Source organism: Phyllostomus discolor, chromosome 3, assembly GCF_004126475.2.
Source record: "Phyllostomus discolor isolate MPI-MPIP mPhyDis1 chromosome 3, mPhyDis1.pri.v3, whole genome shotgun sequence".
Lineage (NCBI taxonomy): Eukaryota > Metazoa > Chordata > Mammalia > Chiroptera > Phyllostomidae > Phyllostomus > Phyllostomus discolor.
This window is the reverse complement of record NC_040905.2, coordinates 18,778,363-18,850,451: the sequence shown is the minus strand read 5'-3', so window position 1 is coordinate 18,850,451 and position 72,089 is coordinate 18,778,363.

Sequence of the window (72,089 nt, the reverse complement as noted above, 5' to 3'; positions counted from 1 at the left end):
ATGAGATTTCATCATTTGTAACTGATTTATCTTTATAGGAGATGTTACACCTCTGTGGTCCAGAGCCTTCCCATGTGTTTATTATAAAGGTACCTTCTCCATATTCTGCTCTGTCCTGGTCCTGAATAGTTGGCTGTAGGATTTGAATCTTTGCCCTGAAACACACTTTTCAGAAATATCCTCAAAATGTAGTTCCCAGTGAAATTCATGCTCTAAGCTCACATTCTATGACTTATACTATGATTAAATTAAAAAGTTAACATTTTGTTTTAATTAAAAAAGCAGGAATATATAAACACATATGCACAACTATGTACATATATACATTCATTCATACATATACACACAAGGATCCATACGCACATAAAGGTAGGATGTATCAAAAATTACATTACTATTCTCTCTCACTTTTACATTCTTGAGGGAATGTAAAAAGCATATATTAACATTAGTTATAGAGAATTTAGATTAGCCCTGACATGTGGGAGTCAAATTTTATTTGACACCAAACTATTTTCCCTAATGTGAGTATTTAAAAATGTTCATCAGTGAATATACTTTTATGATGTATAGCTTTTTTGGAGATAATTGTAACAATTTTTTTTTCAAATCAATAATTTATCATGCATGCATTCTTTATTAAATCTCACACCAAAGAATTCAAATGTGAGCATTAAGTTACTCATCAATACATTTGGTTTGAAAATCTGAACATATCCATAATTAATTAAAAAAATTAAGCTTGATTTCAATGCTTTTATTTTCCAGTGTGGTTTGTATAGAAATTACCTTATAGCACGATTTAGGTATTTTTATTTCTCTTTAATAGATATGTCATTTTATGATTGAAATAAATAGTTTTATTATCTCTGTAAACAGATGACATTAAAGTGTTCTGTTTTGTGGCCTTAAAAAGTATTCATCACATTAAATAATTATTAAAATTATTATCAAAGAAATTTTCTTGAAATAAACTACTTTAAATAATCTCATTATCCATAAATACATTTTAAAAGTTAAAATTGATAATGATAGCTCCATATATCCTAAATATTTAAGCAATAGAATCATTATATACCCTTCTTGCAATTATCTACCCTCTTCCCATTGCACAAGACCCCCACCCTAACACACTCCATGCCCACCTTGTAATCTCAGTTGGATTTTACTTTCCAGAAATCAGTGCTAACTGATGAGTAAAGTAGGACATTACGGTTAGGGGAAGGAAACATTTTTTAGCCCTCTTCTCCCACCTGTTATATAATCGATTCAATACAGCTCTGCTTCCCAAAGTAAGGTGAGTCATCTCTAAACTGAATGAATAACAAGCATTGGCATTTTTCTACACATTCTCATCTGCCAATTATGTTCATTCCCACAACAATCTTAGAATCCACACTTTTAAAATAAGAAAGCTTCGTGACTGTTTGGAGCAACTGATATCATCTTGACTATGATAATGCACATTATGTTTGTTTTCTGTTCGTGTGATCTTTCAAATATAGTATTAGTTATACTCAAAGGATATTTTCTCATGCTGGTATTCTTTGTTTTGACAACAGGTATGTTATTCAAGTAATTTATATAAATTTATTATGTGATTGAAAATCCTAAAGAATGAGAAATAAAACTTTACTTTACAAAGTAAATTATTTACCCAGATAAGGGAACCACTTTTAAAAAGCAATGTCAGCTTGTCCACCAGATTAAAGAAGCAAAATATTGACTACTGATACAAGTTTAGGATTGTTGATTCAATTTTCTCTTATTACATAAAATGATTGAAATATATTTAACTTGGGTTTTATAAGGACATGAAAATTTGTTGAAAATCAGTAAATGAAATAGCTTATTAAGCATATTTGCATAAGGTATAATATAACAAATTTTTCTAAAAGTGCATTTGCAGCCCTGGCTGGCGTAGTTCAGTGGATGGAGGGCGGGCTGGGAACCAAAGTGTCCCAGGTTCGATTCCCAGCCAGGGTACATGCCTGGGTTGCAGGCCATAACCCCCAGCAACCGCACATTGATGTTTCTCTCTCTCTTTCTCTCTCTCTCTCTCTCTCTCTCTCTCTCTCTCTCCCTCCCTTCCCTCTCTAAAAATAAATAAATAAAATCTTAAAAAAATAAAAAAATAAAAAATAAAATAAAAGTGCATTTGCCTCTTGTATGTGTATGTGTTCAGGTCCTACGCTGGGGACTTCTGATACTGACATTGTGTAGCATTTATACACACTTATTTCAAAGATCTTAAAACAAAATTTGGCATTTTATTGTGTTTGAAATAACTTCTTTAATATACTTACCAAAATATGTATTCCAATTATACTGAATCAGAAAATTGTCTTATATTTAGGAACCATTTTGACGTTAACTTAAAAATAATATAAGGCTAGCCAATATAAAATGTAGAAAATTATAGCTTCTTTATTTCAATATCTTTGGAATATTACCTTCCTATCTTCTATTATCAATTGTCCAAGAAGAGCTTCTTTCTGTTCCTTAGAAAGAAGAGCTATCTCAACTCTTTGGTAGTACCATATTTTGCTGTGTATAATGTGCACTGTTTTGCCCAATTTTTTGAGGGGAAAAATAAGGTTGAACATTATTCATGGATAGTACCTGAAATACTATGTTTTGTATGTGTCTGTTCTTATGTTTTGTAATTATTGGTTACATAAAATTTCTCGTACAATAATGTGTTAAAAATAAATGCTATAATTCCTTTATAATACAAAAACACATACCTAAATATAAAGAAATAAAAAAAATGAATTGCAATATACATAGGAGCACCTTATACTTGGCAAAATATGGAAAATAATCCAAATAAATATTAAAGACGATACTACATCCCTTCTATTGGTTATTTGGTTAAAAATACAAACTTTCAAAAAGTGTATGAATAAAAGATAATAGACAATAAAAACAAATAACCCAATTAAAAATAGTTTTATTCATAAATGTCAAAACTTAGAAGCAGCCAAGACTCCTTTCAGGAAAGCAAAGGGGAAATGTCATGCATTCAGACAATGAACTATTATTCAGAGCTAAAAATACTTGCTTTAAAGCCATGAAAAGCATGAAAGAGTCTTAAATGCATGTTAATAAGTGAAATAAGCCATTTTGAAATGGCTGCATAATGTATGATTCCAAAGGAAAGACATTTTAAAAGGGCAAAATTATGGAGACAGTAAGAAGTTCAGTAGTTGCCAGTTGCTGGATTGGGAAGGTGAAAGTGAGAACACAGGATTTTTAGGTTCATGAAATACTCTGTGATATTACATTGGTGGAAATACGTCACACATGTGTCCAAACCACAAAAATGTACAATACCAAGAATGAATCCTAAAGTAAACTATGGCCTTTGGGTAATGATAATGTAAGTTCACCCTTGGGGAGAAAAAGTCATTCTGGTGAGTGTTGTTAATAATGGGGGAAGTTATATGTGTGGGGGCACAAGGTATATGGTTAATCTCTGCAGTTCCCTCTCAATTTTGTTATAAACATAAAACTTCTCTAGAAAAATAAAAGTATGAAAAAAGATAATGCACAGATATATTTTAGGGAAATTAGAAACTAAATATTTTTTATGTCGCCTAATAGAAAGGCTTGCACTTAACAGCAGAATATAGCTTCATGATATAAGTGATCCTTGCATTCCAGAACCTCTGTGGCAATCCAAATCAACGTGAATGTAATGACAATGATACACACACACACATATATATACATATAAAACATTATATATGCATTATATAATTTCACAGAACAACAAAGAAAATCTATCCCAGTCATTAAAACAAAGTGAAATTGTAACAAATGTACTCTATTAGTGGAGAATTTTAAAAATAGGGGAAATCGGGTGGGAGGGCATCTTAAGTGAAATATGGGAACTCTTTAAACTATTAACTGGCTCACTTAAAACTGCTCCAAAAATAAAGTTTATTTAAAAAAATGGCATAAAGCCATTTGGTTCCATAATTTAATTCACTTATAAATACAATTAATCGTTAAAAAGGCTGAACAAATACCCTCAAATAAAAATTGAATCAGAGCTCTTTAAAAGTGGGAGTTTTGTTATGAGCAATTCCTAGAATTGGTGTGTTTACTTTCACAGGGAACAAACCCCATTGAAAATTAGCCCTTATAACTTCTAAGAACATACGCTGGCCTGAAATAGTGTCAAGAAAGAAACAAGTAGGACCATATGAAGTACAATTAATTAAAAATAAATAAATAGAGTATCCCCAAAGACTTAGAAGTAATTACGATAAAAATGTTAACAGAAGGAATTTGGGTACTGGTTAAAACAATGAGGATTCTGCATTATCTTAATTCACTCACTGAAAGCAGCTGTTGAAGGTGGGGGAATGGGGGTTCTGAGTAAAGGCTTTAATGCTGATGAGACCTGAAATACGCCATCCCTAAGAGAAGGAATGCAGCACTCTGAAGACACCTGAAGCACAGGGCTGTAGAGTCCTAGCAGACAGCCGCGTCACTGGCATACTAACAGAAAAGTCAGAGTTCACATCTCTCTTTTCAAGTGACTGTGACTTGAGAGACAAATTTGGATCGAAGGAAACCTTGGAGAAGTGAGCAAAACGTGTGTATGCTCTCTTACCTTGAGTCATTTGCCAAATCAAAAAAGTGTGCCTACGAAGGATACGACATGAAGAAATGCAGCAGTAACAAATTTCTTGGAGGCTAAAGAATTCTACAATGATCTCAGAAACTTTGAGATGCTAGTAAAAATGAAGTTGCTTTTAATCTTCACTCAGAAACACTGGCTCTGTGAAACCACTCAGAATTTCAGCCATTAATTCTACAGGGTCACATCCTGTGACCAAGACAAAACTGAAAGAGACTACCAACCTTCCAGACCTCCAAAATGAACCCTCTGTATAAGTAGACAGAATTGTTAGAAAACCAATTGCTAGCAAGGGGGGGAAGAATTTAACTCTCTTAATGAAATTGTATCCTTCAAAGCTTCTATATGTTTTAAAACACAAAACTTGCCCAAAGAAAATGTCACCATTAAAAGCAAAAAAGCAAAAGCAAACCCAGAGAAAATGGAAACACACTCTCAGATAATGCAGATAAAGATATTACAAAACAATCTTTAAAATAATTATTGTATGTATGTTAAAGTAGTAGAGACCTCCAAAAGTAACCAAACAAAAATTCAATGTATTTCTAGGTGTGCTGTCTTTTTTAAATTTTATTTTCTATGGGGTATTGTGTTCAGTTTATATCATTCCATTGTTTATTAATTTTGTGTTATCTAAGATCATTTAATTTTAAAGGATATACAATTACTATATCCATCTAGACAATCTAGATTCCATGAGTTTACTTGCTATATGTACTTATAATTCAAAATAGTTAATTTATCTATTCTTTCCAATTTCCGAAAGTTAGTTTCCAGGGTACCAGTATTTTCTGTGTGTGAATGTATCCTGGTTACTCAGGCATATTCATTTTATTTTTAAAAAGTACTTCATAAAGAGTGCCTCTGTATATTTGCTTGTATACTGTATTTGCATATGAAAAATTGTGGAATTAATTAAAGTGCCATGATAATTGCATCTTCCCCCAGATGAAAAAAAAAATAGTCTCAATGAAGATTTTATCTTTATAATTATAATGCTTGTGGATTTCTAAATAATTAGTATGTTTTGTGCTTGGTAATTTTTTTATCTGAATAACATGCATTGCTTAATGGGGGCTAAATTAAGTTTCTTTGTAATCTAACTAGAAATTACAAGGCAGAATTTTTTTCTCAGAAACTGCTTTCATGGAAGTTATTCAAGGTTTACAAAGAACAAGGAACAAGATGGCATGTGGTTTTCCATCTCCACACCCTTGTTTTGATCTGAGCAATTCAACTAAAAGTGCTGGGATCCATGTTTGCTGTGTACAATTATTTATGCTGTGGTTATATAATATACAGCTCATGGACGTCCTTATAAAAATAAATTAATTCATTTTTTTTAATCTGTTTCCAATAGTAAAATGGTAGACCTACTACATGACATGCTATTTGAAATTTATTTAGTACTGGAAACTAAAATAATTTGAGTCTATCTAACTGTTGTATGACTTCACAAAATGGAAACTATCCTACCTTCTCCTAAGTCCCAAAGAGCAATTTCTGGACTATTTTAATCAGTATTTCCCACGATACTGAGAAGTAGATTCCTTAATCCAAAGCAAGCAATAGTAGTTTGGAAGCTTGGAGAGTAAGACTCCCAAAAATCTTCATTTTTATTCCATCAACTAATTAATTCTTAAATAATTTGAATACACATAAAGCTAAAATTTATAAAATTAGTATTCACTGTACTCATTTTAATTCCATAGAGATAGGAGGGTGCCCAATCCTTGGCAAAATACTCTATGTGTCCTTTTTTCACAATTTCATCATGCTTCATTACTGCTGTTACCTAAGCATGGTTACTCAAAGGATGGAATGATTTTTAACTAGACAAATTGATTGTAAGAAAAGGTAAATTTTGAAGTATGTTTATACCATATTAGCTGTAATTTAAATTGGCTTAATGTTGGAAGTCAAGAAAATTAATGTAGGAAAAATCTTATAGAATTAAACAATAACTTTTTAAATTTTTCTGAGTGAAGATAAGTCAAAGAAAATCTTAGGTTTGGAGATAATCTTTTCTAGCAAGTTAGAGTAGAAGATAATGTAGAGAAAATATTTCCAGTGATTTGGTTAACATTTTAAAAAGGCAAGACAAAATATTTTAAAATGCTATATTTGTCATATTTCAGTGAAAAATAAGAAAATAAGAAGAATTTGATATAGCATGCATATTTTAATTACTTTTTAAGAATCTCTTAAAAAATCTGGACAGTATAAAGCTATGTCAAATTACATAATAAAGATCATTTGAATGGATGCTGTCGTCAATTTTATGTACTTCCATGAAACATCTGGATTATATTTTATGGTTATTTCACCAGTTACCCAGAATTCTATACTCACTATCTTGGCAAATGCTACTGGCATACTTATTAATGAAATGAAACTGCATTTTACACTCTCATTTCACATAATCTGAAACACAGGGAAAGAAAGTCACTTTTGGAAACTTTTTATTGTAAAGGTGAAAAAATTCAAACTTACACATCATTCTCTTATAATCATGCATATGCACAAATCATGTAATAAGTTGCCAAATATAGCATTGTTATGTGATTCCAGCAAACATGACATAGAGAAGAATCACTTATGTATTAACTACAGTTATAGATTTCTGTTAAATTTCATTGTGGATATCTTTACCACACTTCAAATGCGTCATTAATTACTCTGTTACCTTTGTCTAAACATTACTCTTTTAAGGATTTAATTGCCCTCAATTGTGTATCCCAAGGGGTCAGTTTTAAAATTCTCTAACATTTCTTCCAGCATTACATTTCTGTGGTACTATATAGACAATAAGAGAAAATTTATGCAACATAAAAATGTATCATTGCAATATAATAGTTGAAAATGAAAAATAAACCTCTAGCTTATATTATAAAACTAAAAGCAACAAATAAACAGAAAAGTGGACAGACAAAAACTCATAGACACAAACAATGGTATGATGGTTATGAGAAGGAAAGGGGTTGGGGAGGTAGTAAAAGGTAAAGGGAGTCAATATATGGTGACAGAAAAGATTTGACTTTGGGTGGTGGACACACAGTGCAATATACAGATGATGTATCAGAACTGTACTCTTGAAACCTATAAAATCTTATTATCCACTGTCACCCCGATAAATTTAATGTAAAAATTAAGCTTTAGTTAAAGAAAAATGATTACTTAGGAGACTTCTATTCTCCATATTGAAAGAGTTATCTTATGAAAATAATATGTGCTTTTTTAAGGGTTCATCTTACTATCCTCAGGTTCCATGAAGGTGAGAAAATACCATTCATGTTCATTTATTTTCTGTGTAGAACGGCTATAGTAGCTAGGACTTTGATTATTCCTATTAGATTGTTAGAAAGCACCCCCCTCCCCCCACATCAGGAGAGACAAGCTAGGAAACCTACACTTATACCCCACCTGGTGGTGATGAGGCACCTTCCCCCTCTTCTCTTGTTGGTGACTGAAGAGGTCAGTTGGATAGTCACCACAGCTCAAAGGTACCAGCAATCAGGCAGCCTTCTTTGCCCTGTTCATCCAGTTCCATCCAGTGCAGGAGCAGAGAGAAGCCTGAATGCTTGCTCACTCTCACCAGGAATAAGGAGCCCCTTCCACCTCAGTGTAAATGGACCAGGACTTCCACACCAACCCTCTACCCCCACCAGTAGCATTTCCCTCTTTATCAAGTAAGATCCAGTTTCTTATAATAGAATATAAAATGTCCAGGTTTCCATAAAAAATTCTCTTCTCACAACTAAAAACAGGAAAATCTAAAATTGAATGACAATTGAGATGTCACAGATGTTAAAAATATCTGACAAGAAATATCATAACAATGCTTCAGTGAACAAATAGGAACATGCTTGTGGCAAATGAAATGATAAAAAGAGTCAAAAAAGTAAAAAAAAGAGCCTCATCAAAGAAACTAAAGACATAAACAGGTAAAAATAAAAAGTTTACAAGTGAAAAATATAATAACCAGAATAAAAATGCCCATGGAGGAGTGCAATAGCAGAATTGAAAGGACTGAGTAAAGAATCAGTGAACATGAGGACAGAAAATAAAATCTATGTAATCTCAACATCAGAGAAAATATATATTTAAAAAAATATAACACAGAGGCTGTATTATAGTGCCACAGCCTCTGATTTATGTGGCATTATAACAAAAATCTAAAATTTGTGTAGCTCAAATCCTAGATGGATAGGAGAGCAAGGTGTTAAGAAAAAAACTTGAAAAAAATCATGCTTAAAATTTTTCCAAATTGGAAAAAGACAACAAGTTTGGGAAAAATTCAAGAAGCTCAGCAAATCCAAACAGGATATATCCTAAAAATCCATGACAAATCACATCATAGTCAAACTTATAAAAACAAAAAAAAAGGAAAAAATCGTGAGAGCAGCAAGAGAGAAATGACACTTTACTTATATGGAAAATAACTCGTAAAACAATGCATATGTCATTAGACACTTTGGAGGCCAGAAGAACATGATTTAATAGTTTTAAATACTAAAAGAAAACAACAACCCATATTTCTATATCCAGTGAACAATTTCTAAGGAATGAGGAGAAATGAAGACATTCCCAGATGAAGAGTAAATAAAGAATTTGAAAAGGAAACAAAAGTTTTACTGGAACACTAGCAAGGAAAAAAACAGTAAGAAATCATAAACAAATAGACAGGTGATAGATAGATGATAGATAGATAGATAATTAAATAAATAAATGTGTTTCCCCCTTAATTTTTCTCAACTTTATTAGATGATTAAAGCAGAAATGACAGCACTGCCTACTGTGTCTCCCAATGTCAATAAGAGAAATAAGACGTTAGATTATAAACTGGAAGGGCGAAGGGCCTCAAAGTGAGGTCAAGTTTTACAATTCACTTGAACTGGGGTTTTGAATAAACTTACTAATTTTGTTACTAAAACAAGAAAATTTCTAGATCATTGAAATTGCATGAAGCCTCAGTAAGTACAACAAATCATGCATGAAATGTTAGTGTCTGGGCAGGATTGCCAAAAACACAAAGTTGCTCCTTAGTTTTGTCAAATTTAACACAAATTTACAGAATACATTACTTCTCAATATTACATAGGTAGTATTATATGTAATGTATATATATGTCATATATTTACATATTATATCTGTTCATGCTTTATAGTACTATTGTAATTAGAAATATTTTCCTATAATTCAAATTTGCTTTTAAGAATATGTTTGTCTATAAATTGTGTATTTATCGCAAAATTTGAGCCAAAAATAAGGAGACTTTTTAAAAATTTTTTTCTCAAAATGATGGTTTAAAAATATTTATGTTTTTCTGTTTTACTTAAATATCTTGGGGTCTTTGTAAATATTATAATTCGAAATTACTTAAATTTAAGAAAGTGTAAGTGGATATGTGTATGTGTTTGTAGGACTGCATTATAATTTATTTTATGAATTCATGAGTAAATTCATAATTCAAACATACTTTAGTTTTCCATTTTAATAAAAATTATTGACCTTTTATCTTTATATTTCAAAGATATTAACTGTAGAGAAGAAATATATATTTCCTTTTCTTTTGCACGTAACAGTGATATTAAAAAATCAATATCCTGCCTGGCTGGCATAGCTCAGTGGATTGAGCACGGGCTGCGAACCAAAGTGTCACAGGTTCGATTCCCAGTCAGGGTACATGCCTAGGTTGCAGGCTATGACCCCCAGCAACTGCACATTGATGTTTCTCTCTCTCTCTCTTTCTCCTTCCCTTCCTTCTCTAAAAAAATAAATAAATAAAATATTTTTTAAAAAATCAATATCCTTTTGATTTATGTTCTTTCTAAAATTCAGTTAATGTGACTATGTATTTAAGGAAATACTTTAATAGAATTGCTATATTTATAATTCCAATCAATTGTACTATTAACTTTTAAAAATATATATGTCTCAATTCTTAGAAAACTGAAAAGTCTATAAAATAAAAAGTAGTGATTTTTTAAAAAAACTTAATCACAATTCTGTATTTTATAAACTGAAAATTTTGAGTTCAAATTATTTGTAAGGAAAATTAAATGATGCCAGTTTTTTAAAAAGGAATCACTTTAAGTGGATTTGTAAAGCCTCCATGACCTAAAAGACCTTCATGTTTCTCTAACTCCACGAGTGATCTCAACACCGACTTTGGAAAGCACCTTTGTTAAGTTTCATTGATCCATAAAGATTTAATTGCTCCGTATATTGCAAATCTACTGCTAACCGAAGTGTAGTCAGCAGCTTGCATTTTTCTGATTACCATATGTCTTTGGGAATATTGCATCAATGTTTTAAAACCACTGAAGAGAGTTTTTCATCGATAATGGTCCCTTTCCTTCTTCTTCTCATGGTCAGCGCCCCTTCACGTGCCACCCCGCACTGTAATTACTGACCGCAGAGAGCAGTGGACTGGAGCAATTTTCTGAGAGCAATTTTATTTGCTGGTGCCCAATGAATTCTGCTTAATATTTTTCTCACTAAACTAAAACAGCAAAAAGGATCTTTTAAGAAAACAACAAATGTCCACCATCATTAAATGATGGGATCTTCCTCCGTTCACGCTTGTGTGGCTGCTATGGATGGGGGTCCATTTAGAGCAGGGGTATCAAACTCATTTTCACCGGGGGCCACAATAGCCTTGCAGTTGCCTTCAGAGAGCCGAAAGTAATTTTAGGAGTGTATAAATGTAACTACTCTTTAACAGTTAAGAAAGGCTCAGAGCTTCCTCTGGGTAGAAACAAGGTGCCAGGCTGGACAAAAGAAGGCAGAGGGCTGGATTCCACCTGCAGGCCTTGTGTTTGTCACCTGTGATTTAGAGTGTGAGAGCAAGGTGGAAATGACGTGTGACAGCGGGAAGCTCCGCACAGCGCTGGTCTCCAAAGACAGAAACAAGGGAATAATCTGCCCAGAAGCACTCTCAAGTAGTGCATCTTTTGATACTCTTGGTCGCAAAGAAGTTGTGACTTGTAGTTAGAATGTATGTGTTCGATGGGCAGTTTCAAATACTTTGTTGGGTCAGAACTGCTGCAAGAAAACATCACAGATTATTGGAAAGTATGTTTAGGAGAGAGGAAGAACTATAAAAGTGCACCTGAAATACAAAGTTATTTCCATTGTGTGTTAATGCCTTCTAGAGAATATCCACTGCAGAAGAATCACTAAACAACAAATTAGGCAGAATGACCCAGGCAGCTGAGTCGGCTGATGTCAGCTAGTTAATGTCAGCTAATTCCTGTTGTTGAAAACCCCAAGAGCTACACAATAGGCTCATGAATGTTGTATCTGTGATGGTAAGAATAAATTAATGGAGAAGCCCACCGAGATGGCGCTTCAACTCACCAAGGTTGTATTAGCTGCCAAGGAAGTCAAATATGCAACCTGCCAGCAGTGGAGGCAAATACTAGAAGCTCAATCTCTCTTGGGATGGCCAAGGTGTGTTCGCCAGAGCACCACGACGTGTTCTTGCATGCAAACCCCATCGCCTGTTTTCCATAGGAGCTTAACTTTATAACACCACATCAAGAAATACGTAGACATTTGGTGAACTTTTTAGAAAGGTTTGTGAGAATAATATTAATAATATTTTAAAAAGATGTAGAAAAAGAACTTGTCTCAAAATTGTATAAACTGTATGATCCCAATAAATTAAATAAGTCATTTGTTAGTGTGGTGTGTGTGTGTATTTGTGACACAAATCCTTGGAAAATACAAACAAATTGGTTAGATTACATACCTATTATTGAGAAAGTGAGCCTAATATATTTTTTTTAAAAAAGAAACTGCAACTATTAAGACTATCAGGCTTTATGATTTGTTTGATTTTGAAGCATTACATTGTATTTTATTTTTTTATGAAGAATGAAAGAAATAATTTATACCTATTTTGGTTCAGGCACTACATTATCACAATATTATTGGTTATATTTCCAGTGCTCTAGATTATAGTGCTGTGACTTACATATTTTATAAGTGAAAGTCTGTGTTCTTATTTCCTTTCACTTTTTCTACTCTTCTCCCCACACTCCTGTTCCTGGCACCCATCATTTTTATTTTTCTCTGTATCTATGAGTTTGTTTCTGTTTTGGTTTGCTCCTTTATTGGTTTATTTTCTTTATATGATTCCAGAAATAAAAAAATAATATGGTACTTACCTTTCTCTCACTTATTTTACTTATCATAATACCCTCTAGGTCCATCCATGTTGTTGCAAATGGCATGATTTTATTTTTTTCTTACTGAGTAATATTCCATTGCATATATGTGCATATCATCTTTATCCATTCATCAACAGACACCCAGTTTGCTGCTAATCTTGGATATAATAAATAATGCCGCAATAATAATAAGGGTGCAGAACCCTTTTGGATTAGTGGTTTTGTTTTCTTCAAATAAATATCCAAATGTGGAGTTGTTGCATTATAGGGTGGTTCTAATTTTAATTTTTTTGAGAAAGTCCCATACTGTTTTCCAAAACAGCTGCACCAATTTTCATTCCCACCAATAGTGCATGAGGGTTCTCTTGTCTTCACTTGCATGCCCACACTTGTTATTTGCCGACATTTTGAGAATAACCATTCTCCTATGTGAGAAGTGGTATCTCTTAGTAATTTTGACTTGCATTTTCATGATGATGTTAAGCATTTTTTCATATGTCTGTTGGCCATCTGTAGATCCTCTTTGTAAATACCTGCACATTAATTTACATCTCTTGAAGTATTAATTTCTTCTTGGTCAACAAAGCTTTCATTTTGCTTTAATTTCCATTTGTGATATGCAAAATGCTCATTAATAAGGTTTACTGCAAGGACAAAGTTGAAAGCAAGATTATTCCTTTCCTCATAGAGAATGCAGTCAATTACATCTTTTCTAGAATATCATTTAAAATATTAATGTAAGTGTAGTGATTTGAATAAAATCATGCATTCTTATGGACATCATTTATTATATATAGTCCTTTGGGCCTTTGGGTTTTAATAACTGTCATGCAATCTACACCAAGATTTTTAATGCCTTCTCTTAAGAACATTATAATAAAATTCAGAATGTTGTAAGACAACAGAAAAAATATAACTTTCAAATAAGCGTTACTACCTGAAGTTATTAAGAAATAAAGATAACAAGCCCTGGCTGGCATAGCTCAGTGGATTGAGTGCGGGCTGGGAACCAAAGTGTCCCAGGTTCGATTCCCAGCCAGGGTACATTCCTGGGTTGCAGGTCATAACCCCCAGCAACCGCACATTGATGTTTCTCTCTCTCTCTCTCTCTCTCTTTCTCTCTTCCCTCCCTAAAAATAAAATAAATAAATAAAATCTTAAAAAAAGAACTGATTTAAAAAAGAAAATCTAACAAAAAAGTCACATTTAAAAAAAAAAAAGAAATAAAGATAACAAAAAATTTTCTAGCTCCTTTTCGTTAATGTTCTATTCCACAGCTAAGTGCTGTCTTTCTTCCTCTCTCTCTCCTTCTCTGACATATTCAAACACACACTGTTATTTTTTATTTCTGGATTTTGTATGATCTTCCATTACTATCAATAAGTGAAAGTTGATTATGCATAACTTAGTAGGATGTCATTCGCAATGTAAAATGTCCAGTGTCAGTAATCACCACCTTCTCTGCATAAATGAGCAGTATACTAATTTTACAGTCTGTGCCACAGATAGGGAAATGACAGGTGGTATCATGTTCTAGTCTGCACTTGAATAACCAATTTGCATAAGCACAGTAAGAAAACTCATTACACAACAACATAAGTGGACATATTGTTTCAAGGAGCCATATGCTTCTAAGACACATAGAAAATAATTATCACAGATCACCCCAGATCATGTCATGTGTGTTTCATTTAGCTTTAGCTAGGAGGCTTAATTATGCCATCATCTCTGTGTTCCTTTTATGTTCCTTCCATTTCAAGTCACTCTGTTCTCATTATCACTGATAGTTTTATTTCCCACCGATAACCATTTCACTTTATCCCTGGCCCTGGAGAAATGAATTAAGGTATTAATTATTATCCTTAAGCCATAACTTTATTGTTGCCTTTGTTATTTTATTGGAAATCCTTTTCTGTAGATATTTTGAGGTAGAATTTCCTATTTCTTTTCCTGATATTTTTCAAATAAGTTTCCTTTTTTTTGTTCTTTATCACTGTCATATGTAGATAGGTAAATAGATAGATAGATATAGGTATGGATAGATGTAAATATAGATGATGATATGGATGCTATAGATATAGATAGATAGATATATTTGAAACTACCTGTATTCTGGGTTTTAAAAATTCTAAAAGGTACATTATCACAAAATAAAAAGAATCTCGTCCAAGGGGGGAAAAACAGGAGAAATAGGAACATATGGCTATGACAAAAAGAAATCTATTGAAATTTTTGCCAGAACTTCCAACTACTGGTTTTCAATTCATTCTGAGTTTTGACATTATAATTGCTCCATAACTTTGGTCATCTAAAGCTGGGAAGCCTCAAACAATGTTATACATATTCTCTAAGTACCAGAAGACTTCTTACAGGTTACACATATAAAGATATTTTTAAGCAAATCTATATTCACTTCACAAATTTTATCTATACACAACCTGAGAGCATGCCTGCTGCCAGAAAAATAGAAAAATTGATTCTACATCCCTGTCATCTCCATATCAATGGCCTTTTCCCATCTTCACAAAGAAAGAGACTCTCTAGCTTGCCCCAATGTAGTCATTCTACACCTCACTCTGACGCCCAGGTAAAAACTGGCACATCAATTGAAAAAGTAAATGATGGGATAAAAAAATATTTTTTCATACATAGTACTGGAAGCCCTAGACACACCAATCAAACAAGAAGAAGAAGTAACAGGCATTCAAATTGGAAAGGAAGAAGTAAAGTAGCCATTATTTGTAGATGATATGATACTATATATAGAAAACTATAAAGATTCCTCCACGAAAACTAGTAGAACTGATGCATAAATTCAGTAATTAGCAGGGTTCAAAATAAATATTCAGAAATGTGTTGTATTTTATATACCAATAACTATCAGAAAGAGAAACTAAGAAAACAATATCACTTGCCATTTTATCCAAAAATTCGTAAGAATAAACTTAACCAATGGGTATCAGTTGACCAAGAGGTTTGATCGTTTTTTAGTAAAAACAAAACACACATTTTTCATTTTCACCAATAACTTTATGGAATAGTGTATTCACTATTTTGTTCCTCTACGTTCTGCCATTTTTCCAGGCAACTTCCTAGCTCCATCTTCCCCAATTTTTTTTTTATCTTTTTGAATAAAGAACTGTTCCAGGTGTCTTTTGCAGCCTTACAGGGAATTGATTTATTTTTTTTCCATTAAGATAATTTTATAAAGATAAAATAAATAGAAATCCAAAGGTGAAATATCTGGTGAATATGGTGGATGAATCAGAACTTGCCAGCCAACCTGTAACAGTTTTTTCCTGGTCATAAAAGACACATGCACTCTTGCATTATCCTGATGGAAGATTATGCATTTTCTGTTGGCTAACTCCAGTTTTCATGGAGTAGGTAAAACAGTATAGTGGAGATACATGATACATATGTATATATATGAAGTCTGTTCAGAAAAAGTCAAGCCATCATTAATATAATGAGAATGGTTTGCACAGCATTGAGGTAAACTGGCAGCCAAGGGGAATGGACTGGGATGCACATGTGTGAACAATGATGACTTCAATGTACTAGCCAGTGGGGGCAGTAGATGCCTTTGAGTGAGAATGAGTGTTGTGTGGCCATAGCATTAAAAATGACTGAGTGAGTAGAGAAACAAATGTGCATCAAATTTTGTATTAAGCTTGAACATCCCTCCACAGAAACTACTTTGATGATTTGGAAGGCTGCAGCCATGGGTAACTGGTGACTGGCAGCTTCATCATGATAATGCATCTGCTCATGCATCACATCTTGTGCAGAGTTTTTTAAGAAACATCAAATCACCCAAGTGACTCAGATCTCCTACAGCTCAGATCTGGCTCCCTGTGACTTCTGGCTTTTCCCAAAACTGAAATCACATTTGAAAGGGAAGAGGTTTAGAAACATCATTAGATTCAGGAGAATAGAACAGGGCCGCAGATGGCGATTGGGAGCACTGTGTGAGGTCCGAAAGTGCCTACTTTGAAGGGGACTGAGGCATCATTGTCCTATGTACAATGTATCTTGTATCTTCTTCAATAAACATCTCTGTTTTTCAAATTATATGTCTGAATAACTTCTGAAGAGACTTTATATATGGATTAGAATATAATTGAAAAAATAATTGAAATATAGTTACATATCTATAGTGAATATCTCTAGAATTATTATTGATTTTAGTCCTATATTTTTATATTTAACATACTTTTATAAAGTATTATTCTTCATAAAAATAATCTAATTGTAAATCCATTATTATATTATGATAACAAAGATATATGAAATCTTTTCCCTTTGTCAGATATTATTTCAGGCAAAAATAATATATTGGTGAATTTGACTGATGATATTTCTACCCTCAGAAATATATATTTATTTTGTTTAAGAAAAATAATGAGCAAATACAAGAGATAAATAGAAAATGTGTACTACAGAAAATAAAGTTGTGTTAAACATCTGGTTAGGAATAAGTTTTCAGATTTGATGATTTTGAAGGATTTTCTGAAAGGTGACATTTGAATGAAATAAGGGTTCCCATGTAAGGGAAGATTTGGAGACCTTTCCATTTTATTTAAACAAAACCTAATATTGCATCTATGATGAAGAAAAACAAATTATAAAATATTTTCAAGGTATGTTATATTTTGTGATATGAGAAACTACATGGGTAGTCATTAAAAAATAAAATTCCCTGCCCCACATATATAAAGTTAACATTAAATAATGTGTCCTCTTATGTAAATTTAAATATGGCTCTTTTAGATAATTAATAAAGTCACATGGCAAAACATGATTTTTGATGCATAATGGTCTATTATGGACTAAACTATGTGTGCCTAAGAACCATACATTGAGGCCCTAAACCCAGTGGGACTGTACTTGGAGACTGGGTCTTTATGGAGTAATTATGTTTGGTAATAACACGTGGCTCTCGTCCAATAGGATTGGCATCTTTTTAAGGAGAGGAAAAGACACCAAATGTGGGCATGCACAGAGAAAAGGCACACCAGACACACCAAGAAGGCAGTTTCCTGCAAGTCAGAGAGAGTGGTCCCAGTAGACCCTGCTCTGATGACACCTTGATCTTGGACTTTCATCCTCCAGAACTGTGAAAGAATAAATTTTTGTTGCTCAAGTCACACTATTACCAGAGGCAATGGACTCTTCTGCAGTGTAAGGGGGAAAGAATTTCAGACATACTCACATAGACAGTTTTAAGAGACAGTGGCAAGATTTATTAAAGAAAAAAATGATAGTCCACTCTTGGAGGGGCAAAGAGGAAGCAGCTGTGTGGATTCAGGAAAGGAAGTTACAGAGGAAAAATGAGAGTCCTTTGCCAGTGCTTGCTGCTACCCTGGTTGCAAGTTGTGTGGGGATACTTACAGTTGAGGAGGAAAGAAAGCAAAAATTGTGTGTCCCAGAGAAAGAAGGGCACAGGCATGCTCCAAGGAGGGCTGGTGCTGGGTTCTTTGTCAGGCTTCCCCTTGCATTCAGGGAAAGAATAAACCTTTCAAGCTATCCAGGTTCTTTCCTTGATCTTCCTGGGCCTGTGCTGGTGCTCTCCCTGTATCCTATCTCTTTCCTGGATTTTCTGGAGGTTTCATACCTTCCCTTCTCCAATCCCATCCTCTTCCCAGACCTTCTTGGGCTAGTACCACCCTTCTTTTATGGTTATCATTTTGGCACCTACCTAGAAGGTCTCATAGTTCTGCTTGTCATTTGGCTTCTGCTGTGCATACACTCAGTGACAGGAATTCCCTCCTTGCTGTTCTCTCCTCCCCACTCCATTAGTCTGACTGAACGTGCTGGTTACCCCCCTGGGGTGGCTGCAAGGCTGGCTTTCCTGCCGAGTTTAGCAGGCAGGATGCTGTCTGGAACAACGCCACCGGCAGTAACTGTGAAAGAGTTATTTCCGCGCTTAAGCAGGCTCCATGTGCTCCCTTCTCTTCCATTAATAACTAACTGCCTATTTTGATAACACAATTTGTGTTATTTTGTTATGTCGATCCTAGCAGGCTGATACACTATTTCTTACATTAATTAAACGAATATAAGCACTAAGTTGAACAATTCCTACTTTTTCAGTTCATCAGTGTTAATTCCTACAGATGTCAATTTACCAATCCTCTCTTCTTGATAGTTTCCTAAAGATTATTTTTTTCTCCTCTCTTAACCCTGCCTGTTCCCTTGCTCAGTGAGATTTGGGGTTTATATTAGCAAGTATTTTCCCAATTTGACACCAAAAAGGGAAATGGGATTTTGGTCCCATTATAGCTCATTTAAATTCTGTGGGTGATTCTCTTTGAATTCTATGCCAATAATCAAGGAAGAGACGCACTTTGAGCATAAACCCTGCAATCTCCTTTCCAAAATTCTTTATGGATAACAAGAGTCCTTTACATTGCCAAATGATTATAAGGTATTTTAAGCTCTGGGGAAACCAGCTAGGATTTGATTGATATTATTTTCATGGAACATGGTGTTTTAAGTACATATTGATTTCAGCTGAGGGTTCCAATGCCAATACCAGGACTAGAGGATACCCTACTCATATGCTTGTCACAAGTATTTGTATGAAACCAATCTAAAATGCTGATAAATTACAGTGGGACTGCACATGCGTATTATTGAAAAAGAAGATGCATTTTAAGTTCCAAAGTGTTATCACAAACTGTTCATAGGAACCCTCTGCAAATTGAAGGGTACCCTACCTTCCTGATCTATGCCTAAACTTAAAACTATAGACCTTGCATGCTTGTAAATTTAATTTGCATTGTATTCAGTCTACACTTTAATTTTGAGTTGGTTTTGGAAATTTTAGAAAATTTTAATTATGTGATGATTTTAAATAAAGTTTCCTGGACTCTAAAGTTGTCAGGGAATATTCTAAAAGAATGTGCCTTGAACTGATCAATTTATTTATCCAAGTCACTCAGTGCACTTGGAATCACCCAACCCCCTTTATTGTCACTGCTATTCTATCATGCCAGAACGTACCTGACAAATTAAAACTTTACTTTCAGTATGCACTTGACTACAAGTATCTACTGGAGATAATGTAAGTAATGTTTTCCTACTGTTTGGCAGGGACTTCCAATGTGCCTTCTAACACTGGCAAAAGGGACATTATAGCCTTTCGATCCAATCAGACAAGAATACCACTTAGAGATTCTCATCCTTAATTTTCAGTTCCTCTGAAATTATTTTTGATAGTGTAACTGCTTCGGACAGGGTTGAGTGAAGAAAGCAGATGACTTTACTTTTACGTCTGATGGTGTGTCCGAGGAGTAGTAATGATCCACTCCACAGATGGGAGAAAGAGCTGGATGCAGAGTGTGTGAGAGTAGAAAGTAGGAACCTAACCTGCTGGCACCAACTGGTTATCTCTCACACGTGGAGTGGAGCAAAGGCATGCTGAAAGCCGACAGCACGTCTGAATTTCTCTCTTGGCTTCTCTAACCACAGAGATTTGCAGAGACTAGTATATTCTGCTTCGCTTCTGTCCTCGAAATTTCACCAAATGTTCTCTTTTTTTTGTTTTAATTTAAAATGGGAACCATGCAAATAAAAGGATTTCTGGAAATTTGGCTCCAGATCTTCCAGGTTGACAGTATGAAAATATGAGAGCTAAATAGGAAACATAATGATAATCACCCCACTAGATTATAAGAACGTGGCTACTTCCAGTGTTTCTACATGGTCTGTACATTATTATTCTTGATGCAAAAGGATATTCATTTGGAAGTTGTGTGGCTGGTGTGGCTCAGTTGGTTGGAGTGTCATCCCATAAACCAAAAAGGTCACGGGTTTGATCCCCTGTCAGAGCACTGGCCTAGGTTATGGGTTTGATCACTGGTTGGTGCATGTATAGGAAGCAGCCAGTACATATTTCTCTCTCTCTCTCTTCCTTTCTATCTAAAAGCAATGAAGAAATCTCCTTGGGTGACTATTAGAAAGAAGAAACTTAAAGTCAGATTTAACCAGAAAACTTCATAAGAAAATATGTATGAACAAGAAATCATCTTTTTAAAACAATGAGTTCCACAGCAGGCATAAACAGAAGTTGTAGTTTAGAGATATCATCTAATAAAAGCAGAGAACTGAAGGTTAGCTTAGCGATTTTAATCTGTTTACTTTTTCAGAAATGATGACACCTAATCAGAAACTTTGAGGATTATTATGTTTAGCAAATATATGCTTACATAACATATCATCTTCCATCTTTTTAATTACTAAGATATTTGCATGAAACATACTTCGTACCTATATAGTTTAATCTTTTGATGGAATCATAAAATAACTTTAACAGCAAGGAATTATGTCAAGTTATTTTTCTTTACATTGGTTGAAGAATAAATAGAAAGATATAAATGTTTCTCAGAAAAGTGAGTTTCTTATTTAAATTGATTTTTTTCAGGATAGCTTAATATTGCATACTGTGACAGTGGAACTCATTTTAAATTCTTAAGGAAATTTCTGAATTCAGAAAAGTAGAATTATTTGCCTATGGGTGGAGTGGATGGGAGTTACTCTTATTTTCAAATTACTTTTGAGAAACTATATGGCCCATAAGAAGTAGATGAAATTGTCAATATAGCTGCCTCTTAATTATAAAACCTATATTACCCTCTACTGGAAAATTTATTTTTAATAAATTATTTGACATCATATTATATGTTTTTAAAATCTTAGAAACTTCCAAATGATTTGGTGGCTATTATTATAGCCATAACATTTTCTGTGACCAAGTAAAATCAAACAAACATAGGTCCTCTAGGTTATCTGATGGTATCCCTGGGACTTGTTAAGTCAAATGAAATCATAATGAACTAGGCCCTGGCTGGTGTAGCTCAGTGGATTCAGTGCGGGCTGCGAACAAAAATGCCGCAGGTTCGATTCCCAGTCAGGGTACATGCCTGGGTTGCAGGCCATGACCCCCAGCAGCCGCAAATTGATGTTTCTCTCTCTCTCTCTCTTTCTCTCCCTCCCTTCCCTCTCTAGAAATAAATAAAATCTTTAAAAAAATCATAATTAACTTGTATTTCCTCAGGTGAGGTCCATTCTAATACCCCGAATTTGCCCTCACAGTGCTGATGATTTCTACCTTCTCAAGAATTGACTTTATTTTTCGGTACACTAGAGCACTCCTTGGACTTTTTTAGTATTCAATTACTATTTGATGAATTAATGAATTAATAAATTAGTGAATGACTGGCATAGTCTATAGTATCCCATAAAGTTTTAAAATGCCAAAACCTACAAGACTACTGCCAAACTAAAAGAACCTTGTAAAATAATTAGTCTTTAATCACAGGCTAGTGGTATTGCTTTATTTTTGTTTCATTTCTGTCAATCATCTAGCCCTAATAATCTTTAGACTCTAGGAATTATTTCTTACATGGACTTATCACTTTTAATTTGAGCAACTTTGTTTTTGTGAAATAGGAAATAATGATGAAAATGCCACCTATGACAAATCAATTTTTTCTTGACCTTTTGTAATAGAAAGGCCATGCTTGAAAAGGAATTTAGAAATTACTCAACCTGAGCCTATTGTATTTCTGTGAAATCTGTGACCTGAGCCATCTCATGTTTCCAGTTCTGATTTTCTTTCCTTTATTCAGGTATGCATTCCACTGTCCAGTGCGCAGTTGAGACAGCTTCTGGAAAATACTATAACATTAATATGGTATAATCAATACTTTGGATATAATTACATTGGTGAAATGACAATTAATTTGGAGCAGTGTGGACTTTGCAACGTATAATTCAATTAGTTGACTTATTTCTTGTGCCAGGGACTATTCTAGGTGCTCAGAATACAGCAATGCATTTAGGTATCTATTGCCACTATAACAAATTACCAAAAATGTAATGACTTAAACAAGACAAATTTATCTTACAATGTTAAAAGAAGCCCAAAATGGGTTTCAGTGATCTAAAATGGGTTTCAGTGATCTAAAATTTGGACACCCTAGTGAAGAGTTCATCTTCTTGTCATTACCTTAGCTTGAAATTCCTCCATCCATTTTCAAAGCCAGCAGCCCAGCATCTTTAAATATTTTCTGATGTTGACCTTGTTTCCTCCTCTTTCATTCAGAAGACAGATGTGATTTCACCAGACTCACTTGTATAATCCTAGGTATTTTCTACTTCCAAGATTCTTAATCACATCTGCAAAATTCCTTTGGTATGTAAGGTAACAACAGTCACAGGTTACACTGGGTTACAAAATGATTTTTTGGGGACTATGATTTTGCTAGTCACAATCAGTAAATAAAGAAAAATGTCTATCCCCAAGAAAGCAGGTTTTAGGTGAGAAAGATAGACAAAAAGTAAAAAAACTTCTTTTCTTCTTTTTTATCCCTACTACTTATTTGTACCTTCAATCTTTTTCTTTATGGTTTTACCAAAGATTTACCTATATTACTGTTCTTCTCAACTAATCTTTTACCTTTGTAAACATATTTTATGCCATGCATTTATGTTCATGTATATATATATTCATTCTACTTTATTTGGTTTAATTTTGTTATTTTCCCCAAACTCCATAACCTTATTAGCCTTTCTCCTTTATTTAGTATAAACATTTATGTAAAAATTTGCCTCATAGGTACAGATTTGCTGGCCTGTCTAAATTTTTAAATGTGTTCTTTTTACAGTAACTAGCATCTATAATTAAACAAAATTATTTACTTAATTTGTTCATGAACCACAAAATAGTGAAGGGGTGTCTGTGTGTGTGTGGGTGTGTGTGATTTCCAAGGACTAGCATAATTTTAAAGACTTTTCTAATTGTTGCAAAATATATATAACATAAAATTTTCCACTGACATGAGCAATTTAGTGACATTAAGTACATTCAAATGTTGTCCTAATATTATCACTACTTTTTCAGAGTTTTTATCATCCCCAATAGATCTCTACATATTCATTGCCCTACCCCCACCCAGCCCTTGCCAATCCTTTCTGTCTATGAACTTGCCTAATCTGAGTACTTCATGTAAGTGGAATCGTACAATATTTGTTGTTTTGCATCTGGCTTAGTTCACTTAGCATAATACTGTCAAAGTTTTAAAAATTACTTGTATTCAAAATAACCCCGTTTGTTATGCTACCATGAATGAAATACATGTGTTGAGATCTGTGTTTGTCTTAAGTTGTGTTTTCCATGTATGCTCACGACTAATGACATGACTAATGCGATTTCCCTAATAGTAAAGATATGTCAAAATTATTATTGTGTTTTTCAAATATTCTATATTCTTACAACATTTTGTCTTTCAGGGAAAGAAATATGGTATGTGCACAGTAGAAAGCTATTGTATAAAGAGCAAGTGCATACTCCTCATGACTTATTAAAAAGAGCAAGGGAGAGCAAAGAAGGGACACTTCTCTGTGCCAAAGAGACTGTTTTTTGGTGTGTTTTTTTTAACTTGTCACTGGATCTTTCTGAGGTTGATCTTTTCAGACCTCTACTGTCTTCTCAGATGTAATTTAATAAACACACAAACACTCAAACATAGATGATACAAGGCTTCATTCACATCACTATCCATCTTTCCCTAAAATCCAACATATACATATATATGTAATATACTTAAATATACATATACTTGTTTCTTAAAACTAACTTCTTTTTAAAATATATTTTAAATATGAATGAGAACTCTAATCTTGCAATGTCATTTGATTGGGTAATTGACTGTTCTTGTGTTTCTTAAAGTATACAAGGTTTGTTTTACTAAATGAAAGTGAGGGAAAAATTAGGCATTCAGTATGTGGATGTATTTGAAATAGTTTTGCACTTCAATTTTGATTCCAGTACAAGAAACACCTTTATTTTAAATTGCTTTACTGTAGTGGTAGATGGAGTAATGGCCCCCTCTAAAAGTGTCATTTTCCTAAACCCCTAGAATTGTGAATATTTTATATGATGTAGCAACTGAAGTCATGGAACTTAAAATAGTGAGACTAATCTGGTCGGCCCATCTTGATATGAGCCCTCAAATGCATTTTGCAGAGAATTTTCTCTGGGAGGAGGGATCTGACAGAAGGTGAGTTAGAGATTGCAAGCCTGAGAAGGTTTCTAAGCACCATTGCTAGAACTGGGATTTAAAATCCCCAGTGCAAGTCAGGAGAAAAACCTCTAGGAACTAAAGTCATATGCCAGATGACAGGCACCAGGAAATAAAGCCTTAGTCCTATGACTATCAGGACCTAGAGTCTTCCAATATCTGAATTGGAAGCAAATTCTTCCCAGAGTGTCCTGAGAAAAGCCCAGTTGGCAGACACCTTGAGTTTGGTTTTGTGAGATCAAGGGCAGGAAATCAGCAGAGTCAACTAGAACTTCTGACCTACAAAACTGTGAGATACTAAATGTGTGTTGTCTGAAGCCATTAGGTGTGGGTATTTGCTATGGCAGCAGTAGAAAATGAATATAATTACCTTCCACAGATTTTGTGTCCACAGAAATCTGACTATAGTCTGTACTTCATTCTATACATATAAATACAGATCATCTACCAATAAATGAAATTTTAACTTCTGCATTAACTAAATATATTTTATCCCCTTACCTCACTAAATTTATTGAAGAATAATACACGTAAAATAAAATTCACTTGTGAATACAATTCATTCCTACAATAAAATCCAATCATTTTAGATCTACTGGTTGATGAAGTTTGTTCATTATGATACAGTTATGTTATCTTTACTACAAACATGGTATAAATGAGTTCCATAACCTCAAAACTGTTCCTCCTGCCTCTTTGTAATCATATTCCCCATTCTTGGAACCTGGAGAATACATTCTTTCTGTCACTGTAACTTTATATTTTCTAGAATTTCATATAAACTGAATTCCATAGTGTGTAATGACATCGCTTAGCTAGTAAGTTTTATCTGTGAGATGTCTTCCAAACCCATAGACACAAAGCTTTCCTTTGAGTAATATTAGTTTTCATTTTTGTCTTTAATTTCCTGGTTCAATTCAAATAAATTTTGATTTTTGAGAAAATGGTTGATGGTCTTAATGTTTTTTTTTTCTTTCAAAATGAATTTTCAGTTGGTCTGTTACCATTTGTTGAAAAGAATATTCTTTGCCTGGAAAGTTGGTTTGTCATCATTGCAACAAGTCAACTGACCACACGAGTGCTAATAAGTATTTCTATTTTTTTACTCATCATCTTTAAGGGTATCTATTTGATGTAATACTTGATTACCATAGCTTTAGGGTAATTCTTAAAATAAAAGATTATAAGTATTACAATTTTTTTTCCTTTTTTGCTTTTTAGATTATTTACATTTTTTATTTATTTTATTTATTTTTTTAAAGATTTCATTTATTTATTTTTAGAGAGGGAAGGGAGGGAGGGAGAGAGAGAGAGAAACATCAATGTGTGGTTGCTGGGGGTTATGGCCTGCAACCCAGGAATGTACCCTGGCTGGGAATCGAACCTGGGACACTTTGGTTCCCAGCCCGCACTCAATCCACTGAGCTACGCCAGCCAGGGCGATTATTTACATTTTTATATAAGTATTAGAATTGGTCTGTTAATTTTTACAAATTACCTATGGAATTTTGATTGGATTTGCTTTGAATCTATATTTAGATTTGAGAAAATTCCTGTGTAAAAGTTTGACTTTGAAGTGCAAAACCATACACACACACACACACGTATTATAGGCCATATAGCCACCAAACAATTAGGACCATTAAAGTATAATAGTAATTTTATGTATTAATACTATATACCAAATGTAGAAGTAAATGTTATAGGCTATTCAAACCCAAGGATGTTTTCTAAGCAACAACGTGTTGGATGGAACCAAATATCAAGGACCAAATGTTCTGAAAGAAACTTGTTTCTATATGAAAAGATAATTTTTGTCATTCTCCCTCTGTAAGGAAATACATCATTTTGAAAACAAGATCCAGGCCCAGACAATACAAGTATTCTACCATTTGGGCAAAACTAGTCTAAGTATCCATCAGAACCTAGGTAAAGGTGATGATTTTGAACTTCTCAAGTAGATAATATAACGGATAGGTGTATATAAGTTAGGTTCTCATAAAAGTCTGTATAGTCATATGAATTTAGAAACATCATGTAAATTACTAAAGCCATTTTTAAAATTATAGCTTGAGAAAAGAAGCCTAGAATTAAGATACTAAGACTGTCTTTAAATTCAGGATGAGGAAAAATATGCTTTAAACTACTTAGATGAACTTTCAAAGAAGTGGGGGAAAAAAACAGGTAAACATAGCATCATGTGAGCCACAGGAAAATGTATTTAAGCAGGTCATGGTCAAAACTATAACAAGATTTTGAGTGGCTCCACACTCATCAGGGTTTTTTATTTGTAATATAGTTATATTTTTATTAAGTTTACATGTATTTCTGTTTCTTTCCGAGATTCTTTTCTTACTTCTGAAAGTTTAACATCCTTTGCATTTCATAACATAACTCAGTGACTATAACATTTGTCCAACAATTTTGTTTCCACAGTTACTTTTTCTACCAATAGATTGCATATTCCAAACAACATCTGTAGGTGTATGATTCCAGACAAGTTATTTTCATCTGAACTTTCAACCTGAAAAGACGCACCAAATATTGTTATTATTTTGACCTCAAATTTCATTAACCTCCATTAATCAGAATCCTTTTTTGTTTGTTTGGTTTTTGTTTTTGTTTTTGTACTATGGGAAAACCTAAACTCATCATACAACAGGCACATTTGCCCTCATTATTAGATAATTTAGTTTAGTTGTATCCTGACATATGTAACTATAGTTCATTGATAGTATTAGAGTTTTTTTAACAACTACATATTCCATATGGACATGATAATGCATATTCAAACTAAAGTAAAATATACAGGGAAAATAGGAAAATATAGTTAATGAATGTACTACAATCAACATCTAAGTTTAGAATTTTATGCAAGAGGCAATTATATCAGTCTGCTTTGATTTATGGTTTACTCTTACTGTTTATTGCTCAGCTATTGATTATCATCCAGATGTTTAGAACTCTCCCTCTTTTTAAAATTTAAATTAAGTCAGAGTTTTTGTCTTATTACTACTCTCAAGGAAGCGTATGATTTTTTCGAAGAGAAGAATATATATTAAAAAAAACTAAAGCTGTTCTCTGAGATCTCTTAATTTCATTTTCATTACACTTGTAGGAGGTTTTACTAACAGTTGACAATACCCTTAGCTGCAATAACATCCCAGCATAATCTCCACCATCTTTCGTTAATGTTTCTTTCTTTTTGAACTATGTGTATAACAGTTGTCAGACCTGTTATAGGTCTTTAAACAGTTTTATCTACTCAGGAAGTGGGTGATTTGGCATTTAAAACTTAAATTTAGACTACATTTTACTTAAATATTTTATAGAGTAAAATAAGTTTATTTTTTAAAAAATTGTTGTTTAGCCTCCTCTTATCTAAAATGAATCTGTCTCAGTCAAACTAATAATGCAAAACCTGAGAATGGACAGAAACAAAACAGTGGATCTGACAGGATAATGCAATGAAGAAATTTATTAACAAAGGTCAAGTCCATTTATATATGAAGAGGTGAGAATGGGAACAAAATATTTCTTTTTGTCTAAAGAGTAAAAACCATTTATGGGATTTAAGTTTTGGCATGTCCTCAGATCACTGTAGTTTTATGAGGGAAAATTAATTATGAAATGATACTTATGAAAAGATACTTAAAAAAAGTAGAGAAGAGATGAAACAAAAAAGACTCAGTTATAAAGTTATGACAAAAAACACATAGAACATTTTAAATACTCATTATCTTTATAAGATACAACACAGAGTAAAGATTTTTGCATGCTTTTGATGACAAAAAGCAAGTATTTTTGTACACTCAAAGAGAAAAGTAATGCACACCAAAATAGTAATAATGAAAGTCTGTACAGGCCCTAGAGACTGTCTGGACTCGCTGACAAATGTTCCCCACAGTGTTCTTTAGATGCAAATATGAAGACATCAATACAAAACCTGACTCAAGACCTTATTTACGAGACACTATTGGACAATTGAAGGTATAAATATCATCCCAAGGATCTGTGTTTCAAAGATATTGGGTTGCCATAATCTGCTTCTTTAATTTTTTGTCTGGTTTTGCTAATAAAGTTATTCTGGCACAATAAAATTTGTTACAAAGTATTCATTCCTCTACTGTTTTTTAGAAAGAGTTTGGATAGCACTGTTTCTATTTCCTTCTTATATGTGTGAAACAGACCAAAGTAAATAATAAAATTTATGTGGTAGACAAAGTAATAGCTCTCCAAAAGCACCCAGGTCCTAACACTCAAAACCTGTGAATATATGTATGGTATCTTGCACAAAGGACTTCGCAGATGTGATTCAAAATAGGGACTTTGAGATGGAAAGATTTCCTCAATTAACCAACTGGGCCCAATCTAATCATGCACATTCTTATGCAGAAGGGTTTTCCAGGCTGAGGATGGAGGAAAGGTCAGAGAGAAGCAAATGGTTGGCTTGGAAGATGGAAGAAGCTACCATGAGTCAATGAAGTTTCATTGAAACTGTAAAACTGTAAAAACTGAAAAAACTAGAAACTGTAAAAGGTAAGAAAACAGATTGTTCTTTTGAAATACTTTGGAAGTATTTCAGCTTTCTCAACACCTTGATTTTAGCCTATTCTGACTTGTGTTGGACCATGACCCAATTTATTATTAAGACACTTATTTTACATTGCTTTTACACACTAAATTCATGTTAATTTGCCTGGCAGCAACAGGAAACTGATAAACAATGAAAAACGCAATGCATGTCCAAGATTATTGTAATATTGGCTAGTGTACACATTAGTAGTTTAACTACTTGAACAATAATAAATTTAGAAATTCAAGACAAAAAACCTTAAAGATATAGATTAAAATGCCACACCACATTGCAGGGAAATCTGACAGACAATAATTAACCTCCAAGCATATTTTTGTAAATTTCTTGTACTTCAAATATAAGAAAAAAATACATCATATATGTAGTTAAAATGGTATGCCACAATTCAAACTAGAAAATCATATTAAGTCCAGAATTTTACAAAGGGATAATCATGGTAGAAGGAAAAGGATACATATTTCCAAAATTCTCAGGGAAAAAAACTGATAGACACATGAGCAAACTAGAATGATGGCTAGCGCTACTCTGTAAGTTTATCCCTGAATTCAGGTTTGTTTAATTTTACAGTTCTATCATGCTTTAGGGTGTTTTATTTATTTACATGTTCAAAACTGCATCATTCATAATATGTCACTGTTGGAGCTTTCAAGAGGAAAGAACAAGATAATAGAGGGCAAGCAACACCCTCTTACCCATATATCTCACAAAAGCTGCATATCTCATTCAGGGAGCAGGACATTGCTATATAGACACTGTCAACAGAGGCAGAGGAGACTACAATTGGACAAGTATTATGTGGCCATGAGCACATTTGAAACCTGGGAATTGTAATACTAAAAATGAACAACAGGTAAAAAATGAAAAAGGAATGTTTTTTCAAAAGACCTGTTTGCTTTAGTATATTCAGGTTTCTCTATAAGCTATTGTCAATAACATTCCAAAGAATTCACTAGTTGCTGAAAGGAGCTTACCCTACATGCTCTTGGAGGAGGCACTGCACTTTGCAGGCAATCAAGACATTATTTTCCATTTCCTGTTGATTAATAAACTGAAAGACAAATGATCCATTCCATTGAACATAATAGGTGAAGAAGCAAGATAACTGTATAAAAGACAGGCAGTGAGCAGAAGAAGTGTTGAAAGCCTACTGCAGTCAGTGTTTTATAGCAATGATCAATCTCTGTTGGCAGTAACTGTGAAAACCCCCTGTCCTGCACGGAGAAATTTCCATGATTACCCATCTGGCAACCCTATTTCTATCCTTTAGGAATCCTCTTTTCCAATATCCTCCCTGGACTCTGGCTTTCCCCTGTAGAAGGACATTTCTGGTCCATTATCCTTTTTGGCTCCATCTAAAGTGGGCATGGAAGTCTACAGATGGAAGGGCCTTAAGTGCCTGGTGAGTACAGGTTTGTGTATCTTTGGGGATACAGAACCCCTCAGAGGTTTTGGTTTATTTGCTCTGCATGATTTCCACAGTCGCAGATCACATCTGGTCACAATTCTTGGGAGGCCAACTGAAACAGCAAGCTTGGTGTGAACAGGGAGAGCAGCATCATTAATCTCTTCTCTGCAGCTGAGCTGGCACCCACTGTCTGGCCTTGAACTGGAGGCTCTCGAAAAAGACATTGAATAAAAATCCTATCTCCTGCTGCTTGGGCTTCAGAAGCTTTTTGGCTTTTTCAACTACGAGACCCAACATGACCAAAATTGCAATCAATTTAAATCGTAGCCCATATGCGTGGAGATTTTCCTACAGCAGAGCTGAGTACCCTTTCATCTCTGTTTGCAAGTCAACTGATTTTGGCCTGAATAGAGCACTTCCTGGTATCTGCCAGAAACATCAAGGGATGCCAATAATTTTAATTTTCCTAATCAGTTTTATAAAACTACAAGTTCAATAAGCACATGCTGTGTCTTCTGAGTTCTCATGGGTGATGATTTCACCACCTATATTGCCAATTCAGAGATATGCTTTCTATCCTGCATTACATATTCTGCCTGCAGTTCAGCTCCTAAGCCAATGTCACTGATTTTAGATTTTTGTTGTTATGAGAGCATCATACATCCCACATTAATTTCATGCCTTTATAGTGTGTACATTAAGCCTCTGTAACAAGAAGTTCCACCACAAGATTGCTATTTCTTTCTTCTTATGTACTTTCCAGAGCATATTTGATGATCCAGAGTGTGTATAAACTTCTACTCCACAAGGACATCTAAGTTCTTGGGCCATTTCTTTCTTGTAAGACTCTCCCTGAGGTGTGAACCTAGCCTGCATTGCCATGTGACTCTCTATTTCTGCCTTTTAGCCTGTGAGATACAGGGTGTAAAGAACAATCATCTTTTTAAGGAGGTGACCTATATCATTTACACACACAACCCATGACCATAATTAGGCATAAATCCACACCTGTCTACAGACCAAGCTGAGAAATGGGTTTGCAAGAATTCAGTAGTTCTATTACAATGAAGAAGAGGATTTTTAAAAAATGAGCAGTCTTTGTCATACATCAAAAAATAGAAATACTGACTTTTTACTATGTTCCAGAAATTGTTTTAAGATCAACATCTACTATCTGTGTTCCTCATTATTTTCTCTATTTATGAAATGAACATTCTTAGCTCAATATTATGGGGAGAATTTCCAGATAATTATACCCATCTGGATTCCAGAACTAAGAACCCTTATTTATAATTATAAATATATATATATTGACATAGAATGTAATTATAGATTTTAGAGATAACACATTAATAGTTAACATTTAACCCATCATTTTATAGATAAGAAAACTAATTTGGAAAAAAGTATTACATATAAATTAGTTTAAGAAATATTATAAGGGAAGAAGTCTTTTAGAATCTAACTTGTTATTTAAGAGACATTATTGGGCCTTAATGTTACATATAAAAATAATATATGGAGAGCATTCCCACATGTTATGCATAAAGGCCATTGTCTGCACCTGCACTTCACTAAAGTGAAGTAGTGAAGTGCACTTCCCTAAAGTACAGTAGCTACTACACACGTGACTATTATAAAGTTATGTTTAAATGAATTAAAACGAAAAACACCAGCCAGGGAGTTCCTCAGTGACTCTAGACACACTTCCGGTGCGCAGGAGCTGCAGACGGCGGGCGATGACTGGTGAACAGCCCAGGCGCCCATCATCCCCTTCCCTGAAGAAAGTCCTATCACACATTTGTTTTCCAGATACTTGATACAACGAATACAAATACCAATAAAGCTTACAAGAACTTGATCTAATTAATAACCTGAATAACATTTGACTTTTTGGAAAAAATGTCTCTGTAAGTGCCAAACATAAGTAACTCACATCACAGATTTGTAAAACAGTATGCTAAAGAAAGAACAAAAATCCTGGATTATGCATATTAATACTTTTCAAAATGTCAGTTTACTTTTCTGTTCATCTCTAATTTAGGCGCTTTACTTTTTAAAATTTTATGACATTCATCCCTAAATGAAAATATGTGAAATAAACAATAACCTAAGATTGATCTGAGTTTACTGTCTTGATATTGGAGATTGCAATGTAAATACATATATTTACTATTGAATTTTCTATCTTTATAAAATTATATAAATTTAATGACTTCACTAACACATCAAAGTAGAAAATCTTAAGATTTAGGTCACACAAAATTAACAAAAGTATAATTCTACTATTTATAAATACCAAATTATAATATTTCAGTATATCTTTCATATGTTTACACAGAAAAATATACCTTCAGTTTTAATTTATTTTTTGTAATATATTTAAATATTATTTTAATTACTGACTTTTTTGTTTCATGCATTTTTATATGAATTGCCACTTACTCTAAGCTTCTAGTTTGGTTAGAGAAAGAAGAAACATACCATTCATGATGGTATTGAAAGATTTCGTCATCAAAAACACAATGAGATACATGTGGTTAATTTAAAAGCAAAATACAAATTTCTTTGTTTCAAACCTTGACTATGAAAATAAATAAAACATCTCTAATTACTCTAAAGTAAATGATTTTTTATCATAATTGGGTCTATAACTTCAGAGTAACTTTCAGCTATATGATTACTTCTAGAATATTATTTTTGTTTTCATTATATGTTGCGAAAAAAATGAGTGACTGACCTATTTCTAAGTTTCTGGGTCACCTAGTTCTTGAGCTAATTTTTCATAAATAGTCATTTAAACAGGGTGCCCTTACCTACCCAAGGATTTCTTTTTAAAACACTTCTCCATCATGCCTGCAGCATATGTGTATTTTGAGTATCCACTATGTTTAGTTTGCAGTTTTTAGAAAACAGAAATTATCAAAGTAAGCTCACCAAAACATCTACTAGAAAGTTCAGGAGTGATCATCAAATTCCTGGAAAACAGCATGGAGACCCTGAGGTGAAGAAGGCAATGGAAACAGAATGGAAACAGAGACAAAGAGATTGACCCTCTCCAGAGCAGTCAGGAACAGAGAGCTGGGTGTGTGGAAACCATGGTGACTTGAAGGAAACGGCACAGAAACCCAAGGCTGGTATTGACCTTTCCTAATACTACATAGTAATAAAATACAAGCAAGGCTAAATATAAATTTTTGTAGTAGAAATGTTACACATTTATAAATCAGAAAGGTTTACATATTGTTTTAAAATGTGTATGTAAACATAGTAACTTTGAGTTTTGGAGTAAATTAAAAATAAATATGATTTTGATTATTTGTGATGTTGAAAGATGATTATATACCAATACTATTCGATATCTGTATGGAATAAGTAGATTTGAATAATTGTGACAATTATCCAAACAGAAAATAGGTTATCATACTAGATACACTACATATTTTCAATGACAATTTATCAGCAGAGCTACGTTTTTTCTTCAAATTGCAAAAGAATCCCTCTGTATAATATTCACTCTATGTGTGCTCCACAGATAACCTGAGTTTTTCCCACATGATCCCTGTGTATCTAATCCCATAATCAAAACGATACGCCCTAGCATTGCCATAGACCTTGCATGACTGGGTCCCCTTCCCCAGTCTATATGTTGCCTTAACTCTAAGTGGGGCTGTATTTGGAAGTGGGATCTCTAAGGAAGTAATTAAGGAAGTAATTAATGAGTGGGGTCCTGATCAGATAGGATTAGTATCCCGGTAATAAGTAATGCTAGAGAACTCACTCTCTCTCCACATGTCATACACCAAGGAAAAGCCAGGAAAGGCACAGCAAGCTGGCAGCCATCTGCAAGCCAGAAAGAGAGCTCTCACCAGAAACTGACCATGCTGGCACCCTGATCTCAAACGTTCAGAATTGTGAGAAAATAAATTTCTATCATCCAAGGCGCCAGTGTGTGGTATGTGCCATGGCAGTCTGTGATGACTAAGACAGGCACTGGTGTTGTTCTGTCTTCTGTATATCATATAAGCTAGTTGGTGATGACAGCATGGGTCTCTTTAACAATCAGACACATGAAGAAATAGCACAAACTTATGCAAACATTATTGAATTTTAAAACATTTAAATATTTATAAAATAAAACACACAAATACCCTTCACATGCTGTCTTCAGGCTCCCACTGCAAATCACAATAAATCCACAGTGGCTACTAATATATATTCTTTAAATACCCAGATGATTGCTATTCTAGAAAAACATTCACACATTAAAATTGTTTTATCCGCTCTTTGCAAATGTACACAAAACACTTATGAGAAAGATTTGAAGATAGCCCTTGCTTGTGCTGAAGATAACATAGTCATGGTGATGCATATTTTACTGAGTTCCTCTGTCAATATAGCCTCAATATGATGAGAATACTTTAGGAAGTGTACATGTCCATATATATAGATTACTGAATATACATTTATTCATGTTCTGAGACCCAGTTTCCAATGTTCAGGTGTGCAATGGGGGTGGGAAGGGGTTCCACACACACCCAAGCAACAAGCTGGATACCAACTGGGTGTCCTACAATTTAACTTCTTTTTGACACTATGTACCCAGAGATAGCATCATATTCAACAGGTCGAGGGGTTGGTCCTACAAGATCGCCTTCCTCCCCCAAATTGAGTCACTAATCTCAAGTCCAGGTTATTACCTGAGCTTCTGAGTAACAGCTACAGGTTGCAGGTTCCAGGACCCCTCCTCAGAGGACAAAAGCCAGGTTTTTATCTTTACTTTTGGCCAACTGACTCTAAATTAGAGGCTCTCATATGACTACTTCTTGGGTTTGAATAATTTGCTATGGCAGCTCATAGAAGTCAGAAAAATATTTTAACTTACTAAATTACCAGCTTATTATGAAATTATATGGCTCAGGAAAATCAGATGAAAGAAATGCATAATGCAAGGTATGGGCAAAAGGCACGACACATTCATGCTCTGTCTAGGTATGCCATTCTCTCCAAATCTCCACATGTTCACCAACACGGGAACTCTGGGTGTTTACTAAGGTTTCATTACGTAATCACGCTGATTAAATCATTGGCCAATGGCAAATGATTCAGTCTGTATCTCCTCTTTAGTTCCCAAATGTAGAGTGTGGGGTTGTAAATTATAACCCTCTAATGACACGGTTTATTCTTCTGGAAACCAGCCCCATCCTTAAGTGGGGCCACAAAGTTACCTCATTAGCATAACAAAAGACACATTTAGCACTGTCAACACCATGGAAATTCCAAGGGTTGAGGAGCTCTGTGCCAGAAACTAGAGGAACCCCAAATGTAAATTTTTTCTAAGTCACAATATCTCAATAGTCATCTTGAAAATCCAGAAATATGAAATAGTGTTTGAGGAAACTCCATGTATTTCATAAATTTAACACATTTTAATTCAGATTTGCTTTAAAACACTCACATAATATTTAGGTGTCTGTGATTCATCTTCTAATTTGAATGAATAGAGCAGTGCTAAAAAAAATTAGTGTTGAGAACAATGATATTCTCAATTTTAGTTTTAAGATAATGGAATCCTGGATGCTAAGATGTTTTCAAACAAAAAATGGGGGTTTTGTGCACTGCCACAAAAAGTAAACTAAGAGACAAAAGCTGGTGAGAAAAGAAAGAGGTTTTCTTTATGTGTGTTATTTTAAGATTTTATTTGTTTTTAGAGAAAGGGAAAGGGAGGAGGAGAGAGAAACATCAATATGTGGTTGCTGCTGTCATGACCCCTACTGGGGTCCTGACCTACAATCCAGGCATGTGCCCTGCATGGGAATTGAACCAGTGACCTTTTGGTTCACAGGCCTGAGCTCAATTCACTGAGCTACACTAGCCAGGGCAAAAAGAAAGAGGTTTTTATTCAGATGATGAATGATTTAGGAGAGTGGGGTCTTCCCATCTTAAGCTCATCTACCCAAAACCAAGCCAAAACCAAGCCAAACTCAGCGAGACCAAAACATAAGGCAGTTCCGAGAGTTCCTGCTCCATTTTGAAGTACCACTGTTTGGAGTCCAAGATAGCTGCTAAACGGTCATCCAGGTAGCTTAGCTTCTGACCAGCTGGTGCCTGGTTTCAGGCTTCCTCTTGGAGGCTGCACATAGAGCCAGCATGGCCATGGCCATGTGGCTGCTGAGGCAACATGGTCTCATGCTCCTGGGGTAGAGAATACAGGAACACCATGGCAAATGCTTCACCAGGTCGGCAAGAGAGAGAGAGAGACTCCTTTCTGCAGGCCTTGGGAAACATGACTGCTAAGGTCACATGGTCTGTGAAGAGGACAGGCCAGTGTACACTCCAAGTGAAGGTCTTGAGTAGCAAGCGATGAGCAAAAGAGATTCTTTGTCCCCCTAAATCTGTACTAGTTTTGCGTGTGGGATGGACCTGGTGGTTTCTCAGAATGACAAATTAGCTTCCTAAACTTTTGTAGGTCCACCTCCGAACCAGTTCTTTCTCCTGACTAGACTGACAAGCTTTTTTTTTTTTTTTGGTCAGCAACTCCCCTTACTGCCATTTTGACTTCTATGGCACATGTGCTTGCCTTACCCTCATTTCACCTAAAATCTGGTACCAGAAGGGAGAAGGAGGGTCTTTGCCCTTTTATCCAATTATTTTGCTGCCTTGTGCAGGTTCAGTATAAGAACCACCTCCTGCCACAGTCGCGGCCAATGAGGGAGACCCTGTTACTTACCTTCAACTCTGTGCCTCTCATGCCTTAGTCCCTGTATACAGTGAGGTACACATTATTCAACACCCACCTGGAGAGGGAGGGACCCTGGAAATCCTTCACAGCCTCTCATGGTTGACCTCAGCAGGAGAGGTAGAGAGTGCCTGCAAGGCATGTGCTTGGTTACCCAGGCAATGCACACTCCTGTGAGGAAGCAAAACTCAATGAACTTGCCATGTCCCTGGGAGGTTTGTGAAGGCATTGACTGGCTGCACACCATGTCCTCAGTGCTGGAATCTCCAGCCTCCCTCTCCAAGGGGCGCAGCTCATGGAACAAGTGGCACCCAGGTGCCAGTCCCATGGACCAGCTGCATGTCCCCAGCAGGCCTTCCCATTCCCCCTCTCCCGGCTGCTCCCAGCAGTGCGTACAGGCTGTCTATTGGTATTAAAGAGATTCCTCGGGTTTTTAAAAAGATTTTATTTATTTTCTTTTTAGAGAGAAGGGAAGGGAGGCAGACAGTGAGGGAAACAACAATAGGTGGTTGCCTCTCACATGTCCCCTACCGAGGACCTGGCCTGCAACCCAAGCATGTCCTCTGACTGGGAATCGAACCAGCCACCCTTTGTTTCCCAGGCAGGCTCTCAGTCCACTGAGCCACGCCAGCTAAGGAAGATTCCTCAGTTTTAATAACATAATGTGAATCTGATTATTGAATTATATTGTCACTCATTTGAACATCCAAAACTAATCACAATAATCCAAGTTTGAGCTATGTATTTTTATATCAGAATATAATAAAGTCAAGGTGATACGGAAGAGTGTTCTATGTTGCTTACTATTTCTTGTTCCACACCACCACCTAGTTGAACAAATATTTATTACTGGCTTTACAAATACTGAAATTCAAGGTCTGATAACATAGAATACTAGTCTGCAAACTCTATAAAATAGCAGCCATAGTAGTATCATTGTCATGTTTTATGAGGTAATAACTTGATTCCAACTAAATGAAAACAAAAAAAGGCACGATAATAAAACCAAGAATAAATGCTCAGAAAAATAATTATATCTATTATTTCACTGTCCTTACATGGGGATATTCTCTTCTGGAAGGAGCTTCCAAAAAAACACAAACAAACATGATTTGTTAAAAACAAAGAGGGCCCAGCATTATTTGTAAACACAATTAGGAAACATCTACGGTGACAGAAGAAGTGATCATTTTTCTGAGTTCCATAGACACTTCACTATCTCAAAGGTCCTTAAGGTTAGTCTCAATGGCCTCTTCGTTCTTTTAACCTCAACACTCGTCATAACTCTAAAGAAATACCTGACTAGCAGAGATTAGGGAAGAGAGTGAATTCATATTCTATTCTCAATTTAATGAGCTCAACAATCCAAATCACAGCTTCCCTGCTTATCTTAGAACAAAATGCAACCATTATTTCTATTAGTTAATATTATGACACGTAGCATGATTGCAGTGAGCGTTATATTCTTGGAACTCTTGAACAAAACATTGTTGGGGGAAAGAAGGTAAAAAGTATTCTGCTGGTATTCCTAGGGAGTGAGGGGACTGAGATAGTGTTTATCAAAAGTACAGGGTGGAGCAAAGGTGGTTTTCAGTTGCCCCTATGGAAAATCATATAATAATTTATAAGTTAGAATACAAGGTATGCACACATATAAACCTACTTTTGCCCCACCCTATAAATATTATTCATGATAGTAAGCTGATAATAAATGCTATAAAAAAGAAAAATAAACCAGGCCTGGCTGGTGTGGCTCAGTGGACTGAGCACTGGCTTGGGAACTGAAGGGTTGCTGGTTCGATTCCCAGTCAGGGCATGTGCCTGGGTTGCTGGCCAAGTCCCCAGTTGGGTGTGTACAAGAAGCAACCATACATTGATGTTTCTCTTTCTCTCTTCCTCCCTCCCTTCCTCTCTGTCTAAAAATAAATAAATAATATCTTTTAAAAAAGGAAAAGAAATCAGAGGTCAGAATAAGGATTTCTGGGGATGAATTTCAATTTCATATTCCTTGTCCAGGGGTCATTCACATTTGATTTGTGAGAAAGTTCAATCTTTCCCTTCCCAGGCTTTGAACTCATTTTTGCAAATCTGTCCCTTGTGTACTAATTTCTAGTCTTTCAAAGATCAAATATCATAGAAACCATAAAATCTTTCTCCCTTCAAAATGTTGTCCCTCTGGTACTGACACAGGTAGATAGCCAGTGCAGACTGACGGGCGTGGGCTGAGGGTAGGAAACAAGAAGGGTCACTGGGGAGGTCGCAAACCACCTGGAGCCATGGCAAGGCAGTGCCAGGTCCCGTGGGTGAGGCCGGGTTGCCCGTGTACCAAGCGTATGTCTTGCTGATGTACCAACCTGGGGCAGATACTGCTCCTGGCTGCATGTGTCATACCTCACTGCTGATACTGCCATTAATGCTGCCTGAGATGCCATGCAGTGTCCCAAGGCCCATTTATTTAGGGGTCTCCTTTGGTGGACCACAAGTGTACTCAACTTGTTGTAAGCAGAGGACTAGTAGGTGGGAGGACTCAGAGATGACGTAGCACAAGGGACTTTCTCCCTCTTCTGGGCAAGATGGCAGTAGGAGGAGGTGCTGGATCAAAGATGCCTGTCAGGGGAAAGAAGGGATAGGATGCGAGGTGGACCCACCTAAACATACAAAAGTTTAGGAAGTTAATTTGTCATTCTGTGCAACCACCTGCTATGTTCCACTTCTTATAGCTAATATAAGCCTAGAGAAACAAAGAAACATTTTCTCCCTTTTGTTGGTCTCTTGCTACTCAGAACAAGCCCTTGGACAGTACACTTGCCTGTGCTCTCCATGGGCCACATGACCTTAGCAGTCACATTGCCCATGGCCTCCAGGATGGAGTCTCTCCATCGTGCTCACCTGGTGGAACATTCACTGGTGTGTTCACATGATCTCCAGCCTGGGAGCACCAGACCTTGCAGCCCTAGAAGCCATATGGCCAATGGCAGTGCAGGCTCCACATGCAAACTCCAGGAGGGAACCTGAAGCCAGACAGCAACTGGGAACAAGCTAAGATAGCTGGATGACCACTTAGCAGAGCCCTTGGGATCCCAAGGACAGTACTTTGAAATGCAGCAGGAACTCTGGGAACTGCCTTTTGTTTTGGATTTGATGAAGATGGCTGGGTCTTATCCTGGTATCACAGAGGAGGTGAGCTTTGAGACAGGAAGCTCCCCTTCTCCCATATCATTCAGCATCCGAGGGAAAAATCTCTTTCTCACCAGCCTCTGTCTCTAGTGTTTGCCTTTGGTGGTGATGGGCAGCCATACCCGCATTTTTGTTGGTAATACTACCCTTTACTTGCTTTTAAAAAAAGATTTTGTCAGCCCTGGCTGGCGTAGCTCAGTGGATGGAGCGCGGGCTGGGAACCAAAGTGTCCCAGGTTCGATTCCCAACCAGGGTACATGCCTGGGTTGCAGGCCATAACCCCCAGCAACCGCACACTGATGTTTCTCTCTCTCTCTCTATCTCCCTTCCCTCTCTAAAAATAAATAAATAAAATCTTTAAAAAAAAAATTTGTCTATTCATGTTTAGAGAAGGGAAAGGAGGGAGGATGTCAGGGATAGAAACATCAATGTATGGTTTTTCTCTCAAGCATCCCCTACTGGGCAACTGGCCTGCAACCCAGACATGTGCCCTGACTGGGAATCGAACTTAGGAAACTGCTTTGCAGGCTGGCACTCAGTCCACTGAGCCACAACATTCAGGGCCCTTACTTGCTTTTTTGATGTTACTTGGAAAAGCCTTAATCCTGATTAAAACCAATGCTTTTTCTAGTGTCTGTTCCACTGAAAGTGGCTGAAGAAAACACACACAGAAACACACAAACACTATGCTGACTTCACTTGGCGGTGGCCACAGGAGGGCTCTTAATTCTGCACAGTAAGTACAGTTGACTCACATTATCACTGTTTTCACTTTCCATTGTTTCAGTTAACTGTGGTCAACTGTGGCCCTAAAATATCAAATAAAAATTTTGGAAATAAACAATTCATAACTTTTAAATTGTGTGCAATTCTGAAAAGTGTCATGAAATCTCATGCAGTCCTATCCACCCCACATGGGTGACGAAGCATTACTTTGTCCTTTGTCTCCACCCTCATACCCCCCTTGCCCTTTGGTCACTTAGATGCTGCCTCTGTGATCAGACTGACATTTGGAGAATCGAAGTGTCTGTGTTCCAGTAACCCTTATTTTACTCTATAATGGCCACAAAGCACAACAACAGTGATATTGGCAATTCAGATACGCCAAAGAGAATTCACAAAGTTCTTTTTTTAAGTGGAAAGGAATGTATGTATAAGAGAAAACATAATATGTAGGATTCAGTACTATCCCGCTTCAAACACTCACTGGGGTTCTTGGAAGATATTCTCTGGAGATGAAGGGAACTATTGTACATCCAAATTTTTAATCCATTTTTTGAAGATATGCCACAGGTATTTAACTGTATGCAAAACAAAATGCTAACAACAAAAGCAAAATAGAACACATTTCTATAGTGTTGTTTACGCATTCCATAACTATTTTGAATTTGTAAGATCCCTTTAACATTTACAATGGAATATAATTCAGACTTATAAAGGAAGGAAATCCTGCCATATGTGACAACTTGCATGAATCTGGAAGATGTTATGCTAACTAAAATAAGCTAGTCACAGGACAAATGCCGTATGGTTGAATTCTTCTGAGGTATCTAAAAATGTTGAATTTATGTAAACGGAGGCTAGAATGGTAGTTGCCAGGGGCTGAAGGGACAGGAAAGGGAGATTTGCGATTCCACGGGTACAAAGTTTCAGTTACACAAGATAAGTTCTAGCGATCTGATATATAGCTTTAATTAAAAATACTGCATTGCGCACTTAAAATTTTTGTTAAAAAGGCAGATCTCATGTGTTCTTACCACAATTAAAAAACCTCACTTAACTCTCATATAAATCTATCTGTTCACTGTCTATTTTCTAGATTATTGACTTCCCATTAGAATGATAAATTTGGTTTCTGTTCATAGTGATTACTATTTCACGTTAATTAATGAAGGTGAGAATACCTAATTTTTCAGTGATAATTTTACTTTTTTAATGCTTTTTATAGTCTACTCAGAAACTGATATTCAAGCAATTACTAGATAAGTGGATGAAATATTTGGTAATATCTCTTAATTACATTACTTTTACACTATATCCTTGATATAGTAATCAATACATTTTTATATCTCTAACTTTATCTTGCAGTTGAAGACTCCAGAAGGCAGGGACGCTTCTATCATTTATAACTATGACATTATTTAATGGTAAGCATAAGAAGAATCTTTAATCTCCTTGTTAAGGAAAAGACATTAAATCAGAACAGAATACTAAATATGTAATTTTGATGGATTAAGTAGGATTAATACCTAGTCTGAGAAACTGTGTGTTTGCACATTTAGCAGATCATTTGAGCTACAAGAAAGTTTGATTTAATATATCATTTACTTGTCAGCTCTAAAACTTTTTGAGCTAAATCATTAAGCTCCCAGTAATAATGAAGAATGAAGAAGAAACTACAAATGGATCACACTGCAAATTAGTAACGTATGCCTACATATAACCAGGTTTAGGTCTACACATCTTTATTAGGCAGTGCATGAGAGGTGAACCGTTCCATGCCAATGACTCACTCAATCTTTGTTTGGCCCAGTATGACTCTTTGCAGATGATGCCCAGTTTAAGTACTCAAGAAGTTGATCGAGGCTTGTGAATATAAGCATATAACAAGTACCTGATTGGTCCACCAGCTGACATTGGAAAAAAAATGAGTTGGGCACTAAGTGATAAGGATTTGAGAAAGACTAAAAACAAGGCACAATGGGGGGATGATGATAAATGCTTTTAAGAAAAATGAGGCAACATGTGATTATTTTCTGCTATGTACATTGTTTATAAAATATAAGGGTGAGACTGGGCTGCAATTAAAGCCAGCAATGTCTGGTATATGATTCTTCCTCTAGTTGTCCTTGTGGAATATTAGTTTCTTCAGCTCTCCTTGACAGATTTCCTCTCTGCCCACCCCCCTCACTTAATTCTTTTGGTTGAAATAAAGAGGCAGCAGAAATCAGACTCCATGACCATTGGCCCTGACACCGCAGTACCTGTAATAATTTCTTAGCACTGTTGTTTTGGGCAAGTTTCTTAAATTTCCTGTGCCTCGGTTTTCCCTTTTGTAAAAGGGATTTAATAAAAATACCTAATTTATAGTGTTTGGAGAGGATATTAAGTGAGCTCCTATTTAAACATAACATAATCATTCGAGGCAAGAAGTATATACATTTTAGAACACTATTTTTGTCTCTTCAAAAATCAACAATTGTTCAATAAGACATAATTCTCTGCCTATGACAATATTTTACGTAGACTACAAATCCAAGCTATCTCAGGAAAGTTCGGTGGGGTCTGGGGTAACAGGTATCTGTTAAGTAAGCTGCTTTCAGGTATAAGCAACCTTGTGGAGGGTCCTCAGTCTGTGGTTCTGGCAGAATATAGTCTGACATTGTGTCCTGTGAGCCCAGGATCAGAAAACATGTGAGCTAGATATGGCATGCAAGACTGTTTGACTATGTGCTGACTACAGCCAAGGAAACCCTGCCCACCCCCAACCCTGGGACATTTAGTTCATGGGTATTTCGGACAAATGACCCCTGTTGTTTACAGATGGTCATGTTCCAGAAACCAGGGAGAATGACACACAGTCCAAGAAATGTGGCCACTAGTGGGGTTTCCTAGTTGATTCAGTTTCAAATAGAAAGTCTTATCTGTTTGGAACTAATGTCCCTTTTAATATTTTCCAAATTTATTTCCAGGGTTACTAACTCTGCCAAGACAGAGTTAGTGTGCTGTAAACTGAGTTTTCTTATTTGTTTGCAATTCTTGATAGTAATACATTTAAATAGATTTAATGAATACATTAAGGGAATTTAAATGTATTTGAAAGGAATTAAAATATAACAGTTGTTCACTGAGTGAAAATAAGGTATAAAATACTTTAATCTGTTTTAATATGTTAAATGGTATAAAGACAATTTTAATTTCTTTACTTACTTATATAAAAAATGATATAGTTTTGTCTTTGTCCAAAAGTTGAAGAGCCCATTATTAAAATTCATGGTCAAAAATTACAAGTGGACATTTCCAGTGTAAAAGCAGATATGAAAAATGTGTGTTAATGGAAGCAAGCTGTTCTAAAACTACTAATAATCATTTTAAAACCCTACACATATTTAATATTTAGTATATTTCTTGGTAGTGTGTATTTTATTTGTATTACCATAACACATAATGCAAAAATGTTAAATTTACCAAACCCCAATCAATGCTTCCGGGTCTCCCCAAATCTTTCTAATATGACCCATTATAAAGTATTATAATGTTCTGTACATTTCAGAACATAGAAAAGATAAGATAGTAGTCCCCCTGAACTCAGACACACATCTCTGACCAAAAGAAAAAAATGGCTTTGTAAAAACAGTTTTCTTAGCCATTGCTGAGATAACAAACACAAACTCAGACTTTTTCTTACCTGCATATAGTCATTCTTAGGGAGATATTAGATTCTCTAATAGAGAATTTCAGTGCAAACTGGAACTTTTTTTTATTATGGTTAAAAATTGAATTTCCCTGGGGATCATTCAGGACCATGTAGGCACTGGTTGCTGAACATTAATGCAATCAAGTTGATGTCTCCGCATGTACTTATAACACCAGAGAAAACCTATTTAAGTTTTCCTCATCCTTATAAAAGGAGTGGGAAGAGGAGATTTACTACATACATTTAAATGACTTTAAGCCTCTGTTTCAAATGTTCTAATCTTATATCAAATGCATACATTTGTTCAAGGCAATTGTTTGGAGTAGGAAGACTTACCCAGAATTAAAATACAAGAAATTGAAATGACTTGGACTAAAAAAATATAGACTGAAGAAATAAGTGTTCCTTAACAAGTAGAAGTAAAACGTCTTTGATGATATTTCCAAGGGTAAATATTTCTGGATGTAAATTTAGTAGTAGGTATAAAGTTAATATATATGCATCCCAAATCAGTTTACCTTTTACTTGTATAATTTTTCTAATTAATCCAACATAAGCATGTACAATGTACAAATATTTAACTATTAGGTATTTTATAATTAAAAACAATGTCAAAAATAGTGTTAATAAATTAATTGTGGGATATCCATGTGAAATAATGGTAAGAGTATTAGCTCTCCTACAGAATGAGGCTAGTGTTTGTTTATTAAATTTATCTGTAGTCATGCTACATCTTGTTTCCTTCTTTGTATACTCATATTTTGGAAAATCAAAACTCTCTCCTTTTTACTTTATCATCAGACAGAGACTTTAATATGATTCCATGACAAAAAAGAAACTAAAGTTGGGAGAATTTCAGTGCACATATGAATACATGAAAAAAGAAAAAGTTTTGGTACTTTTCCATTTTTGACTTAATTTAAACTATTTTTACTTCAGAATGAATGCATATTTTCTTAGGGCTCAGGGAAACCTCTGTAAAAACACACATAAAACACTAAATTGGTTCTCTAGATCTGGTGGGATAATGGTCTAAGAATGACATATGGTTCTGATCAGGGAAGACCACTGGGAGGAATCTGAAGCTTACTCAGGTTACATCCATGTGCTGGAAGCAAAGATGCCGGCCAGCAGTATCCATCTCAGCTGTGGATGCTTGTTGAAACACAAGAAAAACATACACAGAGACAACCAGGTCCTGTGGGGAAACAGGGACAGACGGGCTACTTTCTCTACTGGGGAGAGCACCATGGCCACTCTCTCCAGTGGAGAGCATCCCGTATCCATTCCCAAGCAGATTTTTATTGAGAATACAGACTTAGTTTGTGGATTCACAGTCTGGAGGAAAGGTCAAAAGAAGTAGGTGATTTACAAAAGTGCAGATAGAGCCCCCACTGTGATTCTGGGCAGAGACTAGGGTTTTATCTAACAGGGCTCAAAGGGCAGTTTTGGTTTCCTGTCTGTGACTTCAAATTCTAGTCTAATAACATCCTCCAGCAAACAGATCTTACAGGATCTTGCATGTTCTATGTCCCAGGCCTGATTACCCCCCCAGGGTCCTCCATTTCTGGTCTGGGCTGCACTGCCCCTGCTAATTTCCACAGTCCTGAGAAGGGCAGGAGACAGAGGCAGCCAGGAGACTTAGCTTTCTCACATCTAAGAACAAAGACTCAGGCTTTGAAAAAGCTGAGCGGCCAGGGGTTGATGTCCAACACCCCTTCATATCCACAGCCCCGAGTCTCTTCCCTTAGGGCATTCCCACGTGATTGCGTCTGTCTTAGATTCATTCTCATTTTTAGAGAATTGTTACTTGTCTTTGACTGCTGATCATGCAAGGGAGCCAGGCATTAGAACAGGCAGCATTCATGCCAAGGAAATAAGTTTTGTTTCCTTAGTGGCTCCTAGTCTGGAGGTCTTTCACTCAGCCTAAGTCACGGGGGGTTACAGCTTCCTGAGACTAGGCAGGGCGGCCCCCAACAGCCACTGGCGATTATTCTGGGATTCACGGATGCAGCCATCTATTCTCATGAGACACAACTACATAATACATGTTGATCAATATGGGGATCTGTCCAATTTTAGGAATCCAAACATCAAATTATTAAGTATTTGATTTATGAAGTAAGTCTTTAGGTATGTTTTTTTAATTTCTTTTATAGTGGGTGGAGAAAGACATTAATTTGTAACAACACTGATTAACTCTATTCACTAGTAATCTTTAAAAATTTTTAAATAAGGAAATTTTTTATCTAGAACACTTAGTGCAAAGGTGTTTTATTATTTTACCTTCAATAAAAAACCACTGGAATTTATAAAAATAAATGTCAGATATATAAAGAGAGTAAGATGACTTAAGAATCTTCCTTTTCTTCTTTATACTTTTCTAGTTTTGTTGCTCTCCTGTTCATCTTTTCTACTGTGTGTGTCTATGTTTCCAAGAGTTGCAATAGGGATATGTATATGGAGGTAGGTTCATGGAGCCACTTGCTAATGCCATCAATCAATTATGTGAAGACTTAAGTGGCAAATTTTATGGCCATCACAAATTGATCTCACTGTGTTGCTTCAGTCAGTATCACCTTCCCTAATGATATAATCTTACTATAGATTTTAGTGTGCTGTATAAGATAGTGCCTCACAATGTTTTACTTTACCCAAGGTTATAAAAGCCTGCCACTGAGAAAGCTTATTAAAGTAGCAGCCATGCCAACGACAAAATCTATGGTTATTCATCTGTCATAAAGCATATTTACAGACCAGGAATCTTTGCACTGTTGTTTCTAAATCATTTCAAAAGTGGAACAAAGAAATAAGAATGCAACATTCCAAGCCTAGCAGTTTGTTCATCTCATGTTCTTTCCTTTGCACATCTCAAATACTTCAGATTGAGAAACATAATTCAATCCAATTATTAAGATGTTACTGTGTTTATCACTGTTACTGTGTTAAAATGTTACTGTGTTAAGTATGGAAGAAATTCCACATTTAATATGTTAAATTCATGTTAGAAGTAGATTGGATTATTCTTCTTAAAAAGCATCAAAGATACTGTTATTAAATGCCATATTTTCTTTGTCTTTAGCACAGAGGTATAAATGAACAGTTGAATAATATTAACCAAAATATTTGTATTAAGAATGAAGTATTGAGAAAATTATCTCACATGTGGATGAACATTACTGCTTATTTGTTCTACATGATTAAAACTAGAATGACGTACTGTACATTTCCAGCAGGTAATCAAGCAGACTGCCTACATTTAGAATGTCGGCTCTACAGATTTCTAATTTGGTGCCATGAGTAAGATAACTCTGCACTTTAGTTTTCTCATTTTCAAAATGAGGACAGTAATACACTCAGAACTGGTAGAAGACCAATTAAAATGTACAAAATACTATAAAGAGTCCTAAAACTATTTTAGTTGTTCTTAGTTTTAAAATAAACTATTTTAGAGAATTTCCCGCCAAGATGGTGGCATAGGTAGATATGCTTTGCTTCCTTGCACAACCAAAAGAAGGACAACAACAAATGTAAAGGCAAAAAATAGCCAGAAATGTCAAAAAAATTGAACTGTATGGAAGTCCAAATACCAAGGAGTTAAGGAAACATTCATCCAGACTGGTAGGAGGGGCAGAGACGGGCAGAGAGAACACTCCTGTGGCAAGATGGTGGCTGGAGGACCAGGGATCCCACATTTGCATGTGGATAGGTGAAGAAGAACAAATGGGGAGTGAGACTAACCACACAACTCACAGTTCCAGTGTGGGGAAATAAAGCCTCTAAAACCTCTGGCTGTAAAAACCTATGGGGATTGCAGTGGTAGGAGAAACTTCCAGCCTTACAGGAGAGTTCCTTGGAAAGACCCACAGGGTCCTAGAACATGCACAAGCCCACACACTCAGGAATTAACACCATAGGACTGAATTTGCTTGTGGGTAGCGAGGGAAGTAACTGAAAGCAGCCCAGAGCCCAGCAAGCAGTATTGTTCCCTCTCTGACCCCTCCCCCACATATAGCTCCACAATGTGGGTTGCCCCACCTAGGAGAATACTTAAGGCTCTGCCCTTAAGTATTGGTGTAAAACAGAGGAAGAGATGAAGGAAATGCAAAGTAAAATAAAGAAAAGTATACAGGGAACCAACAGTGAAGGGAAAGAAACAAGTGCTCAAATCAATGATTTGGAACACAAGGAAGGAATTAACATTCAACTGGAACAGAATGAAGAAACAAGAATTCAAAAAAAATGAGGAGATGCTTAGGAACCCCTAGGGTAGCTTTAAACACTCCAACATCCAAATCATAGGGGTGCCAGAAGGAGAAGAGGAAGAGTGAGAAACTGAAAACTTACTTGAAAAAAATAATGAAGGAAAAACTACCCTAATCTGTCAAAGGAAATAGACTTCTAGGATGTCCAGGAAACTCAGAGTCCCCAAAAATTTGGACACGAGGAGGGACACCCCTAGACACATCATACTTAAATTACCCAAGATTAAAGATAGGGAGAGAATCTTAAAAGCAGCAAGAGAAAAGGAGACAGTTACCTACTAAGGCATGCCCATAATTCTATAAGCTGATTTCTCAAAAGAAAAGAACGTTGCAAGCAAGAAGGGGTTGGAAAGAAGTATTCAAAGTCATGAAAGGCAAGGACTTACATCTAGTAATGGGGGGAGCTAATCAAAACTGGTGTCCAAAAGAGTCTCCAATGTAGAAGCTATGTTTGGATTACTAACTCAACACAAAGTGCTGTTGCTACATGAAAAAAAGACCAATTGGGCCACTACAGGCAGCTATTCTCCGAGAGTTTGCAAAGTTTACAGAGTAACTCATAATCTGACAGTATCTGCTTCCAAGCTATGAAGTCCCCCCACCCCCTCACCCTAGTCATCAAAACCACTGGAAAGGCCTTTACTGGCATCCAGGAAGGAGTACTGAAGATTTCTATCACTACGGGATCTTGGAAATTGGTCAGGGATCCTAGGGGTCCAGTCTGTGGTAGGGAAAGGCAGTTCATTCATAAGGTCTAAGATGGGAAAAAAGGCAAACAAAACAAAAAACTTGCTGTATAGAGTTTCTTTAATTGAAATATGTAAGATATTGCGTCCCAAGCATATTTTGAGAAACGAATTTGAAAAAATCATCTCAAGTGATAAGTAACAAACTTGATTGGCTGAAAACACAGTGCAATTACTTTTATAAAATATATTAGTCATTATAATAAATTTAAATGGAATAAAATTCCATGGAATGTTCTTGTTGAAACTTAGGCAATACTACATTCAGAGGGCTCTTATTTTACTTTCTGTACTAGAAATCCATCATCTGTTTTTTTTTCCTAAAAATAAGAAACCATTAGAAACTTCTTGAATGTGCATGACGTTTACTGTATAATATTGTGACACTACAGCAAAGTTTAAATACTCGGACAATTGTCATAATGTATAGGATCCAACTGAAATATTTGTATTCTAGCAGAAATTCTTGCACATATAATACTATCAGTACTTATTGAATTTAGTTAGATGTCGGGCTATTTGTGTCTATGGCTACCTAATGACTTTAAGGGAGTTGGCATACGCAGGATTTTCAGTGTTCTGGTTTTAATAAGGGCTATAATGAAGCTTACCTGAATTTAAGTAAAACTGTTTATCATGACGTTTATAGTTTCTTGATTAAATTAATTCACTGTGATGCACAAAGCCTGTCTGGTTTTTACCACCTTTTTGAAACCTACTTCTCTGTCAGACTGAGCATCTGTAACTCCCTGCATATTCTCTGTTTGCACTAATGCTGTGTGTGGTGGAGCTTAATGATCTGCCTAAAATGCTCCTTGCCTTTATTTATCCCCTTCACTCCCCTCAATAAACAATTTATAAGAACCTTCTCATTTGAACTGCTCTAGCACCTTGCTGAAGTTTCATCTCTTTTATTCCATTTGCTTTGTTCCATCCTACATAATTATTTTTCCTTTTGTATCATTCATACTCAATGAGAGAAGACACTATTTTATTCATAAGTGTCTTAATTCAGAGGTTAGCTGTTGCCTTCTACACATCAACTTTTCAATAATTATGTTTTATTTACAAACTATAATTTTATCTGCTTTAAGAGCAACATTATTTATTTTTACTGTAATTGTGGTGCTTTGAAGGTCTTATTGCCAAAATGACTTAGCAAAGAACCGATAGCCTCTTTTATCATAAATTTCCAGATCTATATAATGTTGATATAATAATACTCTCAAAGAAATGAACCTGAGCAATTCCTAACCAAGAGAGAGAGAGAGGGAGAGAGAGAGAGAGAGAGAGAGAGAGAGAGAGAGAAGGAAAGAAAGAAAGAAAGAAAGAAAGAAAGAAAGAAAGAAAGAAAGAAAGAAAGAAAGAAAGAAAGAAAGAAAGAAAAAGAAAGGGAGAGAAAAACAAAACACTGAACTGCATTTGAACAAACTTTGCAATTCAAATGATAACTACCATTTTCCTTCTTGTTTTATTTTGATTTTACAAGATTGCATTGAATAAATGTCTGTTTCTATATTTGCTCAAATTAGTAATACAATGTTCAGTTCTGTGGTCAATGCTAGTAGAGCCCTCTGCTGTATGTTACAAGTATATCAGTGTGGTTGTTTCAAATGCTGTGGAAACAGTGCAGCAATTACTGTTTTTATAACAACTGCCTGCATGCTTTAAACCCACATGCAACATACAGATGATGTATCATAGAATCATGTACTTGAAAATTATATAATTTTATTAACCAATGTCACCCAATATCACCTTGATAAATTTAATTTAAGATAAGCGCACACACACACACACACACACACACACACACACAAATACTATGTCATTTAAGGTACCTGGCTATTCTTAAATGATAGTTTTGAAAATTAGTACGTTATAGTCATCAATTAGATTTTTTCCCCTGGGACTACTAGTTATAAAACATATATATGGAGAAAGAATCAAAATTTAATTCCCTCTTTTCAGATTCCTTGCTAGTTTATTCCTTTATTAAATATTTAGTTTTTCTAAACAACTAGGGTCTTTCTTCATTCAATGCATTTAACTAACTGGCTGAGTCAATTTATTTTGAGTATAGTCAGTGCCACATCCATTAAATAATGAGCCCCTACTTTCCTCCCTTCTTTCCCCCTCCCTCTCTCCCTTCTTTTGTTCTTTCCTTTCACTCTATTCTTCCTCTTTCACAGGAACAAAAATAAATATCAAATGTATAGAAATACAGCATTAATACCTGTCTTCAGTCCTCTACAGAGGGGTCACGGAGGCAAACTTGTGAAATTCTAATTTTCCTTGAATTTCAGGAGTGACATACTATTTTAGGCAGTATTAGGCAGAGGGCATTTAACAATCTTGGCCCCGTTTCTGTGTGACTCATAGAGCAGAACTTCAAGCAGAATGCACTCTCTGTGATGGGGTTACACAGATTACTTGGGAAACAACAGTATTCTCATCTTGATTTGGGAGAAATAAATGGTGTTCATATTATACTGAAAAAACAATCTAACACTTAAATGTTCTGTCGGTTCAGGGTTTGGCTTTGGGTTTCTCATATCTGTTTACTCAATGCAATATATAGTTCCTGACACACAGTAATTAATCACTATGTCAGTTTGTGTTAAGAATTATGAGTATTTGACTTAACTCACGACCGCTCTATTTATTAATTCCCTAACATGTTCACACAGAAATCATTATAACCCAAAGTTGGATTTAAGAAATTTTATTTCTTGGTAAAATAAACTCCCTAACATTTTTAAAAGTTATTGCTACAAGCCCAGTGAGGATATAATTCTACTAAATGTAAACTGTCAGTAAATTCTTGTAATAAAAACAGATTATTGCTTAATCTCTCATATAACAAGGAAAGATTTTTGTGAATTAATTATGTGGATTAAAATCATAACATTTTCAATTCCCTACTCCAAATAAGACTTTATTTCAAAGTATGGTCTTACAGTGGTATGAATATATGCAGGATAAAATAAACTTCTAATAATTTTTATTAACTTTATCTTTTATTAACTTTATATAAGGACACATTAATATTGATTTAGCAATAATCATATGAGAAAGTGACTGGGTTAATCTTCAGTTCTGGCAATGTGGTAGGGTACATGAATAACATCTTTAAAAGTAATAATAAATTTTAAAAAGATCAAAGTTGAGAAATTCTTGATTCTTTATAAAGTGGCAAATTGCCATCAGATGCTTCCCCTCAAGCTATATCCCTAATGGCTTTGTAGGCTAGAAAAACACAAACAAAAAATTATCTCTACCATAACAGGGATAAGATATAAGCAATCATCTTTCTCTTCCTCAACTCTGGGTCTCAAGATCATTTAAAAATCACTGGACTCCACGGTGTTTGGGTTTTTTAATTACATGGTTCCCATTGGGTGAGAATATTCATTCCTCTTGTGGGAGCATGTCCAAGCAGACCAAACATTATTTAAATGTTTTGTAAAGGAAAGTCAATGCCATAATCCAGAATTTAACACTGTTATAAGGATCCTGGGAGATGACAACAAAACTGTCACAACAGATCTTGAAACCCTGGGAAAGAGATGGCCATATCAGGTGATATTTAAATGTGGGCTGGCATGACAAAGAATGGAAAACCAAAAGTCTCAGAAAAGAGAACCTATTAACATAGACACTGATCAACAGAACAAGACAGAGCTGTTGTTATACAAAGAAAAGGCAGAGCAGAATATGATACAATCATCCTAGGATGATTCTGATATTCCCCATCCTATTTTGACAGTCACTGGATAAGTGCCACAGCCACTGGCTGGAAGGGCATGGTGACCAAGGGTAGAGAGAGACAGTCCAGGGCTGGGAATCTGTCATTCTTTCAGGTAAGTCACCTAGATCAGCAGAGGTACTAACTGAAAGAGAAGGGATCTACAACGGGTAGTAGAAGGAGACAATGAGTATTAGTTTAGACTCAGGACACGCTTCACAGGAGGGGTTGGAATTGTCTCTTTAACCATGTATGTGTAAGAGGCTATCCAGACACCTGAAGGAACTATTCTTAGATGAGATGAACTGATTCTATACAAACAGGCATCCTAGATGTGCTATGAGTTGATGGAAGTGAATGATTTGGTGAACGACTCAGGCCCCTTTCAGAACAATGCACTCATTCACCCAGTTGTGAGTGGCTGACGATCACAGTGAAGTTCTCTCTAGGCATTGTTCTCAGATGAAGAAAGCTGTCTCATGATATGATTGATATAAAAAATACACTATAATATCTGTATATGTTATAGGATTTTATTTTAAAAATTATTGTTCATTTACAGTTGTTCTTATTTCCCCCATTGCCCTCCCCTGCCATGCCCACCCCACTCCCACATTCAAATTACTATGACATGAAATGAGCTCAAACTACATATATACTGTATTTAAATATATATAGATATATATAGATATAATCTTACTAAAATGTAATCCTTATATTTATCTGACACATTCTTGAAAATGTAGCCATAAATAGGGTATGTATAAATTTGGATACATTTGAATCTTCAAATATATAATATATACATATATAATCTACATATACTTTGGGTATATCTCATAAATAATGAGATCAACATTTTATTTTAGTACACTTTGAACATTTTTGTTTGTCTCCCCTTTACTTTAGTTTCTCCCATTTTTAATCCCATTTTGGTCCCTTCATCCTCTGTACACATGGAACAACTGATTTATTATTATTCATAGTCATGAATAATATAATTATTTATCTTTTTTCTCTGTGTTTTATAAAATAGATTATATTGCTTTCAAAATATTGAAAATAACAATGAGGATATATAATTGGGAGAAATTATTTCATAAACACATTATAAATCCTGGAAGTTAGACAATGTAAGAAGAAAGTGCAGTATACATTTATGAAGAACAACATTCAAACCAAAAATAAATTTCTACCTCTGAAACTTGTGTAGAGAGGTCTGTCTGGAAGAGGTCCAGCCATTGTTAATACAATGAGAAAGGTTTGTGCAGCATTGATATAGCTTGGCAGCCAAGGAGAGCACACTGGAATACACATGCATGAACAATGACAACTTCACTGTGCAAGTCAGCAGGGGTGATGGATGCTGCTGAGTGAGCATGTGTGCTGTGTGGTCATCACATTCAAAATGACTGAGTGAGCAGAGCAACAAATCTGTCGAATTTTGCATTAAGCTTGAACATTCCTATACAAAGATTATTTGGATGATTCAGAAAGCCACAGCTCTTGGCAACGGGTGATTGGCAGCTTCATCATGACAGTGTGCCCGCTCATGCAGTCTTGTTCTGTGCAGGGTTCTTTTGGTGAAACAACAATTCACCCAGGTGACTAAGCCCCTCTACAGACCTGATTTGGTGCCTTGTGACTTCTGGCTTTTCCCAAAACTAGAATCACTTTTGAAAGGGAAGAGATTTTAGACCATCTTTAAGATTCAGGGAAATATGACAGGGCAGCTAATGGAAATTGGGAGAACTGTGTGAGGTCCCAAGGTGACTACTTTGAAGGGGACTAAGATGTCATTGTCCTATGTACCATGTTTCTTATATCTTATATCTTCTCCAATAAGTGTCCCTATTTTTCATAGTGCATGGCTAGATACCTCCTGGATAGACTATTTATATATATAAAATATACATTCCTTTTCTTTTCACTTTTTCTTCAGAGAAAAATAAATTCAAAGCAATATTATCAAAAGCATTTGGCCAAAGTAATTTGTGGTAAATTGGCTCCTCCCATAGGAGCACAGCATAATGGCAACTTGATTACCACAACGTGGTGATATCCTTGCTCCTTGGATCCCTGGACACCCACTGAGGCACAGTGATAGGTAAATGGGTATAGTGAGTATATAGTGCATATCTGATAAAGTAAGTAAGTAATTTTCTAGCAATAAAAATAACTTTTCTGACATTTCCATTATTCTTCTATCCCCATCCTTAAATGCTTCAATAAATAGTTTCCCATGACTTTTTCTATATGATTTTTACAAACTTTTTATTAAAAGTTCTGAAGACAAAGTAATAGTTTTGCATTAATGTTAAATTAGGAATATAAGCGAGTGGTATTTCTATAACATTCTGCTAACATTTCTATGATTGATTGTACAATGTGCGCATGGTACTATACTGAACTGATCAAAGGGCCTGGGAGATCTCCACCTGAAAACCTTGCTCAGAAAAAAATTAACATGATAAACTGAAAAGAACCTAAAACATATCTCAATTATCTTGTAAAAATTCAAAGACATAAAAGGGATATAGGATTCATGCATTAAAACTGAGTATTGGCCCAATTTAAAGTGATAAAGAGGAGACACACGCTCACAGTGGGAGAAGTGTGATTTTTGTAAGATCTTGAAGTAATTGATGCCAAAAATATTTTGTTTAAATGTAAGAAGAGGCACCATTACACATTATTTAAGAAGGTGAAATCTGTTTCAAATTCTGGTTTCACCGACTATTAACTTCATTACATTTAACAAGTGATTTAACTTTTATGTGCCTCAGGTAATTCTATAAAATTGAGGGAAAGACCGTGCCAAATATATAGAGCTATTGTGAGAATTTAATTGGGTAGATCATGTAAAATAATAAGAAGGGTACCTGGAAAATGAAAAGCACTCACTAAGTATTACTTATCATTAGAAAGTTCAAGTAATGGTTGAAATTTGCAGCAGAGCAGATAATATTTCTTTCTATTAGGTCTGTGAATAAGAAACAAGGTACAACATCCTCCCTTGAGAGGCTGGTTGGAAGGAGTTTTGAAGAAAATATCTTTCTGATCCCAAAGTTGATGCATCAGGTACTTGTTAAGGAAGGGAAATTTTATACAATATAAAATTAAAAATTCAGAGCTCTTCTACATAGGTAGAAAACCTATGATAAGAAAAAAAAATGAAGTTAAAGAGTGTTTTTATTTGTGGCATTTCAGTAAGTAGTTCCCTCTTTGATTTAGTGGGGTCATTTGGAGTGTCAAAGTGTGGGCAGGAGAACAGCCTAACTTCAGCACTTGGACAGAGCTCTGTGGGACTGGTAGAACATTATACATGGATGGAAACTAAAGACTGGAACTAGAAGATCCTGATATTAAATGTTTTTTCTAGGATTGACAATGAGACTCCAGTAGGCATTAAAAATGCTGGGGTGAACTGTAGCGGTAAAGGGAAGGAAAATCAGTTATGGTCCTCAACAATCAAAATCAGTTAGGAAACCCATTAGGTTGAATGCTAAGGGGAATTTACATTATTTAAAAGTAATGCCATTACTCTATGATTTTTAAAACAAAACTGAGGTCCATTTGTTGCTGAATGACTAATCTGATCTTGGATGGATTCTACCTGATTATTTGCAGTGTAGTAAAGGAGTTATCAATAGATGTAGTCCTGCACTCAGTATCTAAATTTGGTATGTAGCTGATTAGACCTTGAATGGAATGGCATCACTACCGAGTATGCTCAGAATGACATAACTGTGAGCATCCCAGATGAATATCATCACTTATCAGAGTAAAATATAACATGGAATTTAGCTAGAATCAACAAAGTCAATAGCTAATAGAGATGGAAACAGAAGGAATTACAAGATATGTGACTCCAAAGAGTAGTTAGTTTTTATGTTCCAGTTCCCCAAATGGTCTGTGGCAATCTGTTGCCTTTCAAAGTCTAGAATTTACCCTGAATGTGGCAGAAAGTGTGATGCTTCCAGCTTTGTCCTTCTTTCTAAAGACTGCTTTGGTTTTCCAGGCTCCTTTGTGGTTCCATACAAACTTTATAGTTGTATATTTTTTTCTATTTTTGAAAAAAAAATCCATTGCAATTTTTTTTAATTTTAATTGTTGTTGCAGTACAATTTTCTATCTTTTACTCCCATCCCAACCCACCCACTCAGCCCTCCCCCTCCATCCTATTTCCACCCACCCCTAGTTTTTATCCATGTGTCCTTTGTACTTCTTCCTGTAAACCCTTCCCTGTTTCCCCTGAAATTCCCTCTCCTCTCCCCTCTGAACACTGTCAGTCTGTTCTCTATTTCAGTGTCTTTGGTTATATTTTGCTTCTTTCTTTGTTTTGTTGTTTAGATTCCTGTTAAAGGTGAGATCTTATGGTATTTGTCTTTCACCACCTGGCTTATTTTGCTTAGCATAATGCTTTCCAGTTGCACCCATGCTGTTGCAAAGAGCAGGAGCTCCTTCTTTCTTTCTGTGGCATAGAATTCTATTGCAATTTTAATAAGGATTGCATGAAGTCCATAAGCCACTTTGAGTCATATAGACCTTTTAAAAATATTATTTCTCCTAATTTATGAACAGAATAGAAATTTTAGAAAAAAAAATCCACACATATACAGTCAATCTTTGACTGCTTTATGAACACACAGTGGAGAAAGGACAGTCTCTTCAATAAATGGTGTGGGGAGAACTGGGTATCCACATGCAAAAGAAGGAAATTGGACCCCTACTCAGTGCCGCTTAATAAAAATTAACTAAAAATGGATTAAAACTTAGACATAAACCTGAAATCATAAAACTCCTGGAAGAAAACAAAGGGAAAGAGTTTCATGACATTAAGCAGCAAAGATTACTTTGTAAATGACTGAAAGCACAGGCAATAAATGCAAAACTAAACAAGTGACCACATTAAACTGAAAATATCTGCACATCAAAGAAAACAATCAGTATATAATCAGTATAGGTACAAATAGGTACAATCAGTATAATAAAAAAGAGAGTTGTGAACTGGGAGAAAATGTTTGCAGACCATATATCTGATGAGGGGTTAATATCCAAAATATGTTAAAAAACATATAACTCAATATCGAAATGAACAATCATATTTAAAAATTAGATAAAAACCTAAATGGACATTTTATAAAAAGAAGACATACAAATGGTAAATAGGTATATGAAAGGGAGGTCAACATGACCCACCATCAGGGAAATTCAAACACAATCAGGAGTTATCGTCTTACACCTTTTAAAACCACTGTTACCAAAAAATACAAGAGTTAAATGGTCACAATGATACAGGAAAAAAAGAAATATTTGTACACTGCTGGTGAGAATGTAGATAGGTACAATCATTATGGTAAACTGTATAGTGATTCTTCAAAAATTTAAAAACAGAACTATCATGTGATTCAGAAACCCTACTTCTGGATATCAGCACTCCTATGTTTAATGCAGCATTATTCATAATAGCTATTCATAATAGCGAAGATATGGAAACAACCTAGTGCCACTCAATGGATTAGTGAATAAAAATTTAATATAAATATATAATAAAATGTCATTTCATTATATCATGAAATTACATATATTTCATGATATAGTGGAATATTATTCAGCCATGAGAAAGAAGAAAATCCTACTATTTCCAATAATGTGGATGAAATTGAAGGCCATTATGGTAAATGGTCAACATTATGGTAAATGTAATAGGCCATACAAAGAAAGACCAATTTGGTATGACCTCACTCTTGTAGAATCCAATAAAATGTTGAACTAACAGAAAAGGGGTAAAATGTTGATCTCTGTCAGGAATGTGCATAAAGGACAGATTTTCACTTATAAGATGAGTGGGCTCTGAGGATCTGATGTACAGAGTAATGACTATAGTTAATAATACTGTGGTGCATAGTTGAAATTTCTGAAGAGAGTAGATCTTAAATATCCTCATGCACACACACAAAAGTTCACTATGGAGGTGATGGATTTGTTAATTAACTTGTTTTTGGTGATGGTTTCACAACATACACATATATCAAAACATCATATTATATACTTTAAACATATACAATTTATTTGTCAATTATACTTCGATAAAGCTGAAAAAAAAAAGAATTTACCCTGAGCAAAAGGTAGCAAGCTATTGGTCAGAGAAAATGAGGCCCTAGCTGCTCCAGTGCCCACATGAAAGGCTCATGGTTTTCATATTCACTCAATGAGACTAAAATTTTGCATTTATTGGGGGTACCTATCTCAATAACTATAAAGCAAAAGAAATAAAATTATGAGAGCTAAAATCATTCAAAAAATAAATTAGAAAATTGGTCTAATTGGTTTTCCAGGAAATGAAAGTTAATGTTTTGTTTTTTTCTTTGATCTTAGCAGAATGTGAGGCAAGAGGACATATGAATAAACTGAAGCATGTCCTTGATGTTTATCCTCTATTTCTTTCAGGAACTGTTCCTGCCACCTCTATCTGTCCCTGGAAACTTGATGGTCCTCAGAACTTTCTAAATCTTCCCTTCTCCCCTCAATTGGTGCATAAATCTTTCATCTCACCCCATTTTGGGGAGCTTCTACCACCTTTGTGCACATGGACCCAGAATGCATATTTTTACCCTCAATTATTCTTATAAGTTCCAGGTTCATATATCTAGTGGTTTATGAAAATATCTCCTTGAACATCCATTAAGAAATATGAAATTATCATCTCATGTGTCATCATTGTATATCTTCACACAAATCTGCTTTTCTCTTGATATGTTCTTTATTGTTATTTACATTTAATCCAGAGACCGTACTTGACACTCACCCCTCCATCTCTCTTTTCTAATCTCCTACAAACTCATGATGATTTTTCATCTTCCATGACCACCAAACTGTCCATTTCTCTCTTGTCCCATTGTTACTGCTATAAAACAATTTGAACTCAGATCTTCCTTATTATAGTCATCTATATTATACATCTTCCCCTAGATCAGTGGTTTTAAACCCTTTTCATCTCATGGCATACATAAACTAATACTGAAATTCTGGGGCACGCTAAAATATATTTTTTGTCAATCTAAGAAAACTAGGTATAATGTTGATTAATTGACACTGGGTAGGTATTGTTGGGTTGGCTGCTGTCATTGTTTTATTTGACAGTGTAAGGGAAAAGCGGTCAGTGTATTGTATGTTTTTAAGAATTCTGCCCTGGCTGGTGTAGCTCAGTGGATTGAGCGTGGGCTGCAAACCAAAGTGTCGCAGGTTCGATTCCCAGTCAGGGTACATGCCTGGTTTGCAGGACATGACCCCCAGCAACCACACATTGATGTTTCTCTCTCTCCCTCTATCTCCCTCCCTTCCCTCTCTAAAAAAATAAATACATAAAATCTTTAAAAAAAGACTGAAAATGTGAGAATCCAAAAAATTTAAAAAAAAAATTCTTATAGCACACTGGTTGAAAATCACTACTTTAGTTTAATATTGAAATATTAGAATATTCTAACAATTTTAAGACCCAAATATGATAAATATGTACCTTACCTATCTAATTTTATTATGCTTTAAATTACTAAATAGTTGCTGTTCTACTTCCCTGGACTATTCTGTGTGTGACAGCAATAGTAGCTACTCCAGAGTCCTTTGTGCTCCCATATTCTTGTGAATGTTGACCTAATAGGAAATACTCTTCACTGAATGGATAATGAATTCCAATACATTTTTGTCCATTTCAAAATCTCCGCTTTGGTCATTGAAAGTAAAATAAATATCTACATTCTGGATTTCAAGTGGCTCATATTCTTAACAAAGAGAAGGAACTAGTTCAAAAAGAGCTTTTCACTGCTGAGATGACACTATGTGTAACTAACACCAGTACAGTAAATGCTCTTGCTATTCGCTACAGCTTTAAAAAAAATAAACAAATGAAAATCAGAAGAGTAGGGTACAGATAGTTTGTTCTGTTGTTGTTATTTGTGTGTATGTGTGGCTGGTTGTAATCTTGACTCTGACTGTTACCCTTCCCTGCATCTACGGTCTTGTCGTAGCCTCACTGTGAGCAGATTCCTGGACATCGGGCTTTTCCCATGACTTGCTAAGGACAATGGTTTATGAAAGCAGTTGAATTTCCAGTGCACCATTTCCGAGTCAAGGCCTGAAAAAGACTCATGTCTTTTCACTCACTTGCTTGCACATTTGACATCACCATGAAAAGGTCATGGATCTTGGAGAAGGAGAGTGATGGGCAACACAGTCACCATAGCTGAGCTGCCCCAGCTGAGATCTGCCTAGAACACTAAACCCCCCAGTGACAAACAAATGCATCATCAGTCATAAACGAGTGTTGTTACAAGCCACAAGGTGTTCAGTGCTTTTATGCAACAAGACTTACCTGATGCAGTTCTATTGTACTTCATTAAAAGTATAGGCAAATCCAGAGCATGACTGAAGAATTCATGATTAATCAGCCCCTGAGGCTGAGCACTTTCCTCATTAATAAACTTAATTTAATATAGTTTCATGTTAATTTCCCAAAAGCTGAACCAAGTGAACCATTATTGCAGAAATCAGGAAGATAAAGCTGTTAAATACTGCTAAATATGTGAGCTATTTAGGGAACAAAACAGAGTGGTTTCATGCCACGAAGAATAAAATGTAAATAAGTTAAAATTACTTTAAGTGATGTGGGACACTATGTTTCCCTATACAAAATTAAAGATAAAATTAAATTTGACCTCTGAAGTACACATGCACTTCTGAATCCTCGTTGGGAAAAGAATGCTACTGGCAATTAATTGTGAGCATGAGGCAGGAAATGACATAATTTACATGTTACTAAATTTTTCTTCTTTGTATTTGGTTACAAACAAAGCAAGCTTTAGTAAATATGATAAATTTATGTTTAATTGTGCATTACTTCAGACTGTGAATAGAAAATGCCTTGTAATTAAGGTTTACAAATTTTCATAATTCTTTGGTGAAAGGGTGAAAGTATGAAGATGCTTTCCCAACAGGTTCTAGAATTGAGTTCATAATACATTAAAGCAGGCAGCATGAAACATGCAAATTCTAACATAAAGGGACAATAGATGGGTCTATATTTATTTTTATTCAAGTGCTATTACATCTTTTGTTTTTTTTATTTTTTAATATTAGCAGCAGCTAGTATTTTGCTTGCTATGTGCATGGAGTCTGAGAACTATTAGCAAAATACCTATCATTCTGTATATATTTCTAAAATAAACATTTTTATTGCTCCCCAGTGATAAAATTGAATTCAAGTTTGGCTTGTGCTCTTACATGAATTTCTATTTCAACTATTTGAGGAAGTATTTTATTCTTGGCTTTTTCCAGTTTTAAAATTGACCTAATGTAGATAGAAGATAAATCTTGCTTTATTTTTTGTAATAAATATAAGCTCATACAGTTACGGTCTGTAGGCTGACCTAGTGAGAGTTTGAAGACAGTTCATAAAGAGTGATTTAGATTAAAATTGGCATCCACCAACAGCCCCACCAGCTGGTAGAGGGTGGTCTTCAGTATCATTGGAGTCTCTGGGAAGAATACCACCACATCTACTGCAACATTGACTTATTTTTGAGAGACGAAAAGCAAATCATGGCTTTCAAATTACATTGTTTGCAATGTAAGAGATATCTGCTTAAAAGTGATATAAAAAGCCAAGTGAATCCACTCCATATATAGACAGTCTGACAGTAACCAAAGGGAAAGTGGGAGGGGATAATGGGGGAAAGGTTTTCAGGAACGACTGTAAAGGACACATGGACCAAACCAAGGGTAGGGGTGGAAGCAGGGGAGGAAGGTGGGGATGGCTGGGGTGGGGAGGGAGTGGTGGGGGTAAATGCAGGCAACTGTAATTGAACAACACTAAAGAACTTTAAAAAATAACCAAAATAACTGAATTGTACAATTGGAGTGCATAAAGGTTACCCACTTAATGGTGTTTCAGATTCTCTATTTTATCAACTTTTAAAATTTTATCAACTTTAAGACATTTTTTGCTCATTGTAATACTTCCCAAACCAAGCCAAACTTAAAGACTACTTCTGGCCAGGAGTAGTCGTTCTAGATGACACTGCTCAAACACGTACTATTCCTGTATCATCATTTCCATTGAAATATGTCGCTTAACGATTTCACTTACATTCACTAATTCAATGTTTAATTTTTATTCCATAACATCACTATCAGCCTTAACGTTTGGGTCAGTGTTGTCAAGGTTGCAAGAAAACATTTGGAAGACTGCTGGAGCACTCTTTTAAGAAATGGTGCATTTTATATATTATGCTAACAGAATAAAAGAAAAATAACCCACATGATTATCTCCACAGATGCAGAAATAGCATTTGACAAAAATATATCAAATCATTATTTTAAAAAAAAGAAACTCTCAACAACAAAAAAAGGTGTAAAAGGAACATATGTCAACACAATGAAACTGTGTCTGAAAAGCCTGTAGCTAAACACAGTAATTTATGAGAAAGAAAGTTAAAGCATTTTCTCTAAGATCCTTCACAAGTCATTCTTGCCTTTTCTACTTACCCTAGTAGTGGAAATCCTATCCAGAGAAACGCAGGGAGCGGGGAGGAAGAAATAAAAGCCATCTACAATGGAAAGAAATGCATGTGTAAAATTGCCTCTGTTTGCAAATCACGTGATTATGTAAGTAGAAAAGCCCATAAAAACCTAACAAAATAACTGCCAGAAGTAAATGAATTTAGTAAAATTATTTGGTATAAAATTAGGCTACAAAAATGGCTAACATTTCTATATGCAAACAAAAACTACCCAAAGAGAAATTTAAGAAAAATTTCATTTGAAATACCAATAACAGAAGAATAATTTTAATTATAGGGTAAAAGATTTGTTCACTAAACATTTTAAAAACTTTATGAAGGGTATTATACATAGATAAGGCAAAAGGCATGTTATTTTTATAGAAAAGTTAATACTTCCAAAATGTTTGTATCACTGAAAATAATCTACAGAATCAATGCAATACTTTTTCAAAATCTCAACAAAAGTCATTACAGAAAGATAAAAGTCAATGTTAAAATTCAAATGAAGCCACAAAAAGCCTTGCATAGTCAAGGAAATCTTGCTAGATAAACAAAGCTAGAGACATTATAGGTTCTGATTTCCAAACATATTACAAAGCTATAACAATTAAAACAGTATGGCACTTGCATAAAAGCAGACCTGAACAATGGAACAGAAAAAAATAACTCGGATATAAATACACATTTGTATGGTAAGCTTATCTTCAAAACTGTGTGGTGAGAACACAAAGTGAAGATAAAATAGACTCTTTAATAAATGGTATTGGGAAAACTGGATATCCACATGTGGAAGAATAAACCGGATCCTGACTTCATACCATTTACAAAAATCAACTCAAAACAAAATAGAAACTTAACTATAAAACCTGAAATAGTAAAAATAGTAGAAGCAAACAAGGGTAAAAACTTTTTGGCATTAGTTTGGTCAATGATATTTTGGTTATAACACCAAAAACACGGGCATCATAAGCAGAAATAGACAAGTAGAATTGCATCAAATGCAAACATTTCTGTACAGCAAGGAAAAAATCAACAAGATGAAAAGGCAACATATCAAATGGAAGAAATATTTGCAAACTTTCTATTTAATAAGAATGTATATCCAAAATATACAAGGACGTCACACAACTCAATAGCAAAAAATAAATAAAAAGAAAAATGAGCAAAGACCCATACATTTTTAAAAAGAATACATACAAATGGTGACTAGTTATGTAAAAAGGAGCATAAAATGACCTATCAACAGGAAAATTCAAATCAAAAATTTAGAATTTATTAAGCAATATTTTTAAATTGGTAATATATTCTTACCAAAGTATAAAAACACTAAAATTAGTTTAATTATAAAATGGAAGTATTAAATTTATGAATTTTGCACAAAATTTGAAAATAACAATATAGATAAAGTATCCTTAAAATTAGCTAAATCTGCTTTAATTGCTCAAAGAAAAAATACAAGTCAAGATTTGAGGACATACATTTTATCATAAGTTAATATAATTGATTTAAAGATGCAATTTTTAAAATATAAAATAAATTCAGATGGACCATAGTAACTTCCTCCACCCCCTAAAAAAATAGAGAGAGAGAGAGAACAAAAGAAAATGAAGCATTTTATGAAGTCTAAATCATAAATATTTTATGGATCTTAGAACACATGCATATTATTGATATCAATATTTTATATAACATTATTTGGAACTTATAATTTTCATTTTATAGAATTTAAATAATTATTGGTACTTCATATATATATGTACATGCATGTATATGTATGTATCATTTTTATTTGATTTTAAACATTATTTGACATTATGCAAACCACTTGGCTGTACAAAATATACTGTTTGAATACATACAAAGAGAGAAAAAGTAGCCAAGCAAATATTAACTTGAAATTTCAAAGTCAAACATGTAAAGCAGATGAACCCTACAGATGTAGGAGCCTGGCGAACATGCAAGAAAAATATCACTTGGTATAGTTTTGAAGTATGGGGTGTGGAAAGTAAAGCCTTCCAAGAAAAGGAAGCCTGCATGTAAGGTGAGGGAAGGTGGTATGGTGTAGAGCAGTGCAGCTGTGGGCAGCTTGGATCTGGTTTTTCATTTGATGCCTTGCAATCTGATTCACAACCCTGTGACTTCCCACACATAGCACATTCTTGAAAACGATGATTGGCAAGTTTCAAACCCTGGTTCAGATCCATCTTGAGGGAGTTTGCTTCTTTGTATGCATCCCTCGTACCAGATATTTAAGAAGACGAGATGGGTACTATGAAAAATTATTTCTCCTGCATGTTCATGCACCTAAATTAATAAAAGTCTTAAAATTTAAATTGTCATAAATATGTGATTTGTTTATTTCATATAAAAGTAGGAAGTTGAGCATGTAAAAATAGTCATAGATGATTTTTTTTTATTTAAGTTTAATGGTAACCAAAGAAGGAAAACTGAAGTCCAAATAAATCAAATGAATATGGTTTCTTACAGATCGGTGCAGATCTCAGCACCCACAGTGGGGTTATGTAAACGTGAATGCTATCTGAGAGTACTGGAAGCTACATGATATATGTTAAATGATGCTCATTCCTTCTATGGCCTAGAATTGGTTTATATTTTATTGTATTGTATTTTATTTTGTTTATTTATTTTATTTTTTAACATCCAGTGCAATAAGGATGGTGGAGATGCCTGAGAATTCATAATGGCCAGTGTCTTCTAACAATCTGTTCTGGCATTGGTGATATTTTGCACCATATTTCAGCCTTAGTCCAAGCCTGAAATGTGGCACAATAGTCAATATGAGCAATGGGTACATCGTGGCCATCTGAAATCTTTTGGCAAAATACAGTTGTAATTTCACAATGCTGTAGGAAATAGTGACATATGTTTTGTGTAGAATTCTACCCAAAATGAATAAGCCAATTCATTAAAATCCAGAAATTATACTTATCCTGGTAACTCAAATTTTGTGGAACACCTTTTTACCACATGTGTGATATTTTAAAAACAAACAACGTTTTATTTGTCTGTTAAAGTAAAACTGCTGTTTGAAGCATGCATGTACACATGCACACGCAATTATAAAATAAACCAAAATTGGACAAAGTTACAAAGGGAATAAGAAGAAAAATAAAGATTCTCTCTTTATCATCCCCAAGGAGTGTCCATTTCAGTTACTCAGAAATAATTGCTACGTATTTGATGTATACTTCCACATACATGTACGAATTATACATAGATGCAGACCATACAAAACTTCAAACATATGTTAGATAAACAAGAATATACTCTGAATATTTCTCAGCAATATTTATTTGTTTACCTAACATACATTTTTACTTTTTAACATAAGTGTATACAGCTGTACATGGCACAATTTTCTTTATTGTTTTATAGTTCTGTCTTGTGTGACTGTATTCAAATTATAGAATTTGCTTGTTTACCCTATATTACTAGTTATTATTTATATGCTTTTTATTTGAGGGCAATTATAAATACTATTTCAGTATGTATGTGAGTGTATATTTGTATTGTTGGTGCAGTGGATTACTTCAGATTACATTTAGAAGTAAAAGTGAGAATTTTCATCACAAATACATTACTGGTTACTTTTCAAACAGAATAAACTTAGTAGGCCCACAAAAATGGATGTTTTTTTTCTTTAGTGTATGTGCTATATACTCAGATATACATAGAGCAAATATAAGGTGGGGCAAACTAAGTTCACAGTTATGAGTATGCAAAACAGTTTATTCTTGTACTATTATTTATTAATCATTATATATTTTTTCATATGAGCAACTGTAAACCTACCTTTGCTTTACTCTGTATTAAAAATTTACCATATATGTAGCATTGTTGTAGATACTTTATATTATAAAATTAAATATAAGTATACTTCAGCTTTCTTTAGCACTAGAATTTTCTTAACCTAAAGTTTACTCTGTCAAATATTAGTACATATGCAAAGATATATTTTGATTGGTGTTTTTATAATGTATACTCTATATATTTAAATTCCCATGCTTTCTGTATCTTAATAAATGTTTCTATGCATAATATTTTTCTTCATTTTTTTTCATTTCAGCAGCTTTATTATGATGTACCTAACTGTAATTTTCATTTTTATCAGTTCTTATTGGGGTTCATTGCACTTCAGGAATATTGGGATAAATACATGTCATGAGTTTTGAAAAACTTGTAGCTAGTGTTTATTTTAATATTTTCACTTGAATTATATGTATTTTATGTATTCTTTATTCTTTTTTATGTCTCACAAGTTTCTTAACTCTCCTTCCTCCACTATCCATTTAGTTTCCCCCCTTATTTCTGTGTACCCAATATAAAAATTTTGTCTATATTGTGTCTAGCTTGCTTTTAAAAGGACACCTTGAACTTCTAATTTCATCTGTTAAGTTGTGTCCCAACAATGACACATATGTTCTGCAAAGAAGCCAGTTCAACAGCCCTAAGGCAAATTATCTATCCATTCATTTTCAAAAACAATGTCCAGAACACTGAAGTCCAGAGATCCACGTTTTAAAGTCTCCTCTCATCCCTTGCAGCCACTGCGACGTTATGGCATAGCCCTTCACAGTGAAGCAATAAGCCAAACTCTGCTAGAGATTTCTGGAGACTGTTTGCTTTCCTGATACAGGCAGCACTTTGTGCTTTACCCTCTTCAGTTATTCCCTCTGCCTCACAAATGGCTGCAGTGCCCAGAGCCACAGTACCCAACTACATGCACAAAGGGAAAGCCGCATGCTGAAGGATGCTGGGGCAGGAATTATTCATCCCTGACCTTTACACTTAAAACATAAAAATGTTTTCATGGTTTAATCCACTCAAAATTAACCTCTCTGTTCCATATGAACACATGCATAATAAATTAATACAATTAATAGGGTAAATAAATCTTTTAAGGATCCTGAGCATTTAAGTGGTTCTCAACCAACCCACACTATCTAACCATTAAATGATCTAATTTATACAAACATTATATGTAAATAAAACATGGGGCACCCATGACACTATATATTTTAAGAAGAAATACACTCCAATGGGTTAGGATTGAATGAAGAGAAAAAAAAAAAGGCAGGAGGGAGAGAAGAAAGATCATGAATAGGGAGTGAAAAAGAAGAGGAAAGAAAGAAGACATGGCCCATTAGTAAACAGGAAAACATTGTATATAGGGGACTGTTCTGTGTGGCATGGGAATGTAGCCCAGTCCCCACTCAGAAAGGCCAGTGGGAAGCAAGGTCTGCCCATGGACAGGAGCCACACCCACGGATAGGTTCTCCCTTAGAGAATCAGTCCTGCATTGCACCTCGGCAGCTTTGAGACTTCTTTTGTTAAAACTCCCTCACCCTGGATTGAGGCAGCAAATGCTTACTGCATATCTCTAAAGTAACTTCCTAAAATCTTTGCTAAACCTCCCAAGTATGGAATGTAACCAATTCAACCACTTTTCCCCCTGATGTGTAACATCCTTCCCTTTGAAGTAATTAGCAACATTTTTTCCTTTGTTATCTGTAAAAGGTAATCACCTACAGCGAACCTCTGCATAGTAAATGAGGACCATCCTCAATGTAATGCACCCAGAAAAGCAACAAAAGCCTGTCCAGACAGGGGTCGGGGGCCCCTCTCTCACTTAGAGAGTAGCCATGCCCTCCATTTTTCTCCACAGGACTTCTATAGTTGATGTAAATTTGTCTCTTGCAGCCATGACACATGGATCCTGATGGCCAAGGTCAACATCAATTGTATAAAATCACTGGACAATAGAATACAATAATTTAAAACACGTATGACAGTACTTAGGAAACTGATAGTTTGAGTTAACCTAGAAAATGAGGGACAGATCTACACTGGACAACATTTTCGTCAGTGACTTGTCCATGTAGAGATATCAGGAGGACTAAATGTGACAAACTGATCTCAGGAGCAAGAAATGTGACACTCCCAGCGACCAGACCCAGACTCTTATTTAATGCAGACACCATGGATGTTTGCCTTCGGGTCCCCAAGAACCCTTAAAGGAACTGCGGCATGAAACACAAGCCTGAGTAAATTATTCTTAGCGATTATTTTGAGGTGGAAATGTTTTGAGAGTAATAAGTGAGGAACAACCAGATTTCCTGTTATCCTGGTTTGTCACTGTGCCGAAGCAGTAAGAAGACTGAGTCCAGTGTCATCTCTGGGTCAATTCTCACATGAATATCATTGTATCTGGATAGAGTAAAAAAAAAAAAAATCACAAGAACGTTCGAGGTTATGACTCTTTGCAAAAGGACATCTTTCAGAGAGTGCCATATGCTCCAACAAAGTGCTGTTTCCATTACTGACATGGTATGAACACATTGAGAACAGAGAAGCTTTCAGGGACAGCCAATAAAAACTCTAGGAACATTAGTGAAAACAAAAGAATATCTTAAAAACAAGCCAGTGTATCTCAAATAATCAGCCAAAGGGCTCCTTGTTTTCCTGTGTTTATCTGTGGAAATGAGATGGCATGCAGAAATTGCTTAACTAAAGAAATGCAACAGAATCTTAAACTAATGGGTATATTGTGCTATGCTTTATCTTAATGATGTGGCACTTTTTGAACTATCTCACTTTATATGTAAATTTCTCTAACCCTTGTAAATGGAAAATCTCATATAGACTATGAAACATTATTGTGCTGCATAAAAATTATATCAAAATGGTTTTTCTTGATGGCATGCATCCATTAGAAGGAGCCCATAAAAATGTTATAAACATATTTGGATCTGCTAGGTGATGATTTTTCCTGACAAGCTAATGTGCTGAGCTATGAGTAGAAATGGAGTAATACTGTTGAAAGGAAGAAAATGACTTTAGTATCTTTTATGCCAAAAATCTCAAGAACAACATTACATTCTCCCAAATTCCTGATGTTAAGGTAGACACTTAAAAATTGCAAGTTTCCACATATTTTTACATGTATTTTCTAGTTTTAAATAAAATACATTAATAAAAAATTCTTAAATTTGATTTAAGAAATGTAAACTCATTAAGCTTGTCATTGCTTCTATAATAAACTCTTTCCTCCCCAAGTTTTCTGTAATTAGAAAGACAGTATTACAGAACTGAAAATCTAAAAATATGTGTCATTTTTCTATGGATGTCATCTTAAAATGTCTTATATTACTCAATTTTTAATAGAAGACAGGTACAAGATTTAGTGTAGCATTTATATATGATAAATCCTTGAAAGCTTGACTAAACTTACAGTCAGTCCCAAGAAGTAATTCTATAATCACTCAATTTTGTCATTTAAACATAATATTCAAATTCCAAGTGTAGATAAAACTACAACAAAAAGATCGGTAAGCCTTTTAACCAGCCTGTGTGAAAAGTGTTGAACATGTTTTAATAACAACAAAAAACGTTCAATATAGTTTATAATAATGAATAGAAAAATGACAAAAAGGAATATCATATAGCCAAATCTAGTCATGATATTGAAAAGTTAAATTCAATATTGTTTTAGACT